This window comes from Rutilus rutilus, assembly GCF_951802725.1.
Source record: "Rutilus rutilus genome assembly, chromosome: 22".
Classification (NCBI taxonomy): Eukaryota; Metazoa; Chordata; class Actinopteri; order Cypriniformes; family Leuciscidae; genus Rutilus; species Rutilus rutilus.
In genome coordinates this window covers 3,366,394-3,438,482 of record NC_140227.1, presented here as the reverse complement: position 1 = coordinate 3,438,482, position 72,089 = coordinate 3,366,394, and the positions used below count along the sequence as shown (strand labels likewise).

Here is a 72,089-nt window from a genome sequence, read left to right as displayed (position 1 = left end):
CTGTAAACCGCAAACAAGCGCACAAGGGTTAAAGTTGTGGAACAGTGCAGAACAAAGTGCAGCCATAACAGGGCATTGTGTATCAAAAAGTTAAATGAAAATAAATAAATACAAATAAATAGAATGAAGAAAAATATATATCTATATAGAGATGTCATTTAAAGGGTTAAGTTATGTTTATGCACTAAACAAGACCAATAAACTTGATTTATTAACCTATTAACACAGTATACCCCATTTTCCCATGATATATGTACTTACAAGGCATTTGCCCACCGGCAACTATAGTTTTATAGTACTATAGAACTTTAGAACTATAGAACTTTTGACTAAGTATACAAAAAACTATAGATCTCTTGTAAGATTTGTTTTGTTTGGCTGATTCTAGAGACCTTCATGATTATGTAGATATATATATGTCAACAAAAAATACTTATTAGTAACATGAAAATTACCTTTCTTTGGGAGGGTTTGCCTTCGCCCTGCTTCCTGGAAATAGGGGTAGGAAGTTGACAGCCTCATGTGACAGGGAGGAAGTGAATACCTTTTTTTTTTTCTTGAAATCCTTTATTTGGTTGTTTGCTTGCATTTCATTGAGAAATAAAACATGGACAACCTCTAGAAAAATATTTACAAAAGGAAAATGACAACCATGTACAGCGGCAACTATAGTTGCCGGTGGGCTTAAATGGGTTAATAATTTGTTTAATGCAGCATCCAAATGTTTATAGGTGTGTTTGGGTTGTTTTAAATTAAAAATATATATATAATTAATATATCATAGAGTTGTCTGTGTGGTGGTGATTAGACGAGCTATGTAGTGACGTCACAATCGTACTGCATTGTGGGACATATAGGTGCCTGAAGTGTACATTTGAAGCAGACTCGCTCCCTCGGTCAAAATCGAGGGAACGAGGGTCTGTCCATATAAACTTCCCTCGTCCACTTCACGAAGTGGAACGCACTTCAAAATGGCAGCAGGGATTCCCCCAAGGGGAAGTGCTTAGGGAAGTTAGCAAGTGCGTGTCTAAAAGTGGACTGGAACGCAGCACCGCTTTAACAGGTTAGAGCTAGCACACTGCCTGCGTGACACACGCCTGAGCCGCGCGGAAAATGCGTGCATGCTAGAAATAGAACCGACGCCTATTTTTCACGCGACACGCAAGCGTGTTGGAAGCGTTTCCAGGCAAAATAGAATAGGAAAAGTTGTTTCTATGTCATTTTGACACGAATGCATATTAATAAATGACATTTTGATGTTTGAAAGTCTCTAGGTTTTGACATATATGCAGATATAAATGTAATTTAAAAAAATATTATTGATTTTCAAATACTGCACCTGTCAATACAGAACGAAATATTCTGTTTTGCCGTCAACACTGCCGACGTTGTCTTTGCTGCTATATATTTATGTTTAACATGAAGTATAGGCCTTCCACAACTCTCTCCCACATGTCAAATATATCACCAATGAGGCTTATCATATGTTACCAATATTAAACATTGTTTAATATAATTGCTGTTCATATTTTTATTCAAAGTTCAGAATCAAGATAAAGTTATTACCGGTAACTCTTATGTTTCTTATGATAACTGAGATAATGCTGCTAAATTTATAATTTTTTTTACCTTGAATGTCATTGCTCTAATTTATTTTTTATATTTTTATATTTCATATTTTGTTCAAATGTTTAATATATCTGCTGTTCATATGTTCATTTATTAGTGTGTATTATTATTAGAATGTTGTCCCGGTTTTAAAATAAAGCACAGCAATGATATTTGAGAGTGTTTCTCCCTTTCGGAAAAGTATCGAAATCACAATTCTTGACTTGGTATCGGTATCAAAACAATAATTTTGGTATCGTGACAACACTACACAATACACACATTCATACTCTAGACTTAGACTCTTTCTTTACAGCAACAACAGAAAATCACGACAACATGCATGACAAAAATAGACAATACAATCAATCAATCAATAATCTCAATAACTATCAATTACAAAATACCATACAACGGCCTACTTAACATAACACATTCAAAAGCACGTAGAACATACTTTTTAGTGGTCACTCTTTCAGGCGCACACGTTCCAGAGTTAACCAAATGTGTGAACCTGCTGAACCTGATCTAAACCAGGTTGGATTTGTTTTGTTTTGTCAACTCTAAACTTACAATAAACCTCAGAGTTTGTTTAACTATAGCTTCATGTAACCGGGCACGTGTGTTTGTTCGTTTTTTGTTTTTGTTGTATGAAAAAAACATATCCACCTTATTCCTACGCCCCATGACGCTCTGCGCAAATTATGGGTGTAACAGGCAATGCGGTATGCATGCAATACGTTAAAAAAGTGTCACGAGATGACATTAATTTACTCGCCCTTCAACCGTCGAACATTAAAAGGAAATTTAAAAGTGTAAAAGCATCAACAAGGTATTTCAACAGACCAAATTACCCCAAAAGCACGAGTCTTTTCACAGCAATAACGGACAGGTTAAATATCACTGTAGTAGATATATGTATGTATTATGTAATGTAACTTACGTTGCGTTAATCAAAAATGTTCATTAACTTAAGCATTACGTGATACTATTTCAAAGTGATTTCCGTCATTTTGACAGATTATAAATTGCATTTACATGTGAAAACAAACCTGGAAAAGAGACGTGAGGATTTGAGGAGAATAACGAGAGATTCTTTGTGCATTCCAGTGAATTATTAATGGAATATATCATAAATTCAATTCGGGAGAACAGACCACAAATGTGCAGTATATGTTGTCCTTTTTCATACTTTTACAGCGGATTGCAAAGGGAAAAAAGAAATTAATCACGAGGAAAATAAAGCAGAGACTGAAAAGAGCTCTTGCCATAGATATTCTTCTTATAACGTCACGTTAAAATACCAAGTATAACGTTATTCTCATGATGTCTGAAAATAAATCATGAAGGGAAATTGACGGATCAGCTTTATTTGTAGGGCAACCTTATGATTTGAAATGATTCATTTCAGCCTTTTTTAATGGAAGTTCCCCAAACCGGAAGTGCCACCCATAATTCAAAACGCAGTAAGGTCATCAGGAATAAGGTGGATACTCAAAATAATAATAAAAAATGCATGAATGCTCTGAAAGTCATTTCTGAGGTAATATTTTGGTGAATACTCAAAGGTAATGGGGGCATTGGGTAGGCCTATTTCAACTAAACATTCACCAATCACTCTTCATTCATGATTGATGCCCCTCCCGCCTGTTTGATCTGCTTGATCTACTGTAGGCCTACGACACTAATGCCTGGCTCACACCACAGGAGTTTTAAAATCCTAATTGATTGTAAAATCTGGTTGCAGCACACACTTAAGGAGAATCTTTGCAGATTTTCTTCCCTCAAATCTTAAACATGCTCACACTATAAGATTTGAAAATCGCAGCGCATCACACACTACAAAATGTTATTAAGATTATGGTGCCAGAGGAAGCGCCTCACGTGATCTCACACAGCAGATCTGAAGCAGGAAAGCTTGTAAACACAATATATGTCCTTCATATCAAGTCATATTTGTGAAAAGGTAGCCGTGACCAAGGAAAGCGAAATCTTTCGAAAATCATCCTTTTAACATTTAAGGATATGTCTAATGAATGGCGTCAGCGCTGGTCAATACAATGAATCAGCCATTGATCATGAAGTGACGTCTCAGCTTCAGCGTTGCCCATGCGCCGCATTGCTGCTCTGCTGAGCCTTGTAAAGTGGAGCTCAAAGTTCAAATTAAATATTAAAATGATTAACAGCTTGTTTCATTACATCTATCTTGAATGCATCCACATTTTTTTACATTTCTGTTGATGAACAGTGAACAATGAACAGTTTAATGACTCTGTCCCGCCACCTGGGGGCGTAACAATGTAACTGGACTGAGTTGACACACTGTCTAGAATGACTATCAAGGCCAATACTGGTGAAATATCAGCAGAAAGCCTCTCGTAAAGTGAGACTCAAGTTATATAACAATGGCCTAACAAGCTCATTGTCAGATTTATGTTGTTTATTATATTATGTGGACCAGGGGCCGTATTCACAAATAATTTTAAGGCTAAAAGTAGCTCCTAACTGGCGAATTTAGGAGCAACTCCTAAAAATAATGGGCGTGTCACTCGTAACTTTAGGACTCCTAATTTTTTTGACTAAGAGTAATTCACGAAGCATTTTAGCCCTAAAAGTAGCACCTAAGCCTGGGACAGCTTAAAAGAAGTCTAGAGGACTCCTAACTCACTAAGACCTATTCACAAACCGCTTTTTGTGGCATTTCACGTTGCAATGTTTTGAAATGCGTACGCGGCGGCTATAAGGATTGCTAATGTGACGTCATCATGACATATTCCCAGTGGTGAACGCAAAGCATTTTGGGAATCCGCGGCACAAACATAAGGCGCCAAACTTCATTGCATGGAGGGAAGAACGCAGTGTTCAAGATGCCTGCATTTTGTAGGATTATATTCTGTTTTTCACGCTAATTTTTCATTATTTTCATGCCAGAACACTTGCCTGCTATGCCAGCCTGGCCAAACATACCCATAATTCTTTGCGTTCTGAAGAGGTTGCCGCCCATTTGGTCACATGTCTTAGCGATCTCTATAGGAGCTTCCAATCGCGAGGGAACAATTTTGCATTGTAGGCATAACTAGGGATGCAATAACGCCACCAACAACAAGCAAAACTAGGCTACTCATTGCATGTAAACTAAATGTAACGTTTCATTGTGAATCAAATTAAAATGTTCTTCTCTTTGCAAACGTAGGCAGAGGCATATAGTGACTGATTAATTCAATAATGTTGCGAAGATATTGCATCAATCCATATGTTTCATTAGGCTACTAGGCTATTTGTTTTGCCTTACTCTTTATTCATTTAGGCTATTTATTCAGTTATTCATCATCTTCCGTCCTTCGCAATACTTGTGTAGCGCACGCATTCTCAGACCTGTCACCTGTCACTCATCATCGTAGGGGAGGTGTTTGGAATCATTCCCGCGTTACAATCATCAGCCAATCAAGGTGGTCACTTCAGTCAAGCTCGTGCATGAGTAATGACATCATCCATAGCAACGAAGACTCACTCTTAGTTTAGGAGTTGTCATTTTTCTTTACTAAGAGTAGGTCTGAAAGGCGTTGTGAATAACTTTTAAGAGAAAACTCCTAGCTAAAATCTTTTAGTGCGATTTAGGAGTACTCCTAGTGGTAAGATAAAATGCTTTGTGAATACGGCCCCTGACCCTTATTTTGACATTGTATCTTAATTTTACTCCACTTCGTTTTAACTCCTGTAGTGTGAGCCAGGCATAACACGTGTCAAGTTATATTAAGCAGCAAAGATTTTTTTAGTGTTGTTTCCACTGCATACAAAGTCCTCTGAGGCAAATCATGGTTATATAAGGTTATAAAATGGCAAAGAAAGTTTATAATATCCTCACTTGTACCGGAAATTAAACCGTATCTTACATTTTAATCATATGAGCTTTAAACACTCTGGTAATATTTAACTTTAAATGGTGATACTAACATTGAGACCAGCGCTGTTGCTACGTGCCGTTGCTACTGTCAACAAAAAGAAAACTTGCCAAACAGGAATTATGTATATGGGCAAATGCTGGTGTGATAGCAATCTGTCCAAATTCTCATAGTTGTTTCTATGAGAGTCTTCATATGTGAGTGTGATTTGAACTTGAATAACATCCAATAGTCCAGTAACTTCTTTTAGGTAAAGTTTAATAACAAAATGAATTGGAAAATGTTACACAGTCAAAAGAAAATAATTATGGCTCCAATATTGCATAACAGAAACTAACAGTCATTGTCACAAAGAAAGATTATATTACACATTAATTATTTAACAACTGCTTAATGCACACAGATATTTATTTCACATCTATATAAAGAAACACTTTGTCATTTTGTGGTGTAGGCAGAAGAAGACGAAGAAGAAATAAAAGTTCCAATGCAAACTTTTACTTACAATATAAATCATATGGGTATATCAAAGACAGGCAGAAGGTTCTCACACACACACACACACACACACACACACACACTCATAATCAGGGCCGGCCCGCGGCATAGGCAGTATAGGCAAATGCTAAGGGCGCCACTCATCCATAGGGGCGCCAGAATGAGTGAACGAGTGAAATTTATTTTTATTTTTTTTACATTTTTTTTTTTTTTTTTATAATAGGCTACTATTTTAAAACCATTAATTCGAAATACTACCAAATAAAGCAAAAAAAAAAAAAAAAGTCCGGCTCTTCAATCTTCCCCCGCCCATCGAGTGCTTGAAGTGCGTCAGAAACAGAGCGCGCGCGCGCGCGATCAGTTGTTGGTAATTTGTTGTGTAGCGTGCCCGACGCCGCATCCAATGTAGACAGCACTGCTTTTGTTAACACACAGCTCGTAGAAACGGGCCTGACAGCTCGCGCCAGTTCTAGACACGGTGAAAGTTTCCTGATTGTGACGGAAGGCCGAATTTACATGACACATTATAAATGAGCATAGTCTGCGATAGATACAGTGCCAAAAAGAAGAGAAGAGGATAAAGACAGAGGTAAAGTGATGTAGTGAATGAACAATTTATTGCATAGGAGTAAGATAATTTCATGGCAGTTATTTTTACCTTAAACTTAATGTTAGCAGTTGTTCTGAGTTCTCCAGAGGCCCCAGACTGTGCGATTTTGTACAATCATGTCAGTTTTAAGACGCATTTTTTATTATCACTTTTTTATTAATGTTTTACTCTACAGTTGTGCAGTTTTTGGGGGATACAGTACAGGCCAAAAGTTTGGACACATTACTATTTTTAATGTTTTTGAAAGAAGTTGCTTCTGCTCATCAAGCCTGCATTTATTTGATCAAATACTGAAAAAAATGTAATATTGTGATATATTATTACAATTTAAAATAATTTGTTTTCAATTTATTATACTTTAAATTATCATTTATTTCTGTAATGCAAAGCTGAATTTTCAGCATCATTACTCCATTCTTCAGTGTCACATGTGACATCCGGTCTATCACATGATCCTTTAGAAATCATTCTAATATGATGATTTATTATGAGTGTTGGAAACAGTTCTGCTGTAGTGTGTGTGTGTGTGTGTATATATATATATATATATATATATATATATATGCTAAATCATGAACACAATGACAGGGTGAAATGGGCTGTGATGCATGGGGCGCCAGGTAAAATCTTGCCTAGGGCAGCAAATTGGTCAGGGCCGGCCCTGCTCATAATAGGATGGAGGAGATCAGACGTCACATTTCTGAAGCGCGAAAATAAAATGCATGTGCCAACTCAATAAATATATGACACGCAATAGAAGATTTGAAAAGATAGACCATTTTTATTATGTAAGCATAAACCCACATTGAACACAGTTAACATTTATAGTTAAATGTTGTCAGGATATGGAACAGAAAAATGTGTTTAAACAGCATAACAAAAAAAAGAAAAAGATGTAGGTCCAGCCTGTTGTTAATTAATACCAGCGGTGATGATCGCTATGGCATTGCTGACCAGGAGTAATTCGCTTTTGAAGTGGATTTACTTAATGTAAAGTTACCGAAAGTTATCATGAGGATTGTAATGTTTAAAGCAGACGTCTTAACAAATTTCAGTAGACCGGGAAGATTTTAAAACGAAGCTGTTCATTCATAAATACGCAAGATCGCTGTGAAAATACAGACCGGAAGACAAAAGACAATGAGCTCAGCGCTGAAAAGGGGCGGGGCTACATAAGGTCTATACTGATTCACGAGCTCAGGGGCTGATTGAGACGCACTCATGTTCAAGACGATCTGCTGAAGTTTAAACTGAGCAACAGAATGGGCAAGAAAGGTGCAAGAAATCGCGCTCGGATCCACACCAAAATAATCGCTCCGAGACCTCCTGAACGAGGTGGTCTCGGCCCAATTGCAAACAAACTCTGGGGCGGTTCGCTTGAGGAGTGAAAGCAATCCTACCCAATGGACCAACGAACCAAATGGTATTTTAATTCATAACGGGAAATGTGCTAAATAAATAGCAGTAGTATCTGATTCTGTGATTCTGCACATTAGTTATCACAGTTGAAAACCAAAAAAGCACCTCTTCATCTTAAAATGTTGTGTAATATTGCTTCTCAGTGTGAGAATGCTGTCCCGATGAAGACTTGATTCCTGCTCTAGCTGTATTATAACATTCGTATAGTGTTTGCGTGTGTCTTGACACTGCACGTTTGAATTTGCTGTAGCATTAATACGAATAGTATATAATTTAACAGCGGCAATGATGGCTCGCCCTGACCTGCTCCTTGTTCTCCCTGACTTTGCACAGTGTCTGTGCGAGAAGGCTCACAGGGGGAAACGCATACTTGCATAGGCCCCGGAGCCAGCTGTGTGCCAGTGCATCCATGTCGAGGGTCGCCTCGGTCAGGGAATAAAACAACCAGCAATGGTACGAGTCCGGAGAGGCGAACAGATCTATCTGTGTGGGCCCGAAGTGGTCCCAGATCAGCTGGACCACCTGGGGATGGAGTCTACACGCCTGGGGCCTGGTCGGCGGCACGATTGAGCAGGTCGGGGATATAAATGGTAAGAAGGGACCTCCGATGCTTCTGACTCCATAAGAGGAGATGGCGGGCAAGTTGCGACATGCAAGGGGAGCGTAGACCATCTTGATGGTTGATGTACACAACAAGTTGCAGTGTTGTCCGTACGGACCAGCACATGTTATGAGGCGTCTCAGAGCAAGGTAACTCGAGGCAGTTGATGTGCCAATGCAGTTGGGGGCCTGTCCAGATCCCCGCTACTGCATGTCCATTGTACGTGGCCCCCCAGCCGGTGTTGGAGGCATCTGTGGTGACCACTTGTTCTAGGGGCACTCCGGCCCGGATAAACGAGGGGTCGGACCAGGGGCTGAGGGTTTGGCGGCAGGCCGGGGTGATTGTCACACGAAGCGTGCCACTCTGCCACGCCAATCTCGGGACTCGGCTGTGAAGCCAGTGCTGAAGCGGTTTCATATGAAGCAAACCTAGCTGCGTTACTGCGGCTGTGGATGCCATATGCCCCAGGAGCCTCTGAAAAGGTTTCAGTGGGGCCGCTGTCCTGCTCTTGTTGGTATTCAAGCAGTTCAGCACTGACCGGACACATTCCTCTGTGAGGCGTGCCGTCTGGTGGACTGAGTCCAGCTCCATACCAAGAAAAGAGATCCTCTGCACGGGGGTGAGTTTGCTCTTTTTATCAACAAGGTGGACTTAATAAAGTGATACCGGTGGGTGTATGTATATACTACATAAAAGATACATATGAGATGACACACCTTCTCATGTAGCTACCTTTCAGTTAAATACGGCTAATCTCTGACATAGATTACCTGAATATGAAAGACTCATAATAAAAGTGGTTTACAGGATCTCTTAGAGGCCACACCTTCAATGCGTCATTGTTTCTGGCTGGTTAACAGCAGAGAGTCGAGTATAAAGGATTTACAGAAGAGACTGTTAAGAAACACTTGTTTCAGTCTACAACCTACAATGAAGCAAACAGACATCAAACACGTTTTGGTAAGTGTGTGAGAACTGTTTCATGTGCGAACTAAACATTTTAACTACTGTGAAAAAGTTTAAACTATATGATAAAGTAACCAAGCATGTCAAATACAATCTTTTCACTGAATGACTGAAAAGGATTTTGTTCATGTTTTCTACATTCTTCAAAAATAGTTTTTGGTTTCCATTTTCTTGTCTTGAACTGTTTCTTATCCCTGATTTAGACATATGTAATTTGAGAGTTATATATTGAAACAATACTCTGGTAACTCCAGGCAATATTTGTTGGGGCGCTCAGTACTCTATGTGTCGAAACATGCCCAGAGAACCATTTCCAACTTCCAGATTTGCAGTGCTGCCTTAACTGCCCAGAAGGTGAGCTCCACTGACTAAATTATAATACATCTGAATATATTGCAGTGACCATTGTTAATCACTAAATAATCATTCAATGCAAATCTACAGGTTGGTATGTTGTCAAGAACTGCTCCGGTGGACCTGGAGTCTACATTGGTGTGGATTGTAATAAATGCCGCAGCTGTGAAGGTATGTAAAAACTGTTTCACCGCTGTTTACTTGACTGAGCGTTTATAGACTAGATGCCTTTGCAGACCAGACTGGGCTGTTCATTTCAGTTCTGCTCTGAGAATACAATCCTTTTTCTCAACCTATAGAAATTGGACAGATAACTGTTTCCAACTGCACGCAGTTCGCAGACACACAGTGTGCCATGGGTGAGAATAATACTTCATTTCTTAAATTTTTCCTATATTATTGCAGCATTATGTTTTTGTAACAACTCTTGAAATGTTTCTTTAGTACAAATTGGAAGGCAAATTTACAGAGCCCTTAAAGGGACATGGTAGAGGAAAAATTATGAGATGGGAGGAAAATATATTTTTGAAAACTTTTGTGTTCACTCGTTTTCCAAGAAACTCTGCATTTGGTCGCAAAAGTACTGAAATATAGATTTTCCTCCCACTTGAATCATAACATTTCCATTACTAGTTTTATCCAAAACTTTTACAAGAGTACAACAAAAATTCCTCGGGGGAACAAAAGTATTGATATAATTTGTAGAGTAAACCCATGTGTATGCTGCTAACTGCTGCCTAAATATTGTAGCATTTCATTCCGCCATTATATGTCATTTACTGTGGTTTGTATAATTTTTCTCAGATTGAAAATATATTCCTGCCTTTGTATCTGACAAAGATACTTTTTTTCCCCTTTTCATATACTTTCCCTTTTACCTGCTCCATGCAGTTGCATTTTATTTTTGTCATTTATTTTAGTTTCCCTTTTCTTTCTCTTTTCTTTCTCTTCTTTCCTATAGCAGACCCCCATGTTCCTACACATCTAACAATTTCCCCCCAAGGACAACTGCCACAGATAACCTTGTGAGTTGTTTACCTCTTTGCTTTGTGAAAACTGAACTTATGGTAAAGGTTTAATTTATAATAAAATATTGAACCAATCCTCAGGTATGGCTGCTCATTTGTGGTAGTTGCTGTCTTCATGCTGGCTGTGATCGTGGCAATCTGCTTTATCAGAATCAGTAAATCTGGTGAATCTGATGAAAGCTCTGCAGGTAAATAACCAATCTGCTCTTCATATTTTGTCATAATGTGTACTGACACAAACACTAATGAAATCTTGACCGGATGTGTGTTGATTGTGTTTTTCAGGAGAACCATTCAATATAAAAGACACAGAGACAGTCTAAAGAAAATCTTAACTCAGGAAAAGGCTGACATCATGTGAATTATCATAAGGATAGTAAACAGTCAGTAAACATACCACAGCACATGAGGATAACACAAGGACAAGACGTGGACTAAACAAGGTGGCGTAGTAACAGGAGACAAGGAGGCAGGACAAGAGGAGCACATGGCAAACACAAACAAAGACAGAGCCATGTGCTCAAACACAAGACAAACATAGAAACATGAAACAAAGACAACACAGACAAGGCTGTGACAGGAGATCATACTGTGATTTGAGTTTACTCTATAGAGGCACTGAGGGCTGTAGTTAAAGGAGAACTCTGGTCAATTTTAACATTTTTTTGTACATTTGGAGTGCTGTCAATACAGAGAACAACACAAAAATCGGTGTTGCCTACACCGAGTTATTCTATTTTTTAAATTTGCACCCTGTTGACTTCAATGGGGCAATGTTTAAACCTGCTTTTAGCCTCTTAACATCCTTGATGTGTCATTACAAGTGCACAGAAAATGTGAGTGATTCCTTCAGAGTGAACACGGTGAATCTTTAGTAGATGTGAAAGATATTAATAAAAATTAACCTATAATAATACCTGTATTTACTTCCTGTTTTCGGTCAAAGTCCATAGTAGTCGATTGTCGAGTTCACGCGCGTGATCATAGGTAACTAAGCAACAGTGGAGAACTCGACAATCGACTACAGTGGGCTTCGACCAAAAACAGGAAGTAAATACAGGTATGAGCGCTGGCTGAATTAACTTAATTTTTATTAATATCTTTCACATCTACTGCAGTCAGATTCACCATGTTCACTCTGAAGGAATCACTCACATTGTCTGTGCACTTGTAATGACACATCAAGGATGTTAAGAGGCTAAAAGCAGGTTTAAACATTGCCCCATTGAAGTCAACAGGGCGCAAATTTTAAAAATAGAATAACTCGTAGGCAACACCGATTTTTGTGTTGTTCTCTGTACTGACAGCACTCCAAATGTACAAAAAAATTAGCTCAATGTTAAAATTGTTCTCCTTTAAGAAGATGCTATGAATGTGTAGTGTAGGTATGTGCATATCTGTTTATTTAGAAATGTATCTATAGTCTGATATATCTAATTTATTTTATCATGATGCTGTGTATCATTTTTAATTTGTTACTTTTTAAAAAAAGGATTTCTCTTTTTGTATCAGATATTTGTACTTTGACAGAATTTTATTTGTTCAAATAAATATATTACTGTTTATTCCTCAGTGGAAAAATAGGCCACACTTTGTATTAGGCATATCATGTACTGCCATTAAAAGAAAATAATAATAATAATAATTGTTTGGTATAATGTACTTATTGTGTTGATGTTGTATTGCAAAACACTTGTGCTGCTATTGAGGTGTGATATGGGTGGGTTAGGACAGATTTGGGTTGGTTTAATTGTCGGTTCAGTTTCATTATAGATGGAATTACAAATAACATGCAGGTATTTTTAATTTTTTTGTTTTTGTTGTAAACTGTAAAAACATGGATGTAAACAAAAAGTGCATTGAATCAAATGATTTATTTAAATGTTATTAAAGACACTTTTGCTGGACAAACACTTGTACATGTGTTGCAATCTGTTTGCATGAAAATTAAAATGAATTATTAATTAATAATCAATATAGCAATGTATGCAAAAGGAACTGTACTTGTGGACTTTTGTTTGTTATGAATTATGAAGCGTAGACTGCCAAGACAAAAACCATGTTTTTACCATGTGTTCATTTGTCTGTATTTGTGTTGTGGAGGATAAAATACTGTAGTAAACTGTGCTGTAGGGGTCCTTAAATGCACATTACAGTTTGACTGTAAAAACCAGTAACTTTATGTGTCACATAATATACTGGTAGGTTTATGTAGGACTTAGATATGGGGGGTTTATTGCAGTGGTTTTCAGTCCTGGTCCTGGGGACTCACAGCACTGCACATTTTGTATGTCTCTATAATTGTCAGGGTTCTGCCCTGGCAGCCTTGTCTGTGTTGTCATTGTTTCATGTTTCTATGTTTGTCTTGTGTTTGAGCACATGGCTCTGTCTTTGTTTGTGTTTGCCATGTGCTCCTCTTGTCCTGCCTCCTTGTCTCCTGTTACCACGCCACCTTGTTTAGTCCACGTCTTGTCCTTGTGTGATCCTCGTGTGCTGTGGTCCATTTATATTGTGCCTCTTTTAGGGGTGTAACGATTCATCAACTACATCGATGTATCAATTTATATTCCTATGATCCAACTACATCGATCGGGCTTTCTCAGCCGCTATACTGCAGTAGCGCGCACTCTTCAATTGCACGCGCAAATGCGGCGGAGCGCGCTGTAGGTCTATATCGCTTCACTATATATAATGCACAAAATAAACTACAAGCATGCAACGTCGTTACGTTTTAAATTAGAAAAAAAAAAAAACGTGTTGTCCAGATTCAGTATCTGCGGTCAGATGATGTTGTCAGGCTATATGTCCGTGTCATTATTCTATCATTATTTTCATAACTTGTGACGAAATAAAGTCTCTCACCTCAGAAAAACGAAATTTCATGTCCTGTCATCGTTATACCAGACATTCTATCGATTCCATGGGGAAAAACTGCCATATAGATATTTTTAATATTATCTCAAAATTTGGCAGCAGGTATATTAGGCTGCTGTAACTTTAAGACCTTAAACGGATCCATTATACTGTTACACATGCGTTTTCTTTCTCAACTGCTTACGTTCACTTAAAACATAACTGAATACTCGCTGTGAATAACATCATCAACCTCAACAACAATTTTCTCCGATGATGATGGAGCCACAGTATCAATTATTTCATTGCATTTGACGTGTCTTCCAAATAGACAGTTATGGGTTATTAAGCTCAATAACTGATCATCAGTTTTGCCTCGTCCACTCGGCCATTTTGACGAAGTTCACGGGTCATTAGTGAGAACGCCAATTCTGCCAGAACATGGAGTTGTGCATGATGACATGTAAAATCGTGATCTGTCGCGTTGCTAAGGCTGGCCACACACTTAAAGATTTTAAGCCCGATTTTGGGCCCGATTTGCAACCCCCAACGACCCGTGGGGTGTGGCCCGATTCAAGGCTTCTCGCAACCGACTTTTTGCCCAAAAATTTCTCAATTGTGTGGTGTCATTACGATTATTTTCCTGCTCCCGATCGCGTCGGAGCCCACACGATTCCAAATCGTGAATATCAAACATTTGATGATGTGATACCCGCGATAGCATAATAAGAGCTTCATCAACCGGATGTTGCGTCCTTCTATAGCTGAAACTTGGCAGCCACTAAACATGCCACGAAAGTGGAGTATTGAGAAAGAAGATCACCCATATTCTTTTTTCCTCCTTTTTTTTCTTCCCGTAAAACAAAACTCACAGGAGAACCAGCTGACGACGTTGATCATCCTCTATTTGGTTTTCTTCTCAAGTCACGTTTGATCTCGCAAGTCTCTGTGAGATCCTGTCTCACTGTGGAAATGTTAGTACAATCGACAGGTGTGGTTTCGTGGTCCGGACGAATCTTCTAGTGTTTGCATTCAGAGGATTATAATGCTAAAAATCGGTTGAAACTGCCCTCATGTCTGTGGTCTCCCAGCACAGTTTTAAAATCGGTTAAAATTTGAAAATCGTCTAGTGTGTCCCAGGCCTTAGTGACCAGTTTGTTTTCTTTAAACTTTACAGACATTACAGACATTACCGTACATGCTTACCCAGGTAGCCAAAACGGTTTGGCCTGATAATGGCCCAGATCTGGCTGGCCGGAAGAGATAAGATAATAAGAGATAATTTGGCCCGGTTGAGGTTACCAGACTCGGGATGGACGCAGGATGAATAACGCCAGAATCGGCCCAAATACCCTGGCCCAAGTCCGGCTGCCAAAACTGATCACACCGACAAGAATTGAACACTTACTCAGTACTGTCCGAGACTAGGTACTGAAAACTGACCCGAAAACTGACAATCATGGCAACACAAATTGTACACTTAGCCAGTACTGGTCCGAGTCTTGTTTGCTGAATTAAAAAATATACTTGCACTTACTCTTATACAGAATAAAAAAATTAAAAAAGTTGTGTTCAGTTCAACTTCTAAAATATGTGTATTAAAGACTACTTCCAGTTTTTATATAAAAACAGAGATTTGAATAATTTGTTTTTGACTAAATGACATTGTTACCTTAAAACGGCCTTTGTGTTGAACACGCACGCACAGCATCCTATAGGTTCTGTACCGGACACAGAAATGATTAGTTCACTTCCCGAGTTTTCGGGTCTGAGCGTTCGTTCTTTTGTCACGTATTGGATACAGAAATTAGTTAATAATTCCCAAATTCCTTAAACATGTGCATAGTCCGTTTTTTACAGTTATGTGATGTGTTTCTGGTCTCAAATTGTAGCTTTTTTATTTGGTTTCTTAGTTGGTTAATGCCTTAAACTTTATCCGTCTGATGGGGAAAAATCACTTTGTTAAAGCAAAAATACCACTTATGGCTTTCCACTAAGCCGCTGGTGTTGGTAACAGGAGTGAGCAAGTATCTGATGTATACAAACTGCATGAGCACAGTTGTAAATGTAATCTTACTGTGCGTGTGCTCCAATGAATAAACATTACTTTCAATTAGCTTCCTGTGGTGTTTCAGTCTTTCAGTTTCTCAGCTTACAATTATGAACTTTACCTTGCAGATATAGCACGCACATTGTCCATAGTCCATATTGTTCCTTGAACATTACTCTTTACCAGTGAAGCAATAAAGTCAGTCCAACACATTATAATCCAATAACCACGGTCAGCATGATCCTGTACATTCTTGCACGCTCAGCATGGTCAAAAACTGTGTGCTTTCAGACTACCAATACACACCTGTTGTCTAACTACCCATGTTCTTCTAATATACTGTTTCAGAGCGCCACCCTTGTTCACTGGACAAATATACATCTGCATGAAAATGGCTCCTATTAACATCTTAAATATTCTGCAAGGTGTATGTAAACTTGTGAGCAGAACTGTAGTAGGGAAGTGTGTGATTTCAGACACTGGACTCTGGGTAACAGAGCTCCTGGCAGAAGCTCAATGGCACAACCTAGTGGTCAGAGTGGAAGAAGGTGTGAGACACGTTATGGACTGAAGACATCCAGATACAGATAATAAACACAAGCGATTTTGACATGATGATCACTCTGAGGGCTCTCAACTAAAATGGCACAAACAGAGACATGCGAGACCAGAGAAGAACTGGTGGGAGCTCAAGGATGCTGGCTGCGGATTTTGACAATACTGGCCTTTTGACTTGGTGGAGAACTGGCCACCATGGAGGAGCCTGGTCAAATGGAGAAACCACAGTCACCTTTGGGTTGCACACCAGGTGATAAACTGCGAAAGAGAGAGGAGAAAGAATGACTTGAGTGCTTAGTGGTTCAATAATAACATCAGTGCTATGAACTGAACTCGCTGAGAGATGTGGATGTCTCGAGGACTTTCTAAAATAATATGACCACCAGTTGTGCAGACAAGCAGATGATAGTTCATTCTATGCTGTTGCTTCAAGGGAGTTAAGTGGAAATAGTCCACTTTTTGCACCAGTTTGTAAAATTGTAGAGCACACGCGGAATTAGAGTGCTTACCTTGACAGAGATGATAAAGGTACTTATTTACGGATCGAAAATGGGCAAGGAAAGCTTCAACAATAGGACCAGTGCTGGATGATGAAGCGGCCCGCACTGGGTGCATGATGTGGATCTGGTCTTTTATCACAAAACCACACAAAGGCAGGATGACAGAGAACCCAATCACCAGGGCCCAGTTTACATTTTTTTATATATCTGGATCAAATTGATCCAGATTTAGAAATCCCATGTTTTTCTATCCAGGATCACCTGATCCATCTTACTTTTATGCCAGTTTTTTAAAGGAACATTGGATTGGATCACTGTGATCCAAATACCAAATTTCAGGATTACCAAATCCTGTTTACCAGAGCCTTAAATGGAACCAACAGTAGGCACGTTTCCATTACAGATTTGCGCAAAACTTTTGCGATTTTCTTTTTCTAAATGTCAACAAAAAACTATTGGGAAATGATGCCGTTTCCATTAACCGATGTTATGCGACTAAATTTTTTCCTCTCGGGATTAGTAAAATCATTCCAAAAACCATGGCAACAGACGTTTGTAGGTTTATGTAACATGCCGTGTCATCTACGTCAGGTGACCTGTAAATGCGCAAACACTGTTTCCATTGCAGTTTTGCGAAATATTTCTTTTTCTAATTGCCTGATAAACCACCTCATATGAGCATAAAAACCTTTTTGCGATAAATAGGAGTTTTTGCGAAATTGACGTGTTTCCATTGGGCGTATTTTCAATTCGCAATTTCAAATTGCGCAATTTGAAGGGTAATGGAAACGCAGCTAGAGTAGCCTATGGCTTAGCAAAGAACAACAGGTAGGCCACAAATAGCCATTGTTTGTTTTAATTTTAAGAAACAGAAACACTGCAATAAACAGAAACATTTTGCATTCCTTATTTTGTTATAATGTTAAATGACAAAACAAAAACAATACTATCCAATAGTCAAAAATCATGTACAGGACAGATACCAGCTCTTTCCATCTCTGCCTTTAGGAGATGTATCTCCATCTGGACTTTATTCTGCTGCAGGTAAGCAACATTTGTTCTTTACCCAGTTCAACTCATAGCTGTCATCATCCTGGTTTGTAGCTGAGGAACATTTGCGTTTTCTTGTAGGAACGTCTTGGACTGTCTTCATTACATCCACTGGGGATCTATCTTCCTCCTCAATCACTGTAGTCAAGTCCAGGACAAGCATTTCCTCTGCAGAAGAATTTTGCTCGCATTCTTCTGAAGTCCTAGTCTCTGTAATTGTGGCCTCTCCATCTGCTTCGATGCCTTCAATGCCATGCAGAGCCTCTGATTTTTCTCCTTTTAATATCAAGTACCATATCAGTGAAATCAGCCCTCTTATATGGCTTGTTACCTGTTTGGAGGTTCTTGGCTTCAGTAAGGTCTCTCGTTGCCTTGGCTCTAAGGTTCTTCCATTGCAACATCACTTGTTTTATGGCCCTCTTTTGGCCAGACCCCATGGCATTGACATGATTGGTTATGTCCTCCCAAATGTTGACACATCAGAAGAACTGTATGCACGTTTTCGCTTTGGGAGAGATGACTTACATTGCAGATCTTGTCAGGCCAACACTCCAACACCAAACTCATAGGAGTCATGTTTTATCCGTGGAGGAACAGTGCTTAATTGCTCTGCACTTTTACGCATGTGGGACTTTCTACCAAGTAATTGGTGACAATATGGGACTAATGTGGTGAAGGCAGTAGCACTGGGCAGTCTGATCAATCAATTTGTTTCCTTTCCCAAGGATGACCAGACAGGTCAGACTAAGCATAAGATTTTTCAAATGGGGAACATGCCTACTATTGTTGCTATTGATTGTACTCATGTGCATATCCAAGCACCTTGTAAAAGGGAGTGGGAGTATGTCAGTCAAAAGGGGAGGCACAGCATCAACATCCAACTTGTGGGCAACGCTGACCTCATAATAACCAACTGTGTTGTGAAATGGCCAGGGTCTGTTCATGATGCACGTATTCTAAGAGAGAGTGCACTATACAGAGAGCTTCAATCCCACCGACCAAATGGCATAGTATTGGGAGACAGCGCATATCCACTCCTACCATGGCTAATGACCCCTTTTCCAGTAGCAAACACACCTGAGCAGGCACGCTTCAACTCCTCACATTGCAAAACAAGATGTGCCATTGAACGCTTAAATGGAGTCCTGAAGAGACGGCTTGCATGTCTTAACTACTTGCGGGTACAAACCAAGGTGGCATGTAACATAATCCTTGCCTGTACAACATCGCCACCAGGCGTCATGTCCATCTTGATGACACTTTTGATGGGCCTGAGCCTGATGTAGAACCAGAACAGCCACCAATGTTCTTACCTAATGAAGGACACACTGGACATGCAATTGGAAATGCAATTGTGAGAAATTACTTTTATTTAGGCTACTGAATGACTGAGTATATTTGTTGTTGTCATTGCCATTAATATACTGTGGAATTATAGAGCTGTGAGCAACAGTGACATTTATTTGACAGCTGATAGCTTTGAGATTTTATTTAGTTTTTTTTTTTTTTGTTTATCATATCTCATTAGATGTGACATGCTTCATATATGCTTTAAGTATGAAGAAATCAGTATAAACATTGATTTTGTGATCATTCACTTAAAAAAAAAACCTCTCTGATTTTATTTGGTTCGAAAAATCACAACTGAATCCACCCTTCTGATGGGATCAGGATAATCCTGTTTTTTTGGATCAAATAGATCCCAAACCGAGTTCAAAGTTTTGAAAAACCCAGGTTTGATCCAGATCAAATGCAAGATCGGATAACATGCTCTGATCTTAGTTCGGAATCCCTCTTTTGCTTTTGAAAAACCCATTTCCAAGATTTGATCCAATCCGTGATCCGAAATCCCACTGGATTACTTTCGAAAAACTGGGCCCAGGGCCCAGTTGTTCAAACATAATCTGTTTGGATTTCAGATATCGGGATTGGATCAAATCTTGAAAATGGGTGGACCCAATCCAATCCAATCTTGGTTTTGATCTGGATCAAATCATCACTTTGTGTTGTTCAAAGTTTTTATAAAAAAAAAATCTGAATTATATGGATCCCAACAGAAGGGTGGATTTCAGGAACAAAAAGTTAATGAAATTTAAAAAAAATGTACATTTGTGTATGTAATATACACTTTTTTTTTTATTGTTGGGTTTTCTTGATTAGTTTAACTGTTAAAGCAAGAAATTAGAAGTAGACATTAGGCTACCTATTAAACCTTTCGGGAGCCTACAGTAAAGTAAAAAAGAGATTTTGGTGCCATAAAATAATCTCCAAACAGCTGAAAATATCAAACACAAATATTATGTTTAATTTAAAGTATTTGTTTGGTATCTCCATTGTCACAATCATTAGAGATGAACCATTCAAAAGTTATTTGTGAGCATGCACAAAGATTCTTGGGTGAATGCTAAACAAAACATTTCTGAGAGAATGCAAAAGCATTGAAATGTTTTTTTCTTCTTAAATCTCATGTTTTTTCCATCAGCATGTTTTTCCGAAGAGCACTAGTAATCCAGATTTGGTAATCTGAAAAAGTGTGTATCTGGATCAGGGTGATCCAATCCAATTTTGCTTTGAAAAACCGGCACAACATTAAGATGGATTACCTGATCCAGGATAGCAAAATCAGATCAATCTGATCCAGATTAAACTTTTTGAACATCTGGGCCCTGGAGTTTATTGGCGATTTGAACTGTGAAAAGGGTATTCAATAAAACAGAGGCATCTTGACTGATAAATAATAGAGGTCCTGTATGCATTGTGCTGTATGTATCAGACGTTTGATGTGCTGTTCGTGAACGAATCAGTGTTTTTTTTATTTTTTTTTATGACACCGAATGGGTGACATTTCTGTCCCCAGGACATTATATGTATAAACATGCATGAAAATTAACTCTAAAATACGTTTTATTATTAAGCAAAGTGTCCTGCACATTAAGCTAACTGCAAATTTAATATGTATAATTAAAAACATTAATAAAACCTACCCAGAACACTAAAAAAGTATTTGTTGCATGTCCCCACTCTCTATCTCTAAACTTTACCATGAAATATAATGATTAAAATCCTTCAGAAACTGTTTTTATTTTTGCATTGTTGAGTGATTTTATATCCATGCAGGTGCCAGAAACACCCACTCATGGCATACCGCACGAGAAGGAGCGAAACACACCCGCAAACCTCTCTTTCCCCCCCTTTTTGTCTTAACTTCCCTCTTTCTCCCTTTCTCTCTCTTCTCTTTTCTCTCCTTCTTTCTCTTTCCACCTCCTTCGCTGTGAAGTACTACTAGCACATAGTAAATCTCTTCAACACAGAAATCGCATGCACACAGTCATGTACAGACACTCTCTCATACACACACATATGCACTCATTCCTGTTACCCAGTGTTCATTCCTGTTACTAAATTTCATTTATTTTCTAAAAAAAATTAAGTTAACCCACTGTTTTTATCAGTTTTGTTTGGTCCATCATTTATACAATTGTTTAATAAATAAATAAAATGATTACCTTGAGGCTTTTTTGTCACAAATATCAATTATTTGAACATACAACCAACAATTTCTTTAAAATAAACACTTTCTTGTGGGGAAAACAAAGGAATTAATTGACATGCTTTTAAACATGCTTTTTAAATGGCACGAGTTTCGGTAAGAGGACTGAAAAAACATGTGTCCATCTTCTGCTTAGAAATATTGTAAAAAAAAATAATAATAAAGTTGAGATTTACCAATACACATTTTGATAGTTAAATAGGCTATGTGTAGCCTAGTATTAGATTCAGTGTTGAAAAAAGATTTTAAAAAAAAATTCGTTTAATTTAAGAGTTTGGTGGAATGGCTTTTAAACGGATTTGACTGACTAAATGATGAAAAAGTCATTCATTTAATGTGTTGCGTTGATATTTTGTACCATCAAGAGAGAAAAAAAAATAAGGTGGGGTGTTGGGTCAACTTGCCCCAGGCGGGCATCTTTCCACATCTAACTAGGCTAATTATATTATCATGAAAAGCTACATCTTCATTTACACCATTCTCCAGGGTGAATATAGAATAACCTCTTTATACTTTGGTTCCATGTTCCCACGGTTTTCAATACAATAACACGGTTTGCTGCTGATGTTTTGTTACTTCGCTCATAAACACTAGTGACGTTGCAGCCAGTGTGCGCGTTCTCGTGGAGCTTTTCCGGTGGCGTTTCCTGTGTTTGTAAACTGACCTGGGCTGGAATAAAAGACTGAAATTGAGCAGTATTAAGGTAAGATTCATAAGCACTATGTGTATCGCTTCAATACAAATGGTTAGTGTTGTTGTTTTATCTCTCGGGATGATGTGGTCTGGTGCGCTTTTACAGGCCTCGAGAGACAGATTGGATTATAGAGAGCCATATGTACACGAAACACATTATCACACATGAACGCGTTTTAAATAAACTCCAGCTCGAACTAAAGCACACATGACTGATACGAGGCGTGCGGTGACATGTTTAGAGGGGTTCAGGTGAAAAAAGCTCACGAAAATGTAAGGATTAGTCGTGTTAGATGAGGATTGTTTGTTTGCGGGGGAGTTTTTAGTGCGAACATCAGCGCGCTGAGATGCTTTTCACATGCGTGTGTGTGTTATTCTTTCATCTGTTCTCATGCATTAGGCTACAACATGCATGGATGTCTTCGGTGTTTGCTTTTAAAACGCATAATTAAATTGTTTTGCATGTGGCAGTAGATGTAGTCGGTCTATGTTTCCCACAGCACCTCACTTTGTGGCTCTCTCCCATTAGCTGAATACTCAATCATCTCCATACTTCATGACCTGAATTAGACGTGTCAGATTAATGAGCAGGGTTGAGAAATATTGATCTCAATCCTTTGATTTACATATGCTCCCCTTTTTGAGGGGGCTTGACACGTCTAATCACGAAGAGTGTGCTCACAAGGACTCTTTTAAAGGGATAGTTCTCCCCCCCCCCCCCAAAAAAAATTCTCTCATTAATTACTCACCCTCATGTCATTCCAAACCCGTAAGAATTTAGTTCATCTGTTCCTCCATTGACAGTCTATGCAAATTTTCTGAAGAGTCTCTGTCTCTTTATATTATGAACAGATTTAATTTAAGCTTTTATTCACATGTAAACACTAATCAGTGAATGTACTGAACTGAACTAGATTGATGCACAAGAACAAACCTCATTGGTTCTTGCGGAAACTTCAAAACACAAGAATGAACCTCATTGGTTCTTGCAGAAGCTCAAACGTGCTGTGTTACACAAGAATGAACCTCATTGGTTCTTGCGGAAGCTCAAACGTGCTGCGTAACACAAGAATTAACCTCATTGGTTCTTGCGGAAGCTCAAACGTGCTGCGTAACACAAGAATGAACCTCATTGGTTCTTGCGGAAGCTCAAACGTGCTGCGTAACACAAGAATGAACCTCATTGGTTCTTACGGAAGCTCAAATGTGCTGCGTAACACAAGAATGAACCTCATTGGTTCTTGTGGAAGCTCAAACGTGCTGCGTAACACAATAATGAACCTCATTGGTTCTTGCGGAAACTCAAACGTGCTGCGTAACAAAAGAATGAACCTCATTGGTTCTTACGGAAGCTCAAATGTGCTGCGTAACACAAGAATGAACCTCATTGGTTCTTACGGAAGCTCAAATGTGCTGCGTAACACAAGAATGAACCTCATTGGTTCTTGTGGAAGCTCAAACGTGCTGCGTAACACAATAATGAACCTCATTGGTTCTTGCGGAAACTCAAACGTGCTGCGTAACAAAAGAATGAACCTCATTGGTTCTTACGGAAGCTCAAATGTGCTGCGTAACACAAGAATGAACCTCATTGGTTCTTGCGGAAACTCAAACGTGCTGCGTAACAAAAGAATGAACCTCATTGGTTCTTACGGAAGCTCAAATGTGCTGCGTAACACAATAATGAACCTCATTGGTTCTTGCGGAAACTTAAACGTGCTGCGTAACAAAAGAATGAACCTCATTGGTTCTTGCGGAAACTCAAACGTGCTGCGTAACAAAAGAATGAACCTCATTGGTTCTTGCTGAAACTCAAATGTGCTTCGTAACACAATAATGAACCTCATTGGTTATTGCGGAAACTCAAAAGTGCTTTGAAACACAAGAATGAACCTCATTGGTTCTTGCTGAAGCTCAAACGTGCTTTGAAACACAAGAATGAACCTCATTGGTTCTTGCTGAAACTCAAATGTGCTGCGTAACACAATAATGAACCTCATTGGTTCTTACAGAAGCTCAAACGTGCTTCGAGAAACAAGAATGAACCTCATTGGTTCTTGCGGAAGCTCAAACGTGCTGCGTTACACAAGAATGAACCTCATTGGTTCTTGCTGAAGCTCAAACGTGCTGCGTAACACAAGAATGAACCTCATTGGTTCTTACAGAAGCTCAAACGTGCTTCGAAACACAAGAATGAACCTCATTGGTTCTTGCGGAAACTCAAACGTGCTTTGAAACACAAGAATGAACCTCATTGGTTCTTACAGAAGCTCAAACGTGCTTCGAAACACAATAATGAACCTCATTGGTTATTGCGGAAACTCAAACGTGCTTTGAAACACAAGAATGAACCTCATTGGTTCTTGCTGAAGCTCAAACGTGCTTTGAAACACAAGAATGAACCTCATTGGTTCTTGCGGAAGCTCAAACGTGTTGTGTTACACAAGAATGAACCTCATTGGTTCTTGCTGAAGCTCAAACGTGCTGTGTTACACAAGAATGAACCTCATTGGTTCTTGCTGAAGCTCAAACGTGCTGCGTAACACAAGAATGAACCTCATTGGTTCTCGCACATCAAGCTAGCGTGTTTGAGCTTCTGTTTACCACAACTGTGCTTTTGACAACCCAGCGTGTAGTTGATCCTGATAAGTGCTCATTGTCACAGATATAAACACGGGGGCTTTCTTTTTCCATGAGGAGGTTTGGCATCAAGACGGCTTTGTTTCCAGGCAGACCGTTTAAGAACACGACACACACATCTCCCAGAAATCCTGTAGAATTCAACCAATCAGAAGAGTACTTTCAAACTTCTGAAGTGTTTCCAATTGTCTATCAGGCTTTCATCCAGCATATTTGGGCATTATGCAAAGCAAGCTCCCTTTATCCAAAGCATTCTGGGTTTAAGTGCTGCCTTCAGTGGATGAAAGCCTGTAATTACTGTTACCCACTCTGATCAGTCTTAGAACTCTTGCTGTTTTTTCTTTGTGAATGTCTCATGTTTCTACTCTAATTCATCTTTGTCACCACAAAGAAAAGACATTGCTGCCCCATGATAGAGTCCGGTGAGACTTGTGTGACACTTGGTCCGAACTGACGTCTCATCTACACATCTCGCCTGTCTCTCAACCGCTGTCTGCCACCATGTCACACATACCCGGCAGCTCGGTCCGGGACCACATGAAATGGGTTAGTTCTCTTCGCGTTTCATACAGGACGTGCATGTTTTTGTCCTAAATTGACTTTAGTTGTACCACACTGGTACGAGAAAGATGTTTCCAAATGAGTTTAAAGCAGTACGTGAAATAAAGTGTTTTACATTGAAGGTAAAGCGGTGGTTTAAAATAAATAAGGCAGTGCAACAATTAATCGCGATTAATCGCATCCAAAATAAAAGTTTGTGTTTGCATAATATGTGTGTGTGTGTACTGTGTAGGATGATTTTGTATATATAAATATACACACATGCATGAATAAATGTAAGAAATATTTGCATGTATATACTATATATATATATATATATATATATATATATAATTTGTATTATAAATAAATATAAACATTCTATATATAAATAACACATTTTTCTTAAATATATGCATGCATGTGTGTTTGTATTTATATATACAAAATAATCATACACAGTACACACACACACACATATTATGCAAACACAAACTTTTATTTTGGATGCGATTAATCGTTGCACAGCCTTAAAAATAAACCAGATAAATGTTTGTTTTAATTAGTTATTCATGCCAGGGTTGGAAGCATCCTTAAAATAGGTACAGGTCATTTAGGTATGTATTTGTACGTGTGTATAAATGACATGTTGTATTAGCTTTATTCTATGATTAGTAGCTTTTTTTTATTTTTTATTTTTTAGAAAAGCCTTTCTAGGGACCCGAGATGCAAATTAGCATATGCTATACTCTCGATGTGCAATACATATTTTCCAGTTTTCGACTGGAATCATTTTTTTTTTTTTTACTGTCCCTATATAAATAAACTTATAAATAAAAAACAGTGCTACATAAAGTAAACACTTCCAGCAACAGCTGGTCTCATATTCTGCGTTCTGTCTTGATGTTGTTTTCTTAAGGCAGGGCTGTTAGGTTGTGAAGCGGTGTTGTCCAGCATGGCTCTGATGCAGGCCAGTTCCATGGCGGCTCCTAAGAAGATGATGTCTCCGCTGGGTCCAGCTTCAGGACACGGATCTGCCCAGAGTGTACAGGACCGTGGGACGCAAGGACACATGCTCTTACCAACGGGCATGACCTGTCCTCCACTGGTTAGGAGACACCTTCAGATTAGTGTACAGCTGCAAATAGGTTATTTTGTGCCATCTGTAAAAGTTTACAAACTTCTTATTTACTAGCGACAGACTAAAATATCGCTCAGGCTGATTAATCGTCTCATAATTAGGCATTTTTACATTTGGACGGTCATTTTTCTATATCCAGCAAAGTGATTCTCACAGAACTGCATTTTCTCCTACCATTTTTTCAAGGTAAATTTAGGTGTAAAGAATAGGCTGCAAAAGTACACCAAATGATATAAGGAAGGAGTCCATACCTAGTATGAAATAAATGTATTTTTGATACTAATCACTATTATTAATCTTCAGAATATGACAGAGCTTGTGCTTTAAAGCTAAACATACACTGGAATTAATAATTCACTGAAACCTTGCGGTGTGTCACTCACTGTTCTCACATTGTAGATGCTCAGTTCGATAAGTTCCCGACTTCTAAATCATCTAACTGATGTAAATTATGTAAATGGCGCAGTTTTGCGCGCTTCATTAATTTATTTTCGTTAAATTATTTTAACAGGTTAAGGTTTTTGAATTTAATTGAGTGCATTAACGTTGGCAGCCCTAATATGTATATGTACATAAATACATATATATATATGTGTATATGTATATGTGTATGTATATATATATGTATATAATAAATATGTCCGCATGTAATTTGTGGGGCTCTGTAAGTTTTGATTAAAAAGTGTGTAAAATAGGTATATCTTCTAATTCAGTAAATTTCTTTGTTTTATTCTTTTGAAAATTGTACATGTCCTGCAATTTGACATTCTAAATTTATTTTGAAAGTAGCATTTTGCTAATAACTATATCAGTATATTTCTTCAATAATTACACAAGCATCTTTAATAACCTTTTATTGGTTGAAATACAGGGAATATTGCACACTTGTATTTAAATTTTCTTTTCACTACGGGACACCATTTAAAAGCTATAGGTTCAATACTTAAAATATTGATTTAAAAAATAAATAAATAACTCCATGGGCACGTTATGCATCATCTACCCAGTAACAGCCTGAAGCCTGATGACCTCTACATACAACTAATGTGTGATTATTGGCACAAAATAAACTGTGGTTATAATATAAAATATACGGTTGTTAGCAGAATGTTCAAATGTATTTCTGAAATTTTATAGAGTTGTATAAAAATTCCGAGGTGGTAATTCCTTCAAAGTTTTGTGATAAATGTGTTTGTGTGTCCGTAGCTTCTGCGGAAGGAGGGTGATTTTACAGCTCCTCGAATGCTGGATGAGAAGGAAATGAGACCCAATGAAGACATGCAGCTGAAGAAAAAGAACAGGAAGTCGGGAACACCCTCAAAAGTGAGAGAGCAGGACGGGCAGGCGGGGAAGGTCAGTGTGTGTGTGGGGGTGGCGTGTAGTGTAGTGTGTCACAGTCCTGTGAATGCATTGCCCCGTCGGCCACAAATCACACAAAGTTTACTCGAATGCTCTGCTTTCTGTGAGACGTTTGAGTTTTGCAGTGTAGTTTGGTCGCGTTGGAGGGTTTCTGAGAGAGAGTATTATAGAACATATTTGTACTGGATATGACATTGCAAGCATTTGGACGGTCTGACCCTGTATGGTAATGGTGTGTTTGTGTTGTTGTGGGGGAGGAGATGGCTGGTTTGGGTCGGGGTGGGGGGGGTGGGGTGTCTGTAAGGGAGGGGAACGCTGAAGCACAATAACGGTTATTGTGTGTTTTCATGGCAGCAGTGTCTACTGTGATTTAAAGGGCTCTGATGTTTTAGGAATAAAGCAGATCTGCTTCTTGTGAAGTTTGTTACTTAAAGTTTAGGTTCTTTTATGTTTGGAGTCTTTTGTTTGTTGAGTTTTTATGTTGTTTTTGTGTATTCATTTAAAGAATGGTTAGTCTAAACATGGAAATTTACTAACCCTATGTGTGTGTGTGTGTGTGTGTGTGTGTGTGTGTGTGTGTGTGTGGGGGGGGGGGGGGGGGTTCAGGTATTCCCTACTTGTCCCCACAAGGATATTTAAAACCAGAAATGTTTGATCTTTTGGGGAATTTTTATGTGCAAAAATAATATTGTGATGCTTTCTGGAAATAACTCTTTGAGTTGCAGTATAATTGTCTGTTTTGCTATTGTTTTCTCCCTCCTTGGATAATCATAGAACTGTCAGTGATATAGATTCGTAAGCAATAAATATAATTATGCCTTTGTAGTAGGGATGCACATATACTTAAAAAAAAAAGACTAGAGTTTAATTAGCGACACTTTTGGGGACTCGCCCAAAACTTGTATTTTAGTAATGCTGTTTTTGTTTTTTTTAAAGAAACAATTTATTGAAAATTAAATAGTAACTACATGGAAAAGAGTTATCAGTACATAACGAATGTCTTCCATTAATTTTCCTTGTAGGCGGTTGTGGATGAAAATGGAAATTGTCCACTTTCAAAAGTCCAGAAGAACTTCATCTGTGATCACTGCTACGGGGCCTTCAGGAGTGGATACCACCTGAAGAGACACATTCTCATCCATACTGGTATGAATATCACAGCTTTATGGACTGGAAATATATTTACAGTAACAAATACATTCATGGATTATCCACATTTGACCTCGGTTTCACACTTTTATCATGTTAGATTTGAGTGATTTGTCAATGTGTTCTGTTGTTTTTCTCACAGGAGAAAAGCCGTTTGCTTGTGCCGTGTGTGACATGAGATTTATTCAGCGTTACCACTTGGAGCGACACAGCCTCACTCACACTGGTACGACTTCTTCCACTTTGCATCTTCGTTCTGACTTTAAACAGTGCCTGTTACCTTCAAAATTGGTGATTTGACAGAAGTAAATAATGTAGTTTTAATTATTTGTATGCAAACAATGAATTATTGGACTTTTGTGGTTTATGCATAAAATACCCAAATGTCCAAATAGCAGAAGAGAGAGAGAGTTTTCTTAAAGCTGCACTACAGAAGATTCCATTATTGAGAAAATACATAACAAATAAGTGTTCAAGTGTGACGAAACACAGCTGATGTAAAATAACTACTCTGCAAAGTGATGTGCAATTTCATTTCATGAAAGTATGGAAGCTTGTTTCTGCTACTAAATAAGAATTAAAAAAACATAATTCTGACTTATGTCACAAATCAGACCTTTTTAACAGAATTGCGAGATTATAATTTGCAATTGCAAGTTTGTATCTCTAGAGCTGCGCGATTAATCGTTAAAAGATTGTGATCTTCGATTCAAACACCCACGCCATCTTATTCCTAAATGACAACGATTCACTTGTCTATTAAACCTTTGACAAGTACACACAGCGAACATTCAGATCTGTGTTTGCGCTGCCGCTGATCCAGAGAGAACAGTTGTCATGTTTAGGTATGAAACAGATTCACAAACAGTCTTTTCAGCCACACAGTATCGTTATTTCTGTTACAATAATGCAAAATATTACAAGTGCTGGGATAAAAGTTCATAGTTCAGATATAAACACTGATGCCTACAGTGGCCATCAAAAAGTAAATCACCTTTTTCACGTAACTTGACGCTTCAAAGAACATGTTATTTTATTTAGTTGTCTGTTCAGAATCATGATTTTTACTTTTCAAACAAAAAATGTGTGATTCTCAATTTATCCAGAATCGTGCGGCTCTACGTAATTCTAAACCTTTTCCTCACAATTGTAAGATATAAACACGTTATTGCGAGAGAGTCTGAATTGTGAGATATAAACTAGCAATTAAAAAAGTAGTTGCAACTTTTTTTATCTCACAATTCTGACTTTATTTCTCATAAAAAAAAAAAAAAATTATATATACAGTACCAGTCAAAAGTTTGGAAACACTACTATTTTTAATGCTTTTGCAAGAAGTCTCTTATGCTCATCAAGCCTGCAGTTAAAAAAAAAAAAAACAACAGTAATATTATGAAATATTATTACAATTTAAAATAATGGTTCTCTTTTTTAATATACTTTAAAATGTAATTTATTTTTGTGATGCAAAGCTGAATTTTCATCAGCAAGTACTCCAGTCTTTGGTGTCTTATGATCCTTCAGAAATCATTCTAATATGATAATTTGATACTCAGTTATTATCAATGATGGAAACAGTTGTGCTGTTTAATATATTTTTTTTGGAATACTTTTTTCAGGATTCATTGATGAGTAAAACGTTTATTCATAAAAACAGCATTTATTCAAAATAAAAAAATTTCTAACAATATAAATCATTACCATCACCTTTTATCAATTTAACGCATTCTTGTTGAATTAAAGTACTAATTTCTTAAAAAATATATAGTTATTGTTCCCAAACTTTTGAACAGTAGTGTATATTGTTACAAAAGATTTCTATTCTAAATAAATACAGTTCTTTTTAACTTTTTATTCATCAAATAATCCTGAAAAAAGTATCTCAGGTTATAAAAAAATATTAAGCAGCACAACTTTTTCCAACATTGATCATAAATCAGCATATTAGAATGATTTCTGAAGGATCATAAGACACCAAAGACTGGAGTACTTGCTGATGAAAATTCAGCTTTGCATCACAAAAATAAATTACATTTTAAAGTATATTAAAAAAGAGAACCATTATTTTAAATTGTAATAATATTTCATAATATTACTGTTTTTTTTTTTTTTTTAACTGCAGGCTTGGTGAGCATAAGAGACTTCTTTCAAAAGCATTAAAAATAGTAGTGTTTCCAAACTTTTGACTGGTACTGTATATATAATCTTGCAATTGTGAAAGTCATAATTGTGAGATTAAAAGAAACAAACTTTCATATGAAAAAGATGCCAAAGTTCTGTAGTGCAGTTTTTATGCCAAGTCTGTTTTTTTTTTAACCCTCGTTTAATGACTTCTGTACCAGAAACACATTTTCATCGAGCAAAGTTTAATGAACACTGTGCAAAACTTGACTTTTGAGCATTATTCTGAAGTAGGCATTAAAGCAAAGATCATGTCATATATCTTAAAGCAGCTAAACCCTTGCGGGTGTATTAAGCTTAACGTTTGTTATAAGCAGGGTTTTGATTCTGTGTAGACGATCATTGAATTTGCCACTCTGTGCGTTTAGGGGTGAAGCCATATGCTTGTTCCATGTGTGACATGCGGTTTTTCCAACGTTACCACTTGGAGAGGCACAGCCTCACTCACACTGGTATGTGTCATTACATTGGACATTATTTCAAAAACAATCCTTCAAGTATTTGCTTTTACACATTTTAAACATGAAATGGAATAGTTTTATATTTGTTTACATGAGCTGTAATTAAATACAAAGTCTTGCACACAAATCACATCATGTTGTTTTTGATCCTGTAAGCTGCTCTCATTAGTCTTTTCAGTGATATAAACCCAGAATGGGTACTCCTGTATTTTAACAGAGTCACAGATCATAGCCGTCTACACAGAACAAAACCTCGTTTCTTTTTAAGATTGAGGATTTGCTTTCATGCCAAGTACAATGGCTCAAAACACAAGCGTACAATACTTTCAAATAGTTGTTGCACTAAAGCTATTCACAACACATACTAAATGTCTTTGTTTTTTTAAGCATTTGAGACATTAGAAAGTTGACCCAGCCTCTAAATAAAAAGTACATTTAAAGTTATGCCTTTCAATAGGCTTTTAGAAAAGTTTCAGAATAGTTTTAGATATATAGACATCCATTAAAATGGAACCTAGTAGTCTGCTAATCTGACTGCCTACAGTTTCTAGTTAGCAAAATGGCTGTACTTCTGAGTAAGTTATCACATTATGTAATGCAGACAGCTTATTGACATTTTGTTCTGCGTTTAGGCGTCAAACCATATGCTTGCACCATGTGTGACATGAGATTTTTCCAAAGATACCACCTTCAGCGACACAGCCTCATTCATACGGGTACAAGTCATCTCTTACCCATGTGCTGCTGCTGTCTGCATTGCTTTTGTTTGTTTCACTGCCATTTTTGAACCATGCAGTGTTACGCTCACTCTGCAGTTTTACAGCTTTCTGCTTTCACTGAGAATTCCTGCACACAAGCCTCGTTGCTTTTTTAGCATGCTAGATATCGCCTGCATGACGTCTGCTTTGTCTGTGAGGCAATCACAAGTTCATGCTTCATAATTAATCCTCACAAAAAAACACTTTTCTATTTCACCTCTATATTCCAAAGGGGCCCTGCTGATCTTTGTTCTAACAGCTAATTTCCATGAACAAATGTATGTGATTACGGTTGGGTTTTGCGCAGACAATGTTAAGTACTGAAGGTACACTTAAGGTATGGCTCCCTTCAACATATTGTTGAAGAATGACATCTTTCCTACTCCCCTCCCAAACGCCACCATTTGAGATGAATGTTTGTGCATTTCTACTAGTGTTGTCAAATGTACCGACTTCGGTACCAAATTGATACTGAAATTGAAAAAATTAGACGATACCAGCATTTCCCTCTAACATTTTGAGCGCTGTTTGATTGGCTACAATGATCATTGATTTAAAAACATGTTGTAAATAGACGTCTTTGACACTCTTCACCGAGCACTTACACACACACATGGGAACGTTTGAAAGCAGGCGTCTATCAGCGTATTTTTTAGGGATCCACTGATAGACGCCTGCTTTCAAACGCTCCTGTGTGTATTTGTGTAAGGGCTTGGTGAAGAGCGTCTGTTTACAACGGTTTTAAAGCCTTGATCATTGTAGCCAATCACAGCCATATATGTTGAGCGCGTGAACACAATGGCCAATCAGAGGTGTTTAAGAATCCATTCAACAGCGCTCGAAATGCTGGTATTGTCACATTTTTAAAATGTCAGTACCGACTTGGTACCGAAGTCGGTACTTTTGACAACACAATTTTTTTACTAGGGCTTCCCCCTAATAGTCGACCAAACGTTAGTCGATGACAAGAGTCTAGACCAAATTTGAATTGGTCCGGTTGGTCGCAGAAAAAACAAACACACACGGGAAGTGCGAAGTCACACAGTCCGTGACGGACACAATGTTAATATGGCTGGTCCATGTGGTAATTATATCGGACAGAAAAACCAAAGTGTGGGATCATTTAGAGATGGTAAAGGATAACCCTAAAAAGATGACGTGCCAACTCTGCAGGCAAACGTTCGCTTATCATTCATTTGAAAGTTGTAGCCTAACGTTAGCCACTTTACATGGCCGCCCGCTCTAAACTTTAAAGTTAACCTAGATACATTTGTGCTATTATTAGGTGCATATCCAAGTATTTGTGCAGAGTGTGGAAGCGCTTACTGCATTTCTCTCTCTATGCGTATCCACTGAACTGCGGAGATGAGAGTCAGCGTCGTCAACTTCATCTTTGCGGCCGACACTGACTCAGAAAACACTAATTATTGTCATAAACATGCGACTAGTCGACTTAAATGTATGAATACCAGACAAATACGAAAATCTTTAGTTGGGGCAGCCCTAATTTTTACAATGCAATCAAAATTTCACAGTCCAACCCTGGCAATCATTGTTCATGTGGATATTTCATATTGAGTCTTAAAAGGTCATTGACAAATTTCATAGTTTTACATTTGAAATGGAGCAAACAGTTGCCAGTCTTAAGTTATATCTTCTGCATCCCACTTTATTGACTTCATGCCCAATTTGGGCTTGGCAGTATGGCGATATATGTATCGGTATGATGGTATAAAATGCCACAACAGAATTTTCTTTTTTTGTGTATACTGTGGTTTGCAAATATTCGTGGACGTGGCTAACTCAAGTTTCATGTACACATAAACACGGAGAAAGATAAACGCAGATTAGGAGAGCTAGGATTGGGCAATATGGTGAGATATATTGCAATGATATAAAGTGCTAATCAAAAATGTCTTAGAGTGAGTTTGCGCGAGTACCGAATTGAGTTACCTTTCGTGACTAATTGAGCTTGAGTGGTCAAATACACACAAAATTGCAATTCTGACTAAAAACGAGTGAAAAACGTAGACAGTGTTCAATCAAAACATCTCTTTAAAGCACAGTTTATGTCAGTTGTGTTGTTTTTGTCCTGTTGTTTGGATTTCGCATCTTTTTAAATTTTAATAATAAAGATAAAATAACAAAAACAACAATGAAAATTCTGGGCCGAAACCGAAAATTCAGGATGCACTTGGCTGAAAATAAATAATAAATTGATACTAGGTTAATTAATCAACACGTAAATAGCTGAAACTGAGTTGTACAAATGTTTAAATTACACATAAGGCACTGTTTAATAACAGAATTGTTTCTACTCCTGTTTGTTGGTGAAATCTAAACATTTAGATGACAATAAACTGCAATAACTTATTTTCATGACAGATTTATTCAAACATACATTAAATAATGAAGACATCACTATACAGTGCATATATTTAGCAAAATGTTCTTCTCTAGAGTTATTTTTTCTAGCTTCCTAATTGTCCGAGTTTATGGACATTGAATAGCTGAGTTAAATGTAAGGTTAAAGGGATACTCCACTTTTTTCGGAAAAATGCTCATTTTACATCTCCCCCAGAGTTAAACAGTTGAGTTTTACCGTTTTAGAATCCATTCAGCCGAACTCCGGGTCTGACGGTACCACTTTTAGCATAGCTTAGCACAGATCATTGATTCTGATGAGTCCAGTAGCATTTCTTTCAAAATGACCAAAGAGTTTCAATATTTTTCCTATTTAAAACTTGACTCTTCTGTAGTTAAACCGTGTACTAAGATCGACGGAAAATGAAAAGTTGCGATTTTCTAAGCCTATATGACTAGGAACTACTCTCATTCCGGCGTAATAATCAAGGAACTGTGTGGCTGTACCATGGGTGCAGCAGGCGTAATGATATGACGCAGCGCCTGAAAATAGGTCTAATAGGTTAGACAAACTTAGTCCCGGTCACGTTGGAAGAAGTTACCGAGCTGGGGACTATTTTCAGGCGCTGCGTCATATCATTACGCCTGCTGCACTCATGGTACAGCCGCACAGTTCCTTGATTATTACGCTGGAATGAGAGTAGTTCCTAGTCATATAGGCTTAGAAAATCGCAACTTTTCATTTTCCGTCGATCTTAGTACACGGTTTAACTACAGAAGAGTCAAGTTTTAAATAGGAAAAATATTGAAACTCTTTGGTCATTTTGAAAGAAATGCTACTGGACTCATCAGAATCAATGATCTGTGCTAAGCTATGCTAAAAGTGGTACCGTCAGACCCGGAGTTCGGCTGAATGGATTCTAAAACGGTAAAACTCAACTGTTTAACTCTTGGGGAGATGTAAAATGAGCTTATTTCCGAAAAAAGTGGAGTATCCCTTTAAGTGACATTGTATAGCCTACGAGCTGTTTTATTGAAGTCTTTCCTCTGGTGAAACACTGATTGAGCGATTACATGAGACTGGATTAATTTCAGTAAGTTGTAATGCATTTTTCAACATGCCTTCTGACGTTCACCCTAGTAGTCACGTGGATATGAGATGATCAGTTCATGTGCGCTTTAGATTTAAGAAACCATATCATTAAAATCGAGAAATCAATTTGGTCAATCTATAGTTAGTGTCCACACAGCTGACATGTTTAACTGTTGTGACTTGTCCACGTTGTGTGCACGAAATACTTAACACTGTCAAAACGTATTGTTTCAGTCACTGATTTCGGCCCTCCAAAACCATTTCTGCCCAAAATTTCCAGTGAAATAGCATGAAATAAAATTCCTAATGTTGTAAGATTCTGGTCATATCTCCCACCCCTACTTCCAATCATTCATCCAGTTTAATCAAGTCAGCATCCATCCTGGTGTGTAACACCCACTTCACAAAATCAATACATTTTTTGATGGATATTATCTTTTCTTGTTGAATATCCTATTTCACTTATTAGCACGTGGGTCAGCGCCACATTTAAGCTGTGTAACCATCTTTCATGCGCTTTCTATGTGCTTGCAAGCATCTATTGCGCTCCGTTCTTGTGAAGCATGCGATTCCAGTAATGTCTAGCTCCTATATTGACATAAATGTGTTGCATATGCATGCTTTAAATCTGACACATGATTTGCTCTGTGCATTCAGGGGTGAAGCCGTATGCTTGCTCCATGTGTGACAGGCGTTTTTTCCAACGTTACCACCTGCAGAGACACAGCCTCACTCATACGGGTATGAGCCGTCTCTCCTTACCCTTTTGAATTGTTCTACCTGACTACACCGATGCACAGCTTAGCACTGTTGCCAACTTAACAGTGTTAATGTCAATATATTCAGACATATTTCCCCCCCCCCCCCAACTGTTGCCTTTGCAATACAGACAGTTGTACATGTGTATTTTTATTAGCTGTTTGAAACTTTCTACAAGATTGTAAACAGAGGGGAACATCCAAATATTTCCTCATGTTACTAAAAAGTTGGCAGCAATGCTTTGTACACATTACTTTTTATAGTTTACACAAAAGTTTTCAAATATAGGTTTGGCTGCAACAAACTCGAGTTTGGCCATAGTTACAGACAATGCATTGGGGTGTTGGACATACTGAAAGTTTTTACTCATCAAAACGTAACACTCCGGTACTCTGTGTTTAGGGGTGAAGCCGTTTGCTTGTTCCATGTGTGACATGAGGTTTTTTCAGCGTTACCACCTGCAGAGACACAGCCTCACCCATACGGGTACGAGTCCAAGGGGGCAATGCACATTAAAGCATATTAAACACTTTATTCTTCAGCCTTCACTACAGACATGGCAAACACACTCTCCATGGTTCTCCATGTGCATTATGGCTTTTTTTTGTTGTTTTTTTGCCCAAAGGAGTAAACATTTTAATTTTAATTGTCGCCTGAGTTGCACCAATTTTATTTACTAGTACTTGTCCCCATAAACTGTTACTTTGTTTATTTAGGGGTGAAGCCATTTGCGTGCACAATGTGCCCCATGAGGTTTTTTCAACGTTGTCATCTCCAACGACACAGTCTCACCCACACGGGTATGTGTCATGTCTTGAAATCGCTGGCCCATTCTCAGGGAACTGTGCCATATCCCGGCACAGCATTTTTAAAAATGTTTTATTTAAAGAGGTTTCTGCTGAAGCACCAAGAAATTATAGTTTAGCAAAACTAAACTATAACAAGTTTGCAAAACTCAAAAAATGTGCCTACATTTTAAATTAAGACCTTCAAAGTTTAAGTAAGCAGAACTGGCAGATTTGTATTTTGTACTTGTACATTTTAATTGTTCTAAATTTGAAATTAAGTTAAATGTATCAATTAGTGTACTTAAACATTTCATGTAACCTCAATGTGAACATGTTCATTAGTATAAACTTAGCTAGATGTAGCAAGCTAATTAAGTAAATGCTAACTTTCTAATTTGTTAAAATGTTCACAATTGCATGGTATAGCACTTGCTGAGTGCAGCATATAAAGCGTTTATCATACTTGCTCTCAAACTAAGCCGCATGCACCACTTGTCACCATGACGGTAACTCTCCAAAAACCCACATTAATAGAAACTCTTCTACATTAGCATAACTAAACATTAATCACTACTAAATCTCCCACTTAACATTAATCAAAAACATAAAAAAAATTAAATTAATATTATATTATAATATATATATTATAAAAAATTATATAACTATTCATTTTAGCATTTACTCTCCCTTTCGGGTGCCATGGGCAAAGCATGCTGGGAAATAGAAATCCAAGCCCAGTTTCAGTTAAACTTAAGTTCAAATTAAAATAAATAATTTCATAAAACTCAAGACAGTTCAGTTTACTTAAATATCAGTTCTGTGAACTTGAAAGAAAAAGAACGTGTTAAATACTCATAAAAGTTAATTTGACTGACCTAATTTGTTTAATTTAAGTTGGTCCTACTCAAACCAATTAATTATTTTACAGTGTAGTTATTATTTATTGTTACTAACCCTAATTCGCTATTATTTAGATCCCGTCACAGTAAAATTAGAATCCTTATGCTTCTAATTTGGAAAGATGACTGGTATTTTCACCTAAGGTGTGTTCAAACTTGTAGTTCGGTTCTCTTGATACATTTAGTCCTGGTTTGCGTTCACACTGTTTTTGTGAACCAAACATATTTTTAACACCAAACATAAAGATGCAAAACAGAAACAGCATTTATGTCATATATTTTCCGGTGGAATTTAGTGACCATCAAAAACAATGTGGTGTGTTGGGCTACACTGGTGGGTCTTCTCTTGGAAAAACATGCTCATTCAAATGCGTGCTCTTTTCTCTGTGGACTTTAATGTACATCAAATGCTCATCTATTTTCCCAGTCATAATTACTGTGTGTAACTTCAGAGTTGGAAACTTGTATTTATTATGTAAATTCTGAAAGCACATGAAAGCAGCATAATTCAAGTTAGAATTAAAAATATATATTACCCCAAAATGGGGTTTAAGGTCAGTGCAAAGATGGCTCATAATGGCCTTAACTAGAAAGTAATATCACACAAAATGAGTAATTTCTCTACTTTGTGCTAAGTGTAAAATTAATGAAAACAGTTCACTGATTTAAGCATTCAAAATGTACAGTCTCTCTCTTCCGACAATACAGATCAGTGATTTTGATGTAAACAAAATGCTATTGGCTGTAAAAAGAAACAAGCTCTTTGACATGACATATATATATACACTACCGTTCAAAAGTATGGGGTCAATAAGATTTTTTATGTTTTTAAAAGAAGTATCTTCTGCTCACCAAGGCTGCATTTATTTGATTAAAAATACAAACAAAAACAGTAATATTGTGAAATATTATTCCAATTTAACACAGCTGTTTTCTATGTGAATATACAGTAAAGTGTAATTTATTCCTGTGATCAAAGCTGAATTTTCAGCATCATTGCTCCAGTCTTCAGTGTCACATGATCCTTCAGAAACCATTCTAATATGATGATTTGTTGCTCAAGAAACATTCATTATTATTATCAATGTTGAAAACAGTTATTTTCATTTTTATTTCATGATGCTATGCTGAATAGAAAGTTCAAAAGAACAGCATTAAAAATCTTACTGACCCCATACTTTTGAACGGTAATGTGTGTATATATACCAAAATGTCAGTAGTCGGTACCAACACCTAGGGATTGATATCGAGAACCAGTTCCAAGAACCGGTAATTCGATAAGTGTCACGCATTTCAATTCCGCTTATCGGTTACTGTGTGTGCATTTTAATGTGATTTAAACCATTCAAGCGCAAAAGACTCACTGTTTTCCGTGCTGCACACACATTCAAAGTGCGCTCACAGAAAAAGTGATTTTAATGTGATTTCAAACCTCTACTGTTACACATGCTTGCAGCACGAGAAATTTAATTTATATTAGTTAGGCTAGTTGTTTTTGCTATGGTATGTTTTATCATTTTAATGTAACCGGAATCGTTAGGCAGAACCGGAACCCCCAACCCTACCGACGGTTTTCTGCACCAGAGCAAAAACTTTTAAATTAAGTGCTTTAAGAAACGTTGTCCCATTTTTGTCTCGTCCCTGTCAATCATCGCGGTTTACGATTCAGTCGCACATTTTAAATATGGTTTTAAATCCAGAAAGCTCACTGAAATCATCCTTCTCGTGATAAACATCCTTTATAAAATAAAAAAGCTCTCTTAATTGTACAATGAATCTCTTATTTACATCGTGTTTACACTTTGTTTGTTTGTGTGACTCCCGTTGGACAAAGCAAAACCTGGTGCGTTTTCAGCTCTTTAAGCAGATTCTGACTAGCTTACTGACTAGCACCTTTGGCCATTGGCCACGCTTAACAGATATGATTGGCTACAATGCTCTACGATTATAAAAAAACACGCCGTAAATAGAAACAAATGCAAACTAGAGCGTTTGAAAATGCAAACTAGAGCGTTTGGGTATATTTGGCACCGGGTGCCAAATATACCCAATTCTGTAGAAATGTTGGTACAGTCAACCCTTTATATATAGTTTTTACCGCATCAGTACTTTTTCCAAATATTATTGTCGTTCATTCATGGGGCACAAATGGCACCATTTCCTGAGAATGAGCCTACTGTAATAAACACTGTTTTTAAGGGACAAGTATAGACATTTTTTATTTTCCCTCCGGACCCAGTTTGCATGGAGACTTTAGTTGCTATTTTCATCTGTTTTAGACATGGAGGATTAGACATCTTATGTGTGTTTTGTGTGTGTGTGTGTGTGTGTGTGTGTGTGTGTGTGGCTGTTTTGTGAATTTACTGTCATATTGACCATGAATTTACTTCGTTGATGCTGATATCTGCAAGTGCTTTCTAATACTAGTACTCTGCATCTAGGGGTGAAGCCATTTGCTTGCACAATGTGTGATATGAGGTTTTTCCAACGCTACCATCTCCAGAGACACACCATCACCCATACGGGTATGTGTCGTCTCTTTGTACCCCTCTGCTGGTTTTCTTCAGCATGTTGAGCAAATGAACATAAATTAATGTTCAAAATTATGAGCTTTTGCCATTTATGTTTTATGAGATTTTTGTAAGAGGAGCAGTCGAGCACCACATATCCCTCAATACACCCATAGAGCATCAGGCATGGGCTTTTACATGAAGCTTTTACATTCAAGTTTGACAAAATAACAGTAGCTCATGTTTGACTTAGGCTAAGAATAGAATATATCCTCTCTTTTTTTGTACTTGTTATTTGGAAGACGCTAATCTTTCAGATAATGAAGAAGCTAGTAGGTAGTTATTTTACTCATGCAAATATGCATTATCTTTAGTTCTTTGTGAGGGAATAATTCAGGGAATCCTATATAGTCAATAGTCAGCAGTGCTCGCTTTTTGCTGCAATATTTTGAAAGAACATTTTCAGTTGTTTAAGAGGATGAAGTACAAACACAGTCAATTAATGATGGGAGAGATTTCTGTATTTGGCAGTAATTATGAAAATATGCATTTCCAATATTGACCTTAATGCACTTTGTTGGAGAGTTAATGTTTAATTGGACTCTTAGTGAAACTCTTAGAACTAACCATGATGTTGTACTAACATAACAGGGTCAGAATGTAACATTAGGCTGTCATCTTTGATTCTTAGATGGAATATTGTTAGACGATGTTTAGATGATGCGTTTGGTTAATATTTTGCTTTGGTCATTCAGGGGTGAAGCCGTATGCTTGTTCCATGTGTGACATGCGTTTTTTCCACCGTTACCATCTGCAGAGACACAGCCTCACTCACACGGGTATGTGTCTTTCTGTCTTCCCCCTCCCCTTAGATGATATCTGAGCTACTGCCATTGTGTAACAGAAAATTAGAAGTATGCAATTTCATTATTAATCAGTACATTAGTTTCAGAAAGGAGAAATGGAGCATTGACGAATTGTAAAAATGTATTTATTTATATTAAACGAATGTGCTCTTGGGTTAAAGTGCACACTGTCAGCTAGGCTTGACACTACAGATGTATACATTTCTATATTTTAATTCATATTTATTGTGCAAAAAAAAAGTTCTGTAACAATAATTTATTATTATTATTGATATGTAAATAATGACTGTTTCACATCCATATTCACATTAAGGGCATGAAAGCCTCAGTAACATTCACTTTTTTTCTATACAATTAAAGTGAATTGTGACTGAGGTCATTTTTGAGGAAGAAATCTTGCATGGAATATATTGCGTATATTCAAGTAAATTAGTATTTTGTGAAAACAAAATTTAAATAATGTATTAATAGTAAACCCTGTACAGCCCTGCTTTAGCTCTCTTGCTTTTTTTCTAACTCCAATGCTCTCTTGCACAGGGACGTTTACGGTCAATGCACAAAAATCAGAGTAAAGGAATAGTTCACCCAAAAATTAAAGTTATCTCCTCATCTTTCAGCCGAACACAATCGGAGTTATATTACATAATATCCCGGCTCTTCCCAGCTTTGTAATGGCATTGAATAGATTGTAGTTTTTGAAGCTCTTAAAAAAAAAAAAAAAAAAGTGCGTCCATCATAAAAGTAATCTACACGATTCCAGGGGGTTATAGGTTTAGTTCACCCAAAAATGAAAGGTGAGGGAGAGTAACTACTGACAGAATTTTCATTTTTGGGTGAACTAACCCTTTAATCAATCCCTTCTGAAGCGAAGCCATGCGTTGTTGTAAGACAAATATCCATATTTAAAACTTTATAATCACTGGTTTCCGGCAACAGCCGTACGCGTGTTCGCGCGAGAGTCGAGTTCCAGAGGAAGGGTGACCTCTGACCTTGACGTGTGACGTAGCGTAAGCTTAGGTGAGAATTAACGAACCACCATATAGAGCAAAACAAAACGCCGGTCACTAATTAGAAGCCTAAAACATAATGTTAGAGAAAAGGAACTACCCATCAAACGTCGTGTCAAAGGTCACCCATCTTGACTCTCTTGTGAACGCACGCATGGTTGTTGCCGGATGCCAGTAATTTACAGTTTATTAAGCTTTAAGTATGAATATTTTTCTATGCCTAAAACTATAAGCTCATAGTTGACACTTTAACCCAGAGTTGTTAGCTTTAGTTTTTAGCAGTTCAGAACAAGAGCAAAGTTATTTCCACATTTCTAAGATCTAATGTCTAGCAGATGTTCAGTTTGTCAGCTGCTCTTAGCATTGTGTTTGGCTGATGAGACTGTAGTGAATTATTGTTTTTTGCATTGTTGTATATGTTGAGCAGTTCCAATGAGTGCTTGGTTTTAGTTCACATGTGGCGGTGAGGTTAATACACTGCTACTTTGTGCATTCAGGGGTGAAGCCTTATGCTTGCACCATGTGCGACATGCGTTTTTTCCAACGTTACCATCTACAGAGACACAGCCTCACCCATACGGGTAGGAGAAATCTCTGTTTATATACTATTATGAATTGCCTCTCAAAGCTCTCAGTATGTTACAGAGAGACACAATCTGTTCAAACTACAACAAACTCGAGTTTGTATTTTCCTAATTGCTTAAAATATGTATTCAAGCAGGCATGAAATGAAAGAAACAGTCCATGCTGGTGATAATACCACCTCTTTTTTTTAGTTTGGGAAACACATATTCACTATTAACTATGACTTTTGCCTCATTAAACTCCTAATTTGCTGATTATTAATAGTTAGTAAGGTAGTTGTTAAGTTTAGGTATTGGGTAGGATTATGGTCATGCACAAAAATACATTAATATGTGCTTTATAAGTACTAATAAACAGCCAACATCCTAGTAATATGAGAGCTAATTAGTTAATAGTGAGAATTGGACCCTAAACTAAAGTGTTACCAAACTATGTTTGTTAAAGCATCATAAAGCATATCTGTTTTACTGGAAATGTTAAAGAGGAGGTGATTATCAACAGGCGTGGTTAACAACTAATACTTTGTGGCACACAAACATTTTTATGTTAAATTTGAAATAAATATAATACACGATTAATACATCTAATTAAAGCATCTGCTTTGAAATTAAGTTCTGCAGATGAGCAGTATTTATTTATTTGTTTTACCCATAAATGCTATATTAATAGAAAGGCATTCCTGAACTGTTGGTGCTCTGTGCATTCAGGGGTGAAGCCGTATGCTTGCTCGATGTGCGACATGCGGTTTTTTCAGCGTTACCACCTGCAGAGACACAGCCTCACTCACACGGGTATGTGTCATCTCAAACCCCTGTCTTTTTGTACTTAAAGTTAGTTTTCTGCATGCTAAATGACTTTCAATTCGGTTTGCGCAGCAACCATTTTCAGATTTTAAAATCAGAGTCAATGACATTTGATAATTGAACGAATAGTGCTACTACTTTATTTTTTTTACCTTACACTATGGTACTGAGAACAACTATCCCATTACTATGACCTGAATAAATGCTTAAATTGGTTTTGAAATGAGATTAGCATAAATGTACCTTAGTTTTCTTTTTTGAGATTGAGGTGAAGCTTTATAGTGAACCTTTGTGGCTTAAGTTTGATTACTACAGAAGACAGATTAAAAAGGAGCCCCAGAAACATCATTTTACTATATTGCTTAGAAAGATTTCTTTCCATTTAAAACCATCCAAATGCGAACTGTAATGAGTGAAATGGACATAATAGTCGTGTCCCCATTCAGAGGCTGCATCCTTCGAAGTGCGCGAAGCTTGAAGCTAACGTTGTTAAATGGGACGGTCTGGCATACGGAGGATTGTTCTTGTCGCCTAGAAACTGTGACAACAGCTGCCAGTAACGTTCGTTTCTTTGACTGTTTGTATTCAACTGTCTGTACACAAAACAGGGATCACAACCTGTCTAAATAGGTTCTCTAGAGCTGCACGATTAATCGTTAAAAGATTGCGATCTCTATTTAAACTCCCACACAATCTCATTCCTAAATGACAACGATTCGCCTGTCTATTAAACCTTTGACAAAAATCACACAGAAACATTCAGATCTGCGTTTGCACGGCCGCTGATCCAGAGAGAACAGTTGTCGTGTTTAGGTATGAAACCGATTCACTTTCAGCTACACAGTATCACAAATTCTTTTACAACAATTCAGAATATCACAGAAGTACTAAGATAAAAGTTTATAGTTCAGATATAAACACTGATATCTACAAAAGCTATCAAAATAGAGTAAATCCCCTTTTGAAAGTAACTTGACCCTTCAAATAACGATTGAATTGATTAAGTTGTTACGCCACCAGGTGGCACCAAGTGACTGTTAAAAATGTATTTGTCATTAAATAATTTATTCAAGAGATTCGTTCAAAAAACGCTGATTCAACAAGTGAAGTCTTTATGAGTGAATCATTCATTCAAACCATTTTTTTTTTTTTATATATAATTCATTCAGACTCATTTTTAGCATTTTCTCCCAAAAAAAAATCCAGTCGTCACCGGCGTGCAATGAATCTTGGGATAGACGAGTTCTGTCCTTAGTGGGCCGGGAAAAGAAGGACACATTTGTAGGCCACATTCGAAAGAGCCTTCGTCATGCCGCTGTGACGCATCAGCTTTCGAAGGATGCAGCCTCTGAATTGGGACACGGTTAATGTCAGCATGCAGATCAATTTAAACAAAAAAAAATATCAATAGCATGTTCTACATTTGTAAACGGTATTAAAATTGTTTTGGTGCTTTGAATGTTTTGTAAAGACATTCACTAAAAATTGACTCTACGTTTAGGGGTGAAGCCATATGCTTGTTCGATGTGCGACATGCGGTTTTTCCAACGTTACCACTTGGAAAGACACAGCCTCACTCACACTGGTATGTGTCCTTTCTTTGTACCCCAATTTACTAAGTATTCCTGGATTGGAGTTTGTCTATTTTGTGTGTTCGGGGGTGTTTAGGGGAAAAGAAACAATGAGATATCAATGACTTATTCAAATTAACCTTAGTAATGAGTTAGTAAGGATCTCTTACTTTTGAAATATTAATTAACCATATCCTGCATCATGTAATATTTGCATCAACATCAAGACATTTAAAATAAAAATGTACCTGCACTTGGAGGGCGAGTTTTGCGAGTCATTTCAGACTTACTTGGTAGCATCAATATCTATGTAGTTGCTCTTGCCTCTTTTCTCCGTGTTTTGTTTTTTTTGTCTGTCTTAAAGGGTTAGTTCACCCAAAAATGAAAATTCTGTCATTAATTACTCTCTCATGTCGTTCCAAACACGTAAGACTTTCGTTCATCTTCGGAACTTTAATCAGGCATAATTAACAAGCGCGTGTTTCGTGATTAATATTCTGTAAATAAAGTGGTAAATTGTGTTTTTTACTCAGTGCTAGAAAGTGGGAGTTGCGTAGGCTGTAAATGGCGGGACAGAAGGCTCTCAGATTACACCAAAAATATCTTCATTTGTGTTCTGAAGATGAAGAAAAGTCTTACGGGTTTGGAGCAACATGAGGGCGAATAATTAATGACAGAATTTTCATTTTTGGGTGAACTTAACCCTTTCAGTTTATTTGCGTTCACTTAATGGGTGCAAAAACAGAGACAAAATGACGCTAGCTGTTTCTTTTTAAACATTTTAATGCTCAGTCGTATTTATTCTCCAAACAGAAAGAATAAAACCAAGTCTCAAAGCAGGTTTCTGATCTTTAAAACCAAAACCCCAGTGTGCCACTTTAGTTTTTCATTCCACATTAAACACACTCTACAAACTCGAGTTTGTATGAAGTCATCTGCTTTATTTCTAAGTATGGATATACTCTGTATTTAAAGCTTCATGGAAACCCATATGACAATCACAGTCTCGATCCTTACATGACAATCAGTGTTTCAGAGTCTCCGTTGTGTGGTGTTGTGGCATGCTGTGAGAATGAAGGTGTGGGCCGCTTTAATAATGACTGTTTTTCTCTGACAGGAGAGAAGCCGTTTGCATGTGACATGTGTGACATGCGGTTCATTCAGAGGTACCATCTGGAGAGACACAAGCGTGTTCACAGTGGTGAAAAGCCTTACCAGTGTGAGCGCTGCCAGCAGGTAAGATCACGCTTTACACATGGGGTGTTTAAGGCAAGACAACATCTATTGTTGATACTGTAGTTAAATAGAAGAATAATAGAAGAAGTTATTGTTATTAAGCTTTTTACATTGAATCAAGGCTATTGTCAGGGAAACTGACAGAGCATGCTCTGATACTTGATTATATGCCTTAATTCAATTTATATACGATTTTCCCATAGAATATAAACTTGGTTAGAATGTAAAAATACTTGTTTGCATATAATATGAGGTAGGTATTTTATATTATTTAAGCATCTGGAACCATATCAGTTTGACAGAATTTTCTACTTCAAAGTGACATGGTAAGTCAAACTATCATCACTGAAAGGGCTGATTCACCCAAAAATGTACATTCTGTCACTAATTGCTCGCCCTCAAACACAAATTAAGATCTTTTTAATGAATTCTGCACTTTCTGTCCCTTCATTGACAGTGACGCAACTACCACTCCCAATACCCAGAGAGGTAGTGAAGTCAAATTAAAGTAATCCATGTGACTCAGTGGTTTAACCTCAATTTTATGAAGCGACTCATGTGTTTTTTTTTCTTTTTTTTTTTCAAAACAACAATTTACCACTTTATTTACAAAATATTAATCTCCATTGCACGTTCATGAGAGCATCACGATGCATGCGTGTTGTTGATACAGTTCACTGCTGATGTGAATGCAGTCGTACTAAATTGAACTGCTGGCATATGATTGGATCAAACTGTGTGTTTGTGTGTGTTCTCACTCACTTTCCTGACAGAGGCATTCAGGCAATTTTATTTCGCATTTACATTAGAGCCCTGCACGGGCCAAAAACTCCAGCCCTAACCCCGCCCTGTCCCGTGGGGATCAAGCCCTACCCGGCCCCAGCCCGACAACGGCTGCAATCTTTCAGCCCAAACCCGACCCGACCCGAGACCAACATCAATATCACTTTAAGCTCTCTCACGCGCGCGCTGTCTCTGCTACACGCAAACACAAGCACGTCACACGCTACTAAAAGGTCAACTTTTATTATAGGCCTGAAACATCATGCCCAATCATGCCCACAAATATGGACCATTAGAGAGAAGCATAAGCATGCAGTAGAATATAACGCTACGGGATCCAAAAATAAGTAAATAAACGGCCTAACTTTCTTTGCTTTTAAGTAACTGAAGAACAATGTTCAAAACAATGTTCAAAAATGAAGAACTCTTTGCTGACTGGCTAATGTTAAATAATATTAATAAAAAAAATTAAAAAATCCAACTCCTCCCTGATCCTCTGCATGGTCAACTGTCACCTGTTAATGCACGTGAGTGACGCGTGCGTATATGCGTATTGCGTTTGTGTTGCTTAGGCGATGTATAATATTTATAATATAATAAATATAACAATATTTCATACACACTATGTGACGTGTGCTTTGCACGTATATTATGGGCACAATGAAAGGAGAGAAGCTAAATGAGCCAGAGTCCGATCTGTAAAATATAAAAAATGGCCCGAGCTGGCCCGTATGGGTTTAGCGTGACGGGTCCTGACGGGCTTGCAGATCTCTAATTTACATGTCACCTGGCGTACGCAACAGTCAGTCATTCTTTAAAGAAGACGCGTTATGTTTGGACAAAAGATGAGACAGTTCTTTATTAAACTCATAAAGACAAAAGTATTACAGGACTACTGGATTCTAAACGACAAAGAAATGCCTCAATCAAGACCTTGAAGCAGAAATGAGGGAGAAACACCCAGAAACTCCTCATATTAAGTATAAGGGGATTTCCTCTCCATTAATGCTGGGATAACGTCTCCTTCCATTAATAATAATGGCTAGTGCGGTTGCTGGGATCTACCGACATCCGTTGCCGTTGATTTTTGGAATGACTTATCACGAGAGGAAAAAAATTACGTTTTAGTCGTATAACATCAGTTAATGGAAATGGCGTAATTTCGCAATATTTTTTTATATGGACATTTTATCGATGTTTTGGCTTGTGTGTATCCGTCGCGCCTGAGGAAACGTAGGCTGATATAAGCCGCTTTGTTCCGCTCTCGTCTCCGTTATATTGTAATTTGTTTTACACAACCTTGTTTCTGCAGTGACTTTCAGCATGTTTCCTATAACAACGTCTGACGCTTACGTTTTATGTGGCGTGAGAATGACACAAACAACGCAAAGTCCGATCAGAGCGGTCAGACTGAAACGGGTGTCCAGAAAAGCGATTTGAATAGGATTTCAAACCACATGAGTGTAGCCCGAAACGGATTTTTTTTTTTATGCCATTCACACTTGCTAAATCAGATCGGATTTCAATCGGTTATGCACAAAAATCGAACCTAGCCTAACGCACTGCAAGCAGAGAGAGTGTGTACCTCATTCTCTTACATTGCGACATGGGTAGACAGCTGCAGCTTGATGACAGAAGTGTACCACGGTTCAGACCCAAATAATATAATGTGAACGGAGACCAGCAGCGGGGGAAGCAGTCGAACTCTGGTTTGGACCAAGCAATCGAACCAAGTGTAAATGAGCACAAGGGAGTAGAGTTGTCAAAAAGTTCAGACTTCGGTACCAAATCGGTACTGAAATGTTTAAATTGTGATGCTTTGAGCGCTGTTGAGGCGAATCGTAAACGCCTCTGATTGGCCATTGTGTTCACGCGCTCATCGGATATGTTTGCGATTGGCTGCAATGATCAACTCACGTGTGTGTAAGCGCGCGGTGAAGAGCGTTATTGATGTATATTTAAAACATGTTTTTAAGTGCTGATCAATCACAGACATATCCGATGAGCGCTTGAACAAGACGGGAGGTGTTTATGATTCCGCTCAAAGCGTCACATTTTTTCTTGGTACCGAAGTCTGTACTTTTTGACAGCTCTATAAGGAACTATAATCATTTGGGTGCAATGATTCAATGATTTCAACAGCAGTCGAACCCTAGTGTGGACCAAGCAATCGAACCAAGCGTGAATGAGCACAAGGAAGAATAATCATTTGGATGAACCAATATAACAAAGCCAAACTTCTGTGTTTTTCACCTGTAGAACTTCTCACGGACGGACAGACTGTTGAGGCATCGGCGCTTGTGTCAGGGTCGCGGTGTGGCTAAGGTCGAGGCCCAGCCGTGCTCTTTCTCCCAGGAGCCTCCCCAAGCCCCCCCGTCCACGTGGAGTCCCTTACACCCCGCCCCGGGCCGGCTCGCCGTCTGACACTATCCTCTCCACACACAAGCCCTGAGAAGACGGCACACCCAGACCTCTCTCTCGACGCCACCGGCACTCGGACCCGCTGCTCGCAGAGAGATGCGCCACAGAGAGGACGAGGGAAACTCCCGTCTTTTGTTGCTTTAGTGAGAAACACAAGGCTCTCTTTTGATCATCGAGGCTTGTTTTATACTTTTTGGTAATATAATATGGGGTTAGAAGGGGTTTTATGGTACTTTTAAGACGTGAGGAACAAAAAACACACCTAACATGGGAATTTCATGTGACTAACCAAAAAAAAAAAAAAAATTTGTGCAAAGGTACAACCCATGATCTATTGACTGACACCTATTGATACACACTTTATGTAAGTTCAACAGCATAGTGTGGTTAAAATCAGCATCATATGTGATGTATAGGCCTGCTGAGGGTTCGTACCCTACTGTCCTGAGGACCCGGGTAATGTCCGACAACCATCGCAAGATCTGTTTGTAACACTGTACCCGTGCGTGACCATGTGGAAGTGCGAAGTGCGCTTCCGTAGATGAATTCATTAAGCATTCACAGGCTTTTTCTCAATGATAAATGTTTGATCTGGTGTTGTAAGTATGTAAGAATTTCGAAAGATGTGTATATTACTTTGTGTAACAGCTGGCTTGTTCTCTATCAGTGCCGTGGGCTGGTGGACACGACACCACCAGTTGAGTTCTGCTCACAGGAAGTGACATCACTCCCTTAAATGACTGGGATAATCTCACAGAACCTCTCTAGGCCGTGTGTGGGTCATTGGTCCTCAAAAAAATCACAAATTATATTTTGCATTAAGAAAATTAGGTCTTTTTTTTTAAGACCATTACGTTTTTCAATGTTACATTATTTCGCATTTCATTGATACTTTTATTAGTATAATGTAAACGTTATTTTAAAGATACTTTCAACTGGTAATGCATATAAGTTTGTACTGCCTTAAGTCATTATCACAGAATTACAGAACAACTCTTAAAATTGGTGCATTATGTAATGAGAATTAAAGGGTTGAAATGTCACCGTGCAAAATGATCTATTGGTCCTAAAAATAGGCTTAATTTTCTGAATGCTAAAATATTTTTTGCTGATTTTAGAGTGATTTATGGCAGGGCTCTTGTGAGATTCACTTAAGTATTGACTACACTGTTAATACATACATTACACGTGATGAAAACGTCCAAAAGACCCACAATATTATGTACAGATTTATATGTGCAACATACACGATCTTGTGGCCTTAGGATGTGCTCGTTTATTTTTTGTACTTTTTTTCTTCTTTTTTTTTTTTTTACACCTTGGTTATGAAATAGTAATTATATACATATTATTTTACTGAAATCTTGACACGAGGACAGACACACTGCCTTTTGTTTTCTTTCTGAAGTCATTTTAACATTATGTTGCCTTGTGTTCAAGCACAGCTGTGTTGTTTTGTCGATGATAGACTGATTTGTTCTTTTCTGAGATCGCAGTGTTGTCTGATGCACAGGTTCAGTCTAATGCGACGTCTTCGGTTCCTGTGGGCCACTAATAGAGGAAAACGGCAGAGATCTGATGTTATTGTTGTACCAAATGATATTGTATTTGTCAATTTATTAACTTCTCATCTTATCATTAACATGATATCTACTGTTTGACGAGAGTCTCGTCTGTATTTTTTTTTTTTTTTTTTTTTTTTGGGCCGATGGACAAACTAGGGATTGAATTGGGCATTTCAATGCTTTCTGGTTATATGGCAACTGAAAACAGAATATATCTTGAGAGGAATGTCTGCTGTTGACAAAAGATTGCTGCATTTCTGTATAATGACTGATTTTTCCCCCCTTTTCTTTATAATGTTACATGTATGTTTATATAACTGAATTGGTTAATACTCTTAGTTCTATAGCAACAAACTTTGTGTATTTTAAGGACCTTTCTATGCTAATATAATTTTTAAAAACACTGGAGAGATACGTGTGTGAAATGATAAACTATATAGACATATAAACAGTTTGTGTGTGTGTGTGTGTGTGTGTGTGTATGCATGTAGCTTATTAAATGCATATTGCATACTGTTAAGTGCATATAGTATTTCACACAAGTTATCAGCATATATTCCAACAAAATAACTGAATTTACACAAATAATCCTATTATTTATTATATAAAGCGCCAATATTCACTGATGCTCAAGGCAACACATCTTATAAAGAACCTACAAATCTTGTGTAGCTTTTTAAGGACAGTATTGAAAAAATAAATATGATCTTTTATCTTGTTATCTGCAGGGCACTAAGGATACAAAAGGTTATGCACTCAACATGTATGTATGTTTATACACATGCACACACACACACACACACATATAGTTAGCCTGTAGTTACTAGATAAAGCCTCTCTCCAAAGCGTTGGAAACGATATTACGGTTTGCATACTTGGATATCCATGAGTCCAATTTGAAAAGGAAGAAGCAATAGAAGTTGTACCTTCAAATTGTTTTTGGGATTTCTTTTGATGGAAGAAGTACGTAACTTTCTTTCTTGCATGATATTGCAGAATCTGATGTAAAAACTTTATAGTGAATTCCTTTTCTTCATCCGAAGGGTTTTCCATAAATCTTCTGAATGCAAAAAAAGGACAGGTTTTGTTATTCGTTTCTTTAAAGACTTCAGACACTTCAGTGAAACAGTGAATTGTTTTTTGTGTGGAGACAAGAGAGGGGCTTCCTTCATGCATAAATAAAATACTACATAAAGTACATGGTTTTCATATTTTACTTTCTGGGTATTCACTTTTAAAGCAGGATTGTTCTGGCAGAAATAACAAAATTCCCATCAGAAAGTTTCTTAAAAATGTGATATTGCCACATTTTGGGGTTTTTTAGCAGGAAAACATCAAAATAATGGGACGATTTAACTTTACGCATTCAAAAAATCTTTCTCACCACTTTAAAATAATGAATGAAATGTATGAAAACAATTACAATATAGCCGTAAACAGCAAACATCGGGTCCAATGGCGCATGTGGACGATTACGTGGTACAATTGAAATGTCTTTTCAAATGCGAGTTCAAATGAGGGAGTTTTTTTAAATGTGATTTTTACAGCAAACTCGATCTCGAGTCTTCACCGATGAAACTGGTTACAGCGACACATGCTGTCGAAAGGACATCAGTCCCTCTTACTGAACGAGAAGCCCAAAAGAAAACCATAATATATGTGATAGGCCTATGTTGATTTCGATTTTCGATTTAGATAAATTGCGTGTCATAGGACGTTACAGTTCAATTTCAACTGTGCATTATCATTTACAGCTCAAAAATGTGTAAGTCCCGATGTATTTATCTTAGGGTCCCTTCTTTATTCATTCCTAATAATAATAATAATAATTCGTTACATTTATATAGCGTTTTTCTGGGTCCTCAAAGCGCTTCACATATGGAAGGGGGGAATCTCCTCAACCACCACCAATGTGCAGCATCCACCTGGATGATGTGACGGCAGCCATATTGCGCCAGAACGCCCACCACACACCAGCTTAATGGTGGAAAGGAGACAGTGATGAAGCCAATCAGTGTATGGGGATGATTAGGAGGCCATGATGGACAGAGGCCAAGGGGCAAATTTGGCCAGGATTACACCCCTACTCTTTTTCGAAGGACATCCTGGGATTTTTAATGACCACAGAGAGTCAGGACCTCGGTTTAACGTCTCATCCGAAGGACGTTGCTCTTTGACAGTATAGTGTCCCCATCACTGGGGCGTTAGGACCCACACAGACCACAGGATGAGCGCCCCCTACTGGCCTCACTAACACCTCTTCCAGCAGCAACCTGGTTTTCCCAGGAGTCTCCCATCCAATGTACTAACCAGGCTCAGCCCTGCTTAGCTTCAGTGGGCAACCAGTCTTGGGCTACAGGGTGATATGGCTGCTGGCACAATAATACATATATGGCCTTCTAACCTTTAAAACTGTGTATTTGTGTGAACTGTTGTGTTTTTTACGACCGAAACACTTTCATCACATGCTTACTGGTGTACAAAACCAAGCAGATGTTTAGATCAGATTTTGCTGTTGACTCACCGAGCAAATTCATGATTCTGCATGTTTCTTAAGAATGACTTGCAGTGTTGGGGAAAGTTACTTTTAAAAGTAATGCTTTATAACGTGTTACTGCCTAAAAAAGTAAATAATTGCATTACTTACTTGCGTTACTTTTTATGGAAAGTAATGTGTTACGTTACTTTTGTGTTACTTTTTCTACCTGGGCTGGGCTTGCTTTTTCTATTCTTGCTTTTATATACAGTGGGTACGGAAAGTATTCAGACCCCCTTACATTTTTCACTCTTTGTTATATTGCAGCCATTTGCTAAAATCATTTAAGGTCTTTTTTTTTTTCCTCATTATTTCACACACAGCACCCCATATTGACAGAAAAACATTGACATTTTTGCACATTTATTAAAAAAGAAAAACTGAAATATCACATGGTCCTAAGTATTCAGACCCTTTGCTGTGACACTCATATATTTAACTCAGGTGCTGTCCATTTCTTCTGATCATCCTTGAAATGGTTCTACACCTTCATTTGAGTCCAGCTGTGTTTGATTATACTGATTGGACTTGATTAGGAAAGCCACACACCTGTCTATATAAGATCTTACAGCTCACAGTGCATGTCAGAGCAAATGAGAATCATGAGGTCAAAGGAACTGCCTGAAGAGCTCAGAGACAGAATTGTGGCAAGGCACAGATCTGGCCAAGGTTACAAAAACATGTCAGCTGCACTTAAGGTTCCTAAAAGCACAGTGGCCTCCATAATCCTTACATGGAAGACGTTTGGGACGACCCGAACCCTTCCTAGAGCGGCCAAAACGTCCGGCCAAACTGAGCTATCGGGGGAGAAGAGCCTTGGTGAGAGAGGTAAAGAAGAACCCAAAGATCACTGTGGCTGAGCTCCAGAGATGCAGTCGGGAGATGGGAGAAAGTTGTAGTAAGTCAACCATCACTGCAGCCATCCACCAGTCGGGGCTTTATGGCAGAGTGGCCCGACGGAAGCCTCTCCTCAGTGCAAGACACATGAAAGCACACCTGAAGGACTCCAAGATGGTGATAAATAAGATTCTCTGGTCTGATGAGACCAAGATAGAACTTTTTGGCCTTAATTCTAAGCGGTATGTGTGGAGAAAACCAGGCACTGCTCATCACCTGTCCAATACAGTCTCAACAGTGAAGCATGGTGGTGGCAGCATCATGCTGTGGGGGTGTTTTTCAGCTGCAGGGACAGGACGACTGGTTGCAATCAAGGGAAAGATGAATGTGGCCAAGTACAGGGATATCCTGGACGAAAACCTTCTCCAGAGTGCTCTGGACCTCAGACTGGGCCGAAGGTTCACCTTCCAACAAGACAATGACCCTAAGCACACAGCTAAAATAACGAAGGAGTGGCTTCACAACAACTCTGTGACTGTTCTTGAATGGCCCAGCCAGAGCCCTGACTTAAACCCAATTGAGCATCTCTGGAGAGACCTGAAAATGGCTGTCCACCAACGTTTACCATCCAACCTGACAGAACTGGAGAGGATCTGCAAGGAGGAATGGCAGAGGATACCCAAATCCAGTTGTGAAAAACTTGTTGCATCTTTCCCAAAAAGACTCATGGCTGTATTAGATCAAAAGGGTGCTTCTACTAAATACTGAGCAAAGGGTCTGAATACTTAGGACCATGTGATATTTCAGTTTTTCTTTTTTAATAAATGTGCACAAATGTCAACAATTCTGTGTTTTTCTGTCAATATGGGGTGCTGTGTGTACAATAATGAGAAAAAAAATTAACTTAAATGATTTTAGCAAATGGCTGCAATATAACAAAGAGTGAAAAATTTAAGGGGGTCTAATTAGCCTAATTATTACCTAATTAGGTAGGTGTACACTGAAACTCTCTCTCTCTCTCTCTCTCTCTCTCTCTCTCTCTCTCTCTCTCTCTCTCTCTCTCTCTCTCTCTCTCCCTCTCTCTCTCTCTCTCTCTCCCCTCCCCTCCATATAGTTTTATGACTGCATCTGACAGTTTCTGTGTCCTGTCAGCCCCAATGACATAATTCATCTCAAAGAGGCCTAACAGCCAATCACAGCATGTCAATAAATTTCCCTGTCAGAGCTCAGCCAATAGGGGGTGAGCATTAAATCACACATGTCGTTGGTGGCCAATGGCATGGCAAAGGCAATATATATCTGTCAGAAAGCAGAGCCTCTTAATGACTGCTGCATTTCTGCTGGGATCTGGATAAAACATTCATGAAGAAGGAAAACGACAGGCTCAAAAGAGTGAAAACATGTGTATGTGATCCAGCGTGTGGCCAATAACAACAACGTTAGGATTAGAAGACAGCAGTCAGAACAACAGAAGTGGTTCCACTTATATTCATTGTTTTATCTACTATGTAATAACATTTAAATGAATCATTTGATACTAGCACGTATTGTGCACATACATGTTTTTAGATTGTACTTAAAAAATACCTGCATGTATACAGCTTTAATTATTTTCTGTAATTACATCTAATTATACTTTTGATGCTTCCCTTATAGTCCACCCTAACCAGCCCTTAAACAACACAATACCACCAATCCTGACCTATCACACCTCAACAGCAGCTCAAGTGTTTTGCAATACATCAACACAATAAGCACTTTTTTTGTATGTAAGTACATTAAAGAAACATCATATAAAGTGTGACGGTGATCACAGAAGCAAAGACAAAACAGAAGAATTTAGCCAAACAAAAGGAATGACAATTAAGGCAGCAACTGGATCAAATATACCATTCACAATTTTGGGGTCAGTAAGATTTGTTCATGTTTTTGAAAGAAGTCTCCAAGACTGTATTTATTTGATCAAAAATACAGTAAAAACCTGTAATATTTTGAAATATTATTACTATTTAAAATAGCTGTTTAGTTGTAACACACGTGTTTTAAATACTTCCACACATGCTAGCATGACGAAACTTGGTGTATTGACTTGCCATATCAACACTATATAGAGAAAAAATTGCGCCAAAATTCAAACGTTTTTGGAAGATATCCATAGACATTTATTAAACCATAGCAAAAGTAAATTTCTTACTTAAGTAAATGTTTCATCTCTATTTTTTGTGTTTATTTAAAATTAGACAAATCTGATATTATTTTAATCTCCAATATGTTATTTAACGGTTGATATAGTTCTTTAATGCTTCGCTAACTAGCAGAAGACACTAGCCGGGTTTAAATCCCAGTTGTGCAGGTGGGGCATGTTGTCTCACTGCATTACAATGTGCCCCTATTAGAAATATGCTATTCTATTCGATACTTTTATGAATTCTAGTGAGAAAACATGAGAAGAAAAAGGTGAATGAAGACTGAGAGTCAATGTGCAGAAATTACTTATTATTAATATGTTTTGAACTATGTTGTATAGCTGTGTTTTCCTGTGTTCGTAGTCAAACTCAACAATTAGTTTATTTTTAATTATTAAAAAAATTCCATTATTTTAAATGAATAAGTTAATAATTGTATTTTATTGAGAAAATATTTTAGTTTGTCTTATATATATATATATATATATATATATATATATATATATATATATATATATATATATATATATATATATACTTTTTTTATTATTATTATTATTTATTTTTATTAGATCAGATAGCATTTTAATGTATGGGGCATGTTGTCACATTTCACTTTCATTCTTTCAGGGTATATCAAGAAAAAAGTATATACTGTATTAATAAAACAAAACCACTTAATTGTGCTTGACATGTGGGAAATTAATGTGGGGAAAAATAAATAATCTGAACCCTAAGTAGATTTACAAAAACTGAGAAAGTCACAAAGCGTTACTTTGTGCCCCGCTCTCCCCTATCTCTAAGTAAGGATAGCTTTCCTGCACAATTCCTTATAATCTTATTAGTAGGCTATATAGCTACACACCTTACCAACTACACTTATTTAGCCTAAATTTAGATAAAATACTTTGGGAATAAGTGTGGAATATGTAAAAAAAAAAAAAAAAAAAAAAAACTTATAACATACTAATCATTGGTAAAGGAACACTTCTAATGACTGTTATAAAATCTATTTTATCATAATTAAAGTTGAATTTGGTGCACATCCTATTCGCCATCCATTTTCTCACATGAAAGAAGAAAGCGAGCGTGGTCCCGCCCTTGCACATGACGTAATGACGCACAGTGACCTCACGACGTATCGACGCACAGTGACCGGGTACGCGCACGCACATTCTCTGCGAGACTGCGCGAGGTCTGCTGTCAGTCACCGGGAGACCGCCATGTCCAAAGAGGTAAAAAAAACCCCAATATATTATGCTTGTAGCTTATAGATTACATTATAACTGCAAAGTTTCCTGTAGTTGTTAAAAAGCATAATGCCAAAGAGAAAATTAATTCATTTAGAAAGATGAATGTATGATTAAACGTCCGTTTCTTCGCGGCTTCGTCTCATTTCTTTGTTCGCAGCAGCGGCTCGTAACGATGCACGAGCTGAAACGCATTTCGTTTATTTCGAATTGTTCCAACCAGTCATTCTGCATTCATTTGGGCTTTATTAATACCCCTGTTTTTGTTTGTGTGCATCTATTTTACCGTCGGCGTTTTGAAAATACATGTTATTTGATGGCGCTGTAGGCCCCGCGATGCGCTCGTGCACAACAGATCGAAAATATCTACACAACATCGGCAGCGCGCACAAGCAGTGGCAATTTAGATTTTTTTTGAATGAATAAACAAGCTGGTTCAGTGTGCGTCTTTTCTTTAAAGAAACTTTACAGTTTTACAGTGTTCATTACGATTGTGTAATTGCAAAACGCACAGATACCTGATTAAATATATATGCTGCTTCTGTTTGACTTTGATTAGGTAAATAAACGGAGAGCTGTTTGTAGTGTTGTCATTTATTTCCTTTAATGGTTTTCTCTCTCTCAGCAACAGACCCCCCGTGAGCCTGAGCAGCTCCGAAAACTCTTTATCGGGGGTCTCAGTTTCGAGACGACAGACGAGAGTCTAAGGGCCCATTTCGAGCAATGGGGAACTCTTACAGACTGTGTGGTGAGTCCATCTGCAATGCATTCACATGCTAATGACCGAGAGCATGCACTGAAACCAGCTGCCTAACCCTTCTCAACTCGCAGGTGATGAGGGACCCCAACACAAAGAGGTCGAGGGGTTTCGGGTTTGTGACCTATAGTTCAGTCGGTGAAGTGGATGCAGCGATGGACGCTCGTCCGCACAAAGTTGACGGAAGAGCTGTTGAACCCAAGAGGGCGGTTTCTAGAGAAGTATGTTGCTTATTCTGAGAAATCTTACTCGCACAACCAGTATTCCAGTTTATTTAAAATAAAATTAAACCACATTCTGGTATTTACCACTAGAAATCTCTCCCTCTCTCTCTCTCTCTCAAATTCAAAATTGCTTTATTGTCATGACTGTACATAATACAATATTGCCAAAGCATGGAGTACATTGAATAATTACAAAGACAGCAAAATAATAAAATATTATAACATAACTTATATTTTAATGTACAAATTAAATTAGTTGTACAAATTAACAGTGTAACAAATTAGAAAATGTGTGAACAGTCTCTCTCTCTACACACACACATACAGTAGTGGCCAGAAGTTTATTAGTTTGGATAAAACCATCCAATATGATGAGAATAATTTAGGTTTTTTAAATATTTTAAATATGAGCGACAAACAAAAACTAAACTTGGTTAAGGTCTGACAAAATTATTTGGCAAAAATGGCAAACTACAAGTTTCGTTCGACTACAAAAATACATAGAAATACAAAGTTCGCAGGAAAAGCATACATTGACTACAACATAATTTATTTAAAAGCTATTAATGTTTAATTGGTTCTCTCTTATTTTTGCATGTTCATAATTTCTTTGTATGACAGCCTGGCCAAACATTGTTTTAGAGATAAAACCATCCAATATGAGGAGAATAATTTAGGTTTTTTAAATATGAGCGACAAACAAAAACTAAACTTGGTTAAGGTCTGGCAAAAATGGCAAACTACAAGTTTCGTTCGACTACAAAAATACAAAGCTTACATTGACTACAACATAATTTATTTAAAAGCTATTCATATTTAATTGGTTCTCTCTTATTTGTGCATGTTCATAATTTCTTTGTATGACAGCCTGGCCAAACATTGTCGCACAATTTTGCGTTTCTTTGCGTTATAACAGCCAGCAATATGCTTAAAAAATCAGTTTAACTTTTTTTTTTTATATATATATATTTGAAGAATTTTTTTTTTTTGTGAAATATAAATTTTCCCAGTTTTTATAAAATCGAATTAAAAAACACTGTAACTAACAAGTTTTAAAATGCCTCTTTTTTTCTTTCATATATTAATAACAATATGTTTTTATCTTACATTTGTATTTGAATGATTGATGTCAGGACTCTAATTTCACTGATTACAGGACTCGTGCAAACCAGGCGCTCACTCCACAGTTAAAAAGATTTTTGTGGGCGGAATCAAAGAAGACACGGATGAGGAACACTTGCGCGAGTATTTCGGCCAGTTCGGTAAGATTGAAGAAGTGAACATCATGACAGAGAAGAACAGTGATAAGAGGAGGGGCTTCGCCTTCATAACATTTGATGACCATGACGCCGTTGACAGGATTGTCAGTAAGTGACTGCTACGCATTTGTGTGTCAGCAGTTTTATATATAGAAATATATTACTTTTAAAACCATCTAATAAAATTCCTCATTGACCCACAGTTCAGAAGTACCATACAGTGAATGGACACAACTGTGAAGTCAGGAAAGCTCTCTCCAGAGAGGAAATGAACCGAGTCTCGATGACTCCACGAGGTGAGAATTACACACTGGAAATGGTATGCTGTAAAATATACCTCTATGCACATAAAATGTACCTCAGAGTCAATCATTTTAGCTGTCGCGTAGTCCTGTGATGTTTTGTTCTGACTATTAAAATCTTTCATAAAACCCATCTTAGGTGGGCGAGGGGGTGGTGGCGGCGGAAACTTTGGCAGAGGAGGTGGTGGATATGGAGGAGGTACCGTTTTGCATATGTTCTTATTTTTATTTTTTCGTTGTAGTGCTCTATAGCAGAGATTCTTGAATTCCCCCTAATATTACTTGAGTAAACATGAAATTTAAAGTACTCACACATTTTCTTAAAATACAATTGCATACATCCTCAAATATGAACAATTAGATTAGTCCTAGTGCTGTTGCAGTGAAGGAAATTGCGATATCGCCAATTTTTATTATTATTTTTATTTATTTATATATATTTTTTGCTATATAAATAAGTATTAAGATTTGGTCAGCGGGCACGAAAATGGAGAGTCAAAAACAAAACAGGCGTTTATTAATATTCCAATCACTCTGAATGAACACTAAGCAAAATAATGCAAACCATACAATGCATAAACGAGAGCTGACCAATAACGGCTGAAACTCTGGTCTATACCAACAGGAGTAGAACAAAGGAAAGTAAACTAGACATACAGTACTGTGCAGAAGTCTTAGGCATATTAATATCTGGCTATCACCAGACCAAGCTCAGTCTTTTAAGATTGAACATTAGTCTGGAGGGTCTGCTCTGTATTTTCCACGGCACAAGAGGCGTGATCAACGGGCAGAGCTCAAATGACTCTGTACGCAATTTGATTGTCCTTCAACCAATCAGACCAACGATCCGGGTGACGTGCTTTGCAGCGAAAACTCAGGAAACGTGTCAACAAACGTGTTGGTTTGGAGCATTGATCAGCGGTTTGCAGAAGCAGCAATGGCTTCCAGTGATTTCTGCAGGTTGTGCAAAAAAAAAAAAACATGAAAGTGAGTGGTATTTACACACACTCGAGCGATTTGTTTGCTAAACTAAAGAAGCCATTGAGCATCGTCAAGAGATTAAAATGAATTGGATTGGATTAAACCCGCCAATAGAGAGCCTAAGTCCCTCCCCTTCCGGTGGACCACCATGGGACCTTGTTTCGGAAAAATACTGTATGGTAGTCAATGACGAGAGACAACAAATATTTTGATCTCGTTTGAATTGTGCCCTGAATTACACATATGATGTTTGTCAATTTAAAAGATACATTTTAAAGTCAAGAAAGTCGCAGTTTGATGTAAAACTGTTGAGGTATAAGACTGTGAAAATACGTAATTACAAAGACTACAAACCCAAAAGGCGCACATGTGACGTCATACCTTTTCTCTCAATGAATGAAGCTAACTTCTGTCATTTTTTCTATAGTCTTACGTTATAATCGTAACGTTACACCGTCATGCCTGAGTGTTTTGTACCAGACTGCACACATACGAGCAACGGATGGTGACGTACATAGTGCGAGACGAGAGATGTAGTTCATTGAGCGATTTTCACATAAAACTAAATGTTACTCTTCTGTTCTATGACAAACTGCGACTTTCTTGACTTTCATAATTATCTTTTAAATTGACAAACATCATATGTGTAATTGACCCTTCGCTAAGCCACGCCCGAAAACCGCCACTGGCCAATCGTGGCTTAGCAACCGTAACTAGGCACGGGAGGTCTGGCAAGCTTTCGAGCGAGGGAAACATGCCGAAGCGTTGTGCGTATGGATTGTGCAAATCTGATACCCGGTATCCTAAAAGTTTTGACGGGGTGGTGGAATTTGTTCCCTTCCCGTAACCTAAAACCCAAGGGGAGAAATGCCGGGCGTCATCTTCATTTATATAGCGCTTTTAACAATGTAGATTGTTCCAAAGCAGCTTTACATTGATAATAGGAAATTAAAAGTAAAGTGTTTTGGCTTTATAGCTCTAGAATAAAGTTTTTGTCCAGCTCGTGGATCAAGCAGTGTGATTAAAGGCAAGACGGAGGCTCACTGACATAACTTAACGTTACTTAAAAATATATTTCAGCATTTTGTTAATCGACGGCTAAACTAGTTCCCCAATCCGGTCGCGACTCTCCCGGTGTTAGTTCTAGTAAAAGTAAAAGGTCGTTAGTAAAAGGAGGGAATATCAGGGTATATTCATCAAATAACATCATGATATTTTTTTACTTTGAGCAATTCTGGAGCTATAATTGACTCTAGGAGCATATAAAACAAAACAGCTCCTTGGAAAAAATGAAATGTAATATTGTAGTAGTTATAAACAAAGGTTTATTTTTAGTTCAGATTAACATTTGAGGCAATTGTATTCATAATGTCAAAATTAAACCGACGTAATGTTACTTGAAGGCATTATAGCCTACTATTCCTGCCAAACTTCCATGGTTGCAGTTAGTGTTACTACAGTAAATCCATGGTGAATGTTGCAGATCTGTGGACACTGGATAGTTAATTCATGGCACAATGTTTCTTCCTGGTTTCCACGTCAGCGCTGTTTGATCCGTTAATAACGGAGAAATGTGAATGTTTCTCACTAGATCTCGCAGCGATGTTATTACTTCTTGGGCGAATTCAAATGCTTTCTTTACTGGATCATTAGCGCTGTGTAGTAACAGTGTCGCATGATCACGATCGGCTTGCGCTGCTTTGGTCCAAACTGATAAACGGTCCTTCAACCACACAATAACGAGCAGTTTCGTTCCGCTTGCATTACGTTTGCCATTTGATGTTGGGCAATGTTGTGGTCGCGCCGGCGTCTCTTACATTATGAGCGCGCTTGCCACGCGCAACGCGCCTACATTTGAAATAACACAATTTTTATAAATATAAACAATATATCGATATATACGATATGTCAAAATCCATATCGTGTTTAAAAAATATCTCGATATATTTTAAATAGGGATGGGACTTTTTGTCGACAAAACGACCGACATTCGACACATGCTCCACTCGACAAAAAAAATAGAGTGTCGACATGTCGAGGGGGCGGGGCTTGTGGGATTTCCAAATTGCATTTTTTTTTTTTTTGGCTTTTAATTTATTACATTTCCTATTCAAATACACATCATAAAGTGGCACTTTTCCCATAATGAAATAAAACATTTTAAATAAAACAATCAATTTTTTCTAAATGGAATCGCCACTTGACCGTTGACCCCACTTCTCCCGGAAAGACGCGCGCGCGCACTCGTAGACCAGAGCAAGATAGCGAAAGCAGTACGCCATCAAAGCGCTGTGTGCTCGGGTTTTGGAAGTCAATGTCACCAAAGAAGTGTGTTTTTGTATGCCAGGGCAAGACAACCCTGCACAGATTCCCAAAGAACCCAGCGTTAAGTGGACCAGTGGATGGAGTTTGTTTTTTCAGAGCATCAACGGAGCTGTGTAAGACTGTTTGTTCCCTGCATTTTGACAATTATTGTTTTATAAACAAAGCCCAGATCGACGGATTTGCAGATCGTCTAATGCGGATCGAGCAGTCACAATGATAAAGGTTCGCGATCGCATTCGGTGAGTAAACTGCTTAAAAAAAATGTCTCTGTGTGTTGTTAGCTCGGTTAGCACAGCTATAGCACACGGCCCGCCTCCAGACGCTCGTTTTTTTGCGGAAAGACTCGGGACAGCCTATCTGTCTTTTATAAATATAATAAAATTAAAGACTCTTTGGAGATATGAAGGATGCAATACTACTCTATAGGTACTCAAGATTAACAGGAGATTGAGTGAAAATGAGCATTTCACCCCCCCTTTAAAAAGAAAAGAAAAGAAAGGCCGACAATCCGACAAAAAGTCGACACATGGTCCTCGACAGTCGATTTCCCAAATCCCGTGTCGTTCCCATCCCTAATTTTAAATATAGAGATATCGCCCACCCCTAGTTGGTATGCAAACTTAATCAGTTCATAACAGTAACGTTAGTCACTTATGTGACCCACGACGTGTGAGCTGTAGTCTGGCGCACTAAAAATATAAGCGGGAGAATGTTATCATTGCAAAGTGGTCAGGCTAATGTCTTGTGTTTATTCCACAATACTTATGGATAAGCTGTTTGATTTATAATTATTATTTTATTTTCAAATTTCACCCACCCTGCTGTGCATGCACATAGCTGTTCCTCAATGTGTGTGTTTCCCATTTGAATGGTCAGCGTATGAGGCGGCTGCTGCTTGCGCTGGGACCTATAGGCTTTAGCTTCAATTTTGATGAAATTATTCTCTAATCGGTTGTCGTGGATATAGCCCTCAAATGCATACTGCAGTCCCTTTTGTCTTGCTCTCTCAGATATTTCACCTGTTCGCCAAAAATGACTAATTATCTCCTTGGGAATGTCTGAAACCGGTGCATACATACTGTAATAGACGTGCCAGGCGCAAAAGCTTGACAGGCATAGCAACAGTAACTAAGGAGGGCGGGGCTTAGCGAAGGGTCAATTCAGGGCACAGTTCAGACGGAATAAAAAGATATATTGTCTCTCGCCATTGACTACCATACATATTTTTTCCGAAATAAGGTCCCATGAGCCAGAAGCGGAGGGGAGGGACTTAGGCTCTCTATAGCGCGCCAGGTGGAATAAACCGGTTTGTGATTGGTCCCAGCAGATTTGTAACGGAAGCAGGATAGAAGAATGTACAGGTTTCCAGCCTGAGCTGCAGGGCGAAATCAAATCGCTGGCAGATCGGACTGGGTTTACCCAGTCTAGCAACGAACGAGAACATAATCAGAAACCAATGAAAACAGAACAGAATGTCAACATAAGGGTCCGCATAACAGAACAGAGACAATAAGATTGTTGGACTATTGTTTGTTTAACAGATCGTTCCGATCCTCAAATCTGACTGGATGAGAGGCTTTCTAAGGGTGCTTTTACATCTGTAGTTCGGTTCATTTGGTCCGGGCCAAGGGCAAAAAATGATACATTGTAGCATTTTTCAGTCTTTTTGGTTCCTTTTCACACCACACTGATTGTTCTGGTCCGAATCAGTTGACGAGTTGGTGAAACGAACCAAAATGCGGTCACATGACAGCATCCACATCACTCGTTGGCCAGATGTGTCTTTGAACGTATTTCCTAAACTGCTCTTCGATTGGTCAAGATTAACGTGCGGGAAAATTCCAACGGAATAACGGAAGTAATCAAAGAGAGGAGGAAAAGCCAGCAGAAAACACACAGCTTTTGTAAGTCATACTATGGAGGGACGACTGCAGGCTGATTTTATCATGTACTACATAGTTTGTATACACCACTTTAGGCAAACTATACATTTCGTGAATGAAACACGGATGCGGCTGGAAAATAATGTTTTAATGCACAAATGGCGATGGCGCATCGCAAGTCACTTCAGGAGGAAGCGTGCATTAATTTTGCTAAACTGTGACATGCTCATCTTCCGAAAATATTACCAACGTAACATCAGGTAATGTTATGCCCTTTGTTTAAAGCAACACCAAAGATGCTTTTTTACCTTACAATAATGTGTCCAAAATCGTTTCAGTGGTTCAACGGCACTTTCTGCTTTGCGCATTGCATTCAATACACATGCATAAAGTGTAAAACAAGGGCATCGCTTTATGAAAAAAAGAAAAAACGTGAACATCGTGGTTTGCTTGCATTCCTCTGCACTTGGCTTGTCAGTATCACGGTTTTACAATATTGCGGTTATCGCGACAACCCCAATTAGTCCTTCATTTAACGTTTTGAAAATGCATATTTCATGGAATAATTGGAAAAGGTTATTCGGGTTGTAAGGACAAATCCGATGGTACTCTGACCCACCTGCATGAGAACTACTGGTCTACGGTGTTTTTGAGTTTTTAATTTTGAGATGTTTTTCATTTGTAGGTGGATATGGAGGAGGAGGTGGTGGTGGAGGAGGAGGAGGAGGAAGAGGAGGAGGAGGTGGTTATGGTGGAAATGATGGTGGATATAATGGCTACGGAGGGAATGGTAAATCAATAGGCTTTAAAACATGTGATTCTCATTACACTTGACTGTTAAACAGTGTTTCCATAATAATGTATAATTTATATCTCCCTTCTGTTTATCAGGCGGCTATGGTGGAGGCGGGCCGAATTACGGTGGTGGAAACCGTGGTTATGGAGGTAGTGGTGGTGGTGGAGGCGGTTATGGAAACCAAGGTGGAGGATACGGTGGCGGCGGCGGATATGATAACTACAACAATGGTGGTGGTGGAGGAGGCAACTTTGGTGGAGGTCAGTTATCTTGTTAGCACTTCATCACGTTCCCATTTATGTTTTCTTTGGTTTAACTCTTTGTTTTAACCATCTGGTGCTCTTCGTAAAATTTAACTTTTTTTTTTTTACTTTGTAAAGGTTTTGGCACTTGCTATGTGTGTGAACAAAAAAAAATCATGGACAAGATTCAAAAAGTTTAAATGATCCTGAAAAAAAGTCACACTTGTGCTACTTGTGGGTAAAAAATTTGCGCATTGAGACGAATTCCGTCTAGTGAAAACTTTTGGTACTGCGGCCAAACAATCTTACTGAAAGCTCATTTTTGGAGATATCAAACTTAAAATTTGGACCACAACTTTAGATTTATGGCTTTGAGTAAAATGTGTTTTTGAAAATGTATATGTCATATAAAAATTGAAAATGGTATTTTTGCGCAGTTTTTCACAACAATAAATGTAAACTTAATTCAGTAACTTTTTTTAAGTTCACTTTTTTTAAACTTTTTTTTTCACTTCAGCAATAATCTGCCAAGTGTTGTCTTTAAAAAGAGCAAACTTAAGTCTGATCTCTAAAGCATTCAAGATTTACGACAGTTTAAGTAAAAAAAAAAAAAAAGTTCAGCTCTATGCTCAAAAAGTCAATACATTTACAGGGTTCGTACGGTCATGAAAAACCTGGAAAAGTCATGGAATTTTAAAATGGCAATTTCCAGGCCTGGAAAAGTTTTGGAAAATGAATAAACTCAGAAAGTTTTGGAAAAGTCATGGAAATTTGTTTTTCAAAACATCCGTGTTCTTGAATTTGTTTAATTAATATTATTGGTGAAACAAATTGCAATACTTTTTTCTTTAGGGTGATCAGTCGAATCACGTGACTCACTTGCGGCGGATTTTGATTGTAGGTGGGCCTCCAGAAAACTAGATGGGCCAAAAGAAATGGGTTCCCCTTCATGTCCGTTTCAGCGCTTTTCTGCGGCACTGAGGACAGCGACTAAGTAGCCATACCTGTGTGGCTCTTGTGTCGCTGTCCTCAGCTCAGTGCTTCAAATGAAGATAAGCTGCTTTGCGTTTTCATATTAGCTTTAGCTACCGTCTGTATGCGCCTTTCCATAACAGATTTGAGCAAAACTTTTTTTTCCTTCTAAATATCGATAAATAACTATTGCAAAATGACGGCGTTTCCATTAACCGATGTTAAGCGACTAAAACTTTATTTTTTCCTCTCGCGATCAGTCATTCCAAAAAGCATGGCAACGGAGGACTTTAGTAGGTTTATATCTCAGCCACCGGCCTACAAATTATTATTATTAATGGAAGGAGACGTGTCTTATCCAAGCATTAATTTCAGGGAAAGACCCTTTTATGCGAACGGCACATATAGTATATAGTAGCCTATATATATAGTTTATTTTATGAATTTAATAAAGAACCCTGGCTGTCATGTATTCTTTCTGTCCAAAAGGTCCGTGTTCTTTTGTGTCCACTCGTTTTTCCTTTAACCCCCAAATGAAAAACGAAAAATGAAGAGTTGTTGTAAGTAGGCTATTTTTAAAACGCAAAGTTGAACACCAACATTTGAATTTGAACTGTAGGCTACACCAAATACTGCGCGAAAAAAAATATATATATATCGACGAATTTTCAGATTTTTGTTTATGACTTTTTGCCTCTTTGTTAAACATTTTTAATACATACAAATTAATATGGATGATTTTTTTTCTTTAAAAAAAATGTCTTTTGTCTTTTATTTTCCGTGTTCGCATTTATGAGGAAAAAACAATGTTACATGACCGTTCTCCATTACGGTAATGAGTGCTCTGAAAGCGGCACTAAAAGACTTTAAAACTTACACAGAGACCTCAAACAGAAAGCACAAAGCCTTTCTAAACGAATTTCGTTTTGTATTAATTGTATCTTGATTTTAAAATATGTTTCATTAACCAATTGCTTAATAAATAAAAAGTAAATTGCAGAAAATAGATAGGCTAATCACGACACAGAGGCGCCGGAGTGAACTGGAGCTTAAGCTATCATCCATGAACCGAAACTCAGCGTAAAAGGTAGACTACTCGCCTCACAGACCTAAACAAAACTGAAATAGGCCTATATCTATTATCTACAGAAATCTCTACTTTTAAACAGAACCATTCAAAACAAAATAAAACGATGCAGCCTAATCCGTATGAAATGTGCATTTCTCTCTGGCGTGTTCACTACTAAGAAGATCGCGAGTCAGTCAACTTCGTCTTTGCAGTCGACATAGAAAACACTTGTTTATTAATAAACAATTAAAATTGAGAGAGAGAGAGAATATAAGATTAGTTTGACTCATTTTGAGGACTGTTAAGATAGCGAACGTTCACCGAATTCTGATTAGTCGAGAGGATTTATCCGTTTAGGCTAAAAGGTTCGGCGCTTCGCGGTTTGGAAAGAAATCTTGCAGTGGCCTACATTTTAAACAAGGAAATATAGCGATTTGGCATGAAACGTTGATGGAGCAGTGAATAGGGAAAATCTCTTTTTTTTTTTTTTTTTTTTAATGGCGTTTATCGCGTTTTGGAAAAGAGCTCTTCAAGCACATTTTTCATCCGCTACTAACGTTACCCGCCCGCAAGGAGTTCATTATCCACCCGCATCCCCGCCCGTGAATTTTAGGAATGTCACAATCCAAATTTGTATTCTTATTTTACATGTATACACAGACGTTTTATGGAACATTATGTCATGAATATTTACCTTTAAGTCATGGAAAAGTCATGGAAATTTAATGGTAAAAATGTGTACGAACCCTGCATTTAGCTTATTTTAGTAATTAATTTAGTACCATAAAATCTTCTAAACGTACAAGATATATTAAATAAAAAATACTTATCGAACTAGAATGTAGTACATTCATTTCATTGAAATAAAAGGATTTTTTCTGTCACTTTTGACTGAAAGGCGAAGAGCACCAGTAAGTCATAAAATGTTAATACTAAATACACACTGTAAAATAGTTTTTTATATATATATATATATATATATATATATACAGGGCTTGACATTAACTTTTTTTGCTCACTAGCCAATGTGGCTAGTGGTTTTCCAAAGTTACTAGCCACACAGCATTTTTACTAGCCACATTTTTGTAAAAGTTACAAAGTTGACTATGGCGTGCTAAAATTTATTTGAACTAGATTTACAACCCTTTTAAATGTAAAGCCACTGTACACACCCAAATCAAGACTACATAAATATATAACAATACAGGTCATTATCATTAGCTCTGATAAGGTTGTGTGTAAAGCTCCTTTTTTAAAATAAAACCATGTATTATGTATTATATGTCGCCACATAGCTCCACTGGCATATTACGACGTAAGGCCGGTGACACACTGGCTGTGTGGCGTGAGCGTGGCGTTTCTGTTGCGTGTCAGCTGCGTGGCGTTTTCCATGTCTTTGCACACCAGAAACGTGTCTGACGCGGCTCTGCTGCTGCTAGGTGACATATGATAAGCCTCATTGGTGATATATTTGACATATGGGGAGAGAGTTGTGGAAGGCCTATACTTCATGTTAAACATAAATATATAGCAGCAAAGACAACGTCGGCAGTGTTAACGGCAAAATAGGCTACAGAATATTTCGTTCTGTATTGACAGGTGCATTTATGTCAAAACCTAGACATTTTTAAACATCAAAATTACATTTATTAATATGTATTCGTGTCAAAATGACATATAAACATCTTTTCCTATTCAATGTTGCATGGAAACGCTTCCAAGACGCTTGCGTGTCGCGTGAAAAATAGGCGTCGGTTCTATTTCTAGCATGCACGCGTTTTCCTGAGACGCGCGTCTCACGCAGGCAGTGTGCTAGCTCTAACCTGTTAACATGGGAGCCGAAATAAAAACGGACACGCCAGGCAGCCAGTGTGTCACCGGCCTAACTCCAGCAGGGTAGCTAGCTGTCTCTTCGTTTCTGTGTTGTCGGTCACCAGCGCGCAAGCGCAAGGCAACACTGTGTGCATGTAATACTCATTAGGGCTGTCAAAATTGCTCAAAAATTACGTTTGAATATTCCCTCTAAAAAACAACACACAGCCTATATTCAAACTATTCGAACATCTGGTTGCGCATTTTGTCAATGACGCGCATTACGTCAATAACAGGAAAAATTAATACAAAGAGACATAACTACTTGTATAGGTAGTTTATTTAAGTTTAAACATATTTGACAACGTATTACCTACACAAAAACAAGTAAATCAACTAATGGCCAAGACCGCAGACCTCACTCTCGCTCACTCGCACTCGCAGGCACTCTTTCTCTCTCTCGCCCACACCTCATGCTGCGTTCACACCAAACGCGAATAGAGCGTCTGGCGCGAGTGATTTCAATGTTAAGTCAATGTAAAGACGCGTTTACGCGCGTCTGGAGGTCTTGCGGCGCGAATGAGGCGCTCTCTGCGCATAACGGTTTAAATGAACAACAACAATAAGCAAATGTTGAGTGCTTATCAAGAGTTTTGTGCAAGCAATTTAAGGTCGCGACTCTTATATAGCAGGCTTCATTCAGTGATTGAAACAAATATTACTAACATTAATTTAAGTTTTACAGTATATAGAACCGACATCGAACGCTCCGAGCGAGCTGTGCTGTGGTAAACATGGAACTTTTCCTTGACATGAAACGGTAAATAATCAAACCAGTGGAAGCCTGCAGTGCATGAAACTGCTGTATCTAACCTACCTTATTCATGCAATATCTATTCAGTCAGTACAGTAGCCTACACTTTAGCAATGTTTCTGTTT

At 37.9% G+C, this 72,089-nt stretch overlaps 2 protein-coding genes, 1 long non-coding RNA gene and 1 pseudogene across 52 annotated transcripts in view; all 4 read left to right on the top strand.

Moving 5' to 3' along the window:
- The first annotated feature begins 10,892 nt into the window (after positions 1-10,892).
- On the top strand, positions 10,893-11,606 carry LOC311282222. Its single transcript, XR_014625895.1, has 3 exons — positions 10,893-10,983; positions 11,068-11,174; positions 11,272-11,606. It is a non-coding gene; the product is annotated as an uncharacterized lncRNA (long non-coding RNA).
- Positions 11,607-18,443: 6,837 nt separating this feature from the next.
- On the top strand, positions 18,444-19,381 carry LOC311282285 (putative nuclease HARBI1; annotated as a pseudogene). The gene has a single exon. The product of its transcript is annotated as a putative nuclease HARBI1 (transcript).
- Positions 19,382-22,126: 2,745 nt separating this feature from the next.
- On the top strand, positions 22,127-50,444 carry znf740a (zinc finger protein 740a). Of its 44 annotated transcripts, none has more exons than XM_084395489.1 (18): positions 22,140-22,250; positions 25,272-25,426; positions 26,340-26,528; positions 27,768-27,914; positions 28,943-29,066; positions 29,212-29,295; positions 31,619-31,702; positions 32,344-32,427; positions 36,584-36,667; positions 37,088-37,171; positions 37,402-37,485; positions 40,814-40,897; positions 41,638-41,721; positions 43,253-43,336; positions 44,048-44,131; positions 45,645-45,728; positions 46,832-46,950; positions 49,993-50,444. In XM_084395489.1, exons 2-18 carry the CDS (start codon positions 25,382-25,384, stop codon positions 50,155-50,157), a joined length of 1,713 nt encoding a protein of 570 aa, XP_084251615.1. In that variant the 5' UTR covers positions 22,140-22,250; positions 25,272-25,381; the 3' UTR covers positions 50,158-50,444. The 44 variants fall into 44 exon arrangements, with proteins under 44 accessions (XP_084251618.1, XP_084251628.1, XP_084251647.1 ...); XM_084395500.1 differs by having other exon boundaries at positions 22,158-22,250; positions 27,768-27,884; XM_084395522.1 differs by lacking the exon at positions 31,619-31,702.
- A 7,934-nt stretch (positions 50,445-58,378) lies between these two features.
- hnrnpa1a (heterogeneous nuclear ribonucleoprotein A1a) overlaps positions 58,379-72,089 on the top strand; it is an 18,608-nt gene continuing 4,897 nt past the window's right edge. For 2 of the 6 annotated variants that reach the window (XR_014625838.1, XM_084394840.1), the window contains exons 1-8: positions 58,379-58,513; positions 59,154-59,276; positions 59,360-59,506; positions 60,666-60,876; positions 60,972-61,064; positions 61,210-61,269; positions 66,945-67,049; positions 67,151-67,315. Coding sequence is in view for 2 of the 6 variants with exons in the window: in XM_084394840.1 (XP_084250966.1) it covers positions 58,394-58,513; positions 59,154-59,276; positions 59,360-59,506; positions 60,666-60,876; positions 60,972-61,064; positions 61,210-61,269; positions 66,945-67,049; positions 67,151-67,315 (1,024 nt within the window). In the remaining 4 variants the exon portion in view is untranslated. Of the gene's footprint in view, positions 58,514-59,153; positions 59,277-59,359; positions 59,507-60,665; positions 60,877-60,971; positions 61,068-61,209; positions 61,270-66,944; positions 67,050-67,150; positions 67,316-72,089 lie in introns of all 6 variants that reach the window. The other 4 variants (XR_014625837.1, XM_084394841.1, XR_014625839.1 and 1 more) reach the window with 3 other exon arrangements.

Excerpts from the sequence above, each read along its gene's own strand:
- znf740a (XM_084395489.1), top strand. The coding sequence starts at position 25,382 with ATGTCACACATACCCGGCAGCTCGGTCCGGGACCACATGAAATGG. Across the intron at positions 32,428-36,583 it reads ACACAGCCTCATTCATACGG|GGGTGAAGCCGTATGCTTGC; the intron begins GTACAAGTCATC and ends CTGTGCATTCAG. Across the intron at positions 40,898-41,637 it reads ACACACCATCACCCATACGG|GGGTGAAGCCGTATGCTTGT; the intron begins GTATGTGTCGTC and ends TTGGTCATTCAG.